This window comes from Colletes gigas, unplaced genomic scaffold (assembly GCF_013123115.1).
Source record: "Colletes gigas isolate AHSC1104 unplaced genomic scaffold, ASM1312311v1 Colletes_gigas_Sc00122, whole genome shotgun sequence".
NCBI classification, from domain to species: Eukaryota; Metazoa; Arthropoda; class Insecta; order Hymenoptera; family Colletidae; genus Colletes; species Colletes gigas.
Window position 1 is genome coordinate 1 of NW_025106746.1, and position 72,089 is coordinate 72,089.

General features: G+C 33.5%; 10 protein-coding genes and 1 non-coding gene across 11 annotated transcripts in view; 7 read left to right on the plus strand and 4 right to left on the minus strand.

Annotated features, from left to right (window-relative positions):
- Positions 1 to 11,381: 11,381 nt before the first annotated feature.
- LOC122404195 (uro-adherence factor A-like) lies at positions 11,382 to 14,377 on the plus strand (the record flags this gene model as incomplete). Its single annotated transcript, XM_043408126.1, has 4 exons — positions 11,382 to 11,450; positions 12,024 to 12,083; positions 13,377 to 13,615; positions 14,371 to 14,377. Coding segments are annotated over 4 exons (375 nt in total), but the record flags the coding sequence as incomplete, so codon positions are not given.
- A 4,001-nt stretch (positions 14,378 to 18,378) lies between these two features.
- LOC122404196 (serine-rich adhesin for platelets-like) lies at positions 18,379 to 25,084 on the minus strand. Its single transcript, XM_043408127.1, has 4 exons — positions 24,586 to 25,084; positions 23,321 to 23,797; positions 18,563 to 20,343; positions 18,379 to 18,435 (listed from the first exon to the last, which is right to left on the minus strand). Exons 1-4 carry the CDS (start codon positions 25,082 to 25,084, stop codon positions 18,379 to 18,381), a joined length of 2,814 nt encoding a protein of 937 aa, XP_043264062.1.
- On the minus strand, positions 22,444 to 22,516 carry Trnad-guc. Its single transcript has one exon. It is a non-coding gene; the product is annotated as a tRNA-Asp (tRNA).
- A 1,720-nt stretch (positions 25,085 to 26,804) lies between the features above and the next one.
- On the plus strand, positions 26,805 to 27,875 carry LOC122404197 (putative UV-damage repair protein UvrX). Its single transcript, XM_043408128.1, has one exon. It carries the CDS (start codon positions 26,805 to 26,807, stop codon positions 27,873 to 27,875), a length of 1,071 nt encoding a protein of 356 aa, XP_043264063.1.
- Positions 27,876 to 29,055: 1,180 nt separating this feature from the next.
- LOC122404198 (nucleoid occlusion protein-like) lies at positions 29,056 to 29,784 on the minus strand. Its single transcript, XM_043408130.1, has one exon. The coding sequence runs from the start codon at positions 29,782 to 29,784 to the stop codon at positions 29,056 to 29,058; it is 729 nt and encodes a 242-aa protein (XP_043264065.1).
- A 3-nt stretch (positions 29,785 to 29,787) lies between these two features.
- LOC122404199 (sporulation initiation inhibitor protein Soj-like) lies at positions 29,788 to 30,546 on the minus strand. Its single transcript, XM_043408131.1, has one exon. It carries the CDS (start codon positions 30,544 to 30,546, stop codon positions 29,788 to 29,790), a length of 759 nt encoding a protein of 252 aa, XP_043264066.1.
- Positions 30,547 to 44,893: 14,347 nt separating this feature from the next.
- Positions 44,894 to 46,216, plus strand: LOC122404200 (stress response protein nst1-like). Its single transcript, XM_043408132.1, has one exon. It carries the CDS (start codon positions 44,894 to 44,896, stop codon positions 46,214 to 46,216), a length of 1,323 nt encoding a protein of 440 aa, XP_043264067.1.
- Positions 46,217 to 50,815: 4,599 nt separating this feature from the next.
- LOC122404201 (uncharacterized protein pXO2-78/BXB0107/GBAA_pXO2_0107-like) lies at positions 50,816 to 51,973 on the plus strand. Its single transcript, XM_043408133.1, has one exon. The coding sequence runs from the start codon at positions 50,816 to 50,818 to the stop codon at positions 51,971 to 51,973; it is 1,158 nt and encodes a 385-aa protein (XP_043264068.1).
- Positions 51,974 to 61,087: 9,114 nt separating this feature from the next.
- Positions 61,088 to 62,159, plus strand: LOC122404202 (uncharacterized oxidoreductase SSP1627-like). Its single transcript, XM_043408134.1, has 2 exons — positions 61,088 to 61,251; positions 61,406 to 62,159. Exons 1-2 carry the CDS (start codon positions 61,088 to 61,090, stop codon positions 62,157 to 62,159), a joined length of 918 nt encoding a protein of 305 aa, XP_043264069.1.
- Positions 62,160 to 62,178: 19 nt separating this feature from the next.
- On the plus strand, positions 62,179 to 62,742 carry LOC122404203 (putative acetyltransferase SH0499). The gene has a single exon (XM_043408135.1). The coding sequence runs from the start codon at positions 62,179 to 62,181 to the stop codon at positions 62,740 to 62,742; it is 564 nt and encodes a 187-aa protein (XP_043264070.1).
- Positions 62,743 to 72,086: 9,344 nt separating this feature from the next.
- Positions 72,087 to 72,089, plus strand: part of LOC122404204 (sucrose operon repressor-like) — an 843-nt gene continuing 840 nt past the window's right edge. Inside the window, exon 1 of the mRNA XM_043408136.1 lies at positions 72,087 to 72,089. This exon is cut by the window's right edge and continues 840 nt beyond it. Within this exon, the coding sequence (XP_043264071.1) occupies positions 72,087 to 72,089 (3 nt within the window).

A 72,089-nucleotide genomic window follows, 5' to 3' on the forward strand; every position in this document is an offset into this window, starting at 1 on the left:
TAGGAGTTCCTAAACTTTCCACATATCCAAGAACTGATTCTGCTAAATTGCCGAAGCCAGTGTCAATAATAAATACTTCTTTTTCTTTATTGACAACTGCCCAAAAGTTAACCGGAACAACTGTTCCAGGTACATCTGCATTCACGTCACCTTCAGAATTAGAAAATACATAAATCGATTCTGAAATTCTTATAACGTCGGTATATTTACCTGCCATTTAAACATCTCCTTGTAAATTTTAATTATAAATTGGTGTCATTAATTCTTATACACCTATTTCTTAAGTTTAACTATTATAAAAAGTTACATAATTCTTTTTTTGATTTTCAACCTCCTTAAATATATAATACTCTTTGATAGTTACTCTAAGTCAAGAGAAAAGATTTAATAAATTTTTTTCAATTTATCAACAAGTTTTAGAGGAGAAATAAAATCTTCATTAATTTATAGTAAGTTAACCCAAAATGATCTTGATTTGGTAAAGGTTAGTAAACTAAGACAATAGAGTAAAAATCAGGAATTGTTAAATACTTAAAAAATAAATACTATTTTAACTAAAAGGAGAATTATAATGGTAGAAACAAATAACAAACAAAATATGAATGAAATCAAAGGAACATTGACTTATGAAGGCAAAGGGATCCAAAAAATTGTAGGTTTGGCTTTGGAATCAGTTGATGGAGGATTTTTCTCAAGTCTAACAGGGAAATTAGTAAACACTGACAATGTCACTGCAGGAGTTAATGTAGAAGTTGTAGAAGTAAATGTTGCAGTTATTGATATCACAACTAAAGCCCAACAGGAAGAAGATGAAGTAAGTTTACTTATAATCAGGTTTATAAAGTAAAAGGTTAGGTAGAAAATGTAAAATCTGATGGTCCCAGAGTAAAATAATCAGGAGTTAGAATAAGAGTAAATCAGTTTGTTCAGACTCTTATTTTGTTACTGACGCTGTTGATATAAGCAGTGGCACTGACAAACAGTTCAGGCAGAGGGATACAGGTGGTTACCCAAACATCTTCCAGTATACATATAAACGCAAATAACTTTTTACATTAATTTAAACGGTTCGGCTACATATGATGGTAGTGAAGTCGTGACTTTGACTCTAGGTATAAAACATATTGCTGGTAACGCTACTCTTAAAACTCGTATTAATATGTCTCGGAGCTTTTCCTAAAGGGGGGGGGCAATGGGGGAGTTGAGTTGAATTAAGTAAAGGAAAGTTTCGACTGATGGATCCTATGCAATCAAAGAAACAAAAGCAGTAAAAAGTACATTAATCTCGCAGTTCTTGGAAGTGATTTACTATTGTTACTGCTATATCTTTCATGTTCTACAATTATTATTCGTTACAACATTTAAATTTAGGAAAGGAAACAAGGCTTAATGATAGTATAGAGGTACAAAGAAGATGAGAAGGAAGGACAGATAAACTTTATAATCTAAGCAAACAAGGAATTGTAGGTTCTAACATCTGGCAACCAATAGTTAGTAGTGTTGTGACAGATGTTGCAGTCAACCATGTTGATCAATATGCTAAAACGACTCCCAACATCACTTCGCAGCCAATAAGCCTAGAGATAAGGATAACAAGCAAATACTTATTAGTTGGAAGTTGCAGGATGCACGTTAGACGAAAGTAAGAGTCCACCAACGCTCATTTATAATACGAAGAATAATATAAATCCTGATCCATTACTAGAAGTAGTTTAGGATATATCAAGAAAACTTTAGTTTTTCGGAAAGATATAATGTCGTATTTAAATACTTTATAATACCCCTATAGAAGGGGCTTACCATTATTCATTTATAAAATTTAACGAAAATCTTTATATTGTAAAGATTATAGCAAAAAACTATTCATTGTTTAGTTAATGCTCCGTTTTAAGCATTAAGATTTGTAGAAAGTAAAAAATAATATTCTAGTATGCTCCATATTATATCTAAAGATAAAAATTAATTATAATCTCTCTTAGAAGCGTATAATTAATTTACTACCATAAGAGTTCTTATAGCAAATAGTTCCGATTAACGTAACATAGATGAAGCAGGATGAAAACTGCTCTCTATAAAAAGTATAGAAAATGGGTGGGTAATCGGTTTTATACTGATGTTGCTTGTAATTGATACATTAATTATAAAAAAGTTTCTTTTCTATAATTTTTTGACATTTATTAAATAATTAATTCCACCAATAATTTTGCCCATAATAAACTTCCTAAAACAAATCCAGAATATTGACTTCCTAACTGGGAGCCAGCATCATAAGAGTTATCGTTGGTTGATGAATATGATGCTTGGAAAGCTAAACTCCAAAAAATTAGTGTGAGAACAATGAGTAGAGCTCCACCCACAACTCCAGTAATTCCATTAGTTATAGCTAATTTTTTATTTTTCATTAAATAACTGTATCTTTTATTATAATTTAAATGTTGCATATTATACTGAAGCAAGAGTTAGATATGAGAATAATTCATGTTACTCTCTCAACAAGGTGCCTTGCATCTTTCGGATCTCTCGAGGAAAATTTATTATTTCTTCTTTGCTTTGTTTTTAAAAATATAAATAAGTGGTGCTAAAACTCCCAATATTCAAATAAAAATCATAGCTTTCTTATAGTTATACATCAAAAAATAGTAAGAGTACTTGAACTAACTGTATTAATGATGTAAATTTAATTATAACTTTTTCTGATGATTTTTGTGCTTTAAATCATTTCCTGCGAGTTATTTTCTCTACTTATAATATATTCATACCAAACATTTAAAAATAGTACGCAAATTTTGAATATAATGTAAAAAAGCTTTACTACAATTCAAGTTCAGCTTGATAGTTACTTCTTGAATATTCCGTAACTGATACAGGTACTTCTTTAAATCCAAATTTTTTATAAATAGCAATAGCAGGCTGCAGCGACGTGTGGGAATATAAAATAATTTTTCTAGCATCATGATCTTTAGCATAATCAATACAAGCTTTGAATATTTGACTACCAATTCCCTTCCCTTGATAATGTTCTTTTGTCACAAGCTTTCCGATTTCCCAAGTGTGTTCTTTGATAGGGCGAATCATACAAGCTGACACTACTTTTTCATCTTCTACAGCAAAAAATATCATCCCCCCCTCATCAATCAAATCCTCCAAGTTTTCTAGTGTCCTAATATCTTCTTCTTCAACTTTAAAATACTTTTCTATCCAAGCGAGTGACATGGTTTTAAAGTCTATTTCATACTTCTTTTGATATTTAACAATTTTCATATATTATATACCTTAACCTTTTCATTATTATTTCTTTACTACATCTATTAATCTTGGAAAGCAAAGCCATCTGATTAAGCCTATACTATTATTTTACTCTAGAACCATCAACTTTGACATCTTTTACCTTATCCTTAACTTTATCAACCTGATTAGAAGTAAACTTACTTGTCGTTTGTGCGGCATCAGTAACCTTATCTTGCAGACTTACTTCATCTTCTTCCTGTTGGGCTTTAGTTTTGATATCAATAACTGAAACATTTACTTCCACAACTTCTAAGTCAGTCATTCCAGCTACTTCTTTACGAATAATCTCTTTCATTGCTTTGTAGATTTCTGGAACACTTTTCTTGTATTCAGTAATAATTTTAAGATCTACAGCCACTTGCTTTTTCCCAACTTCTACATCAACTCCTGCAGTAACATTGTCAGTATTTACTAATTTCCCTGTTAGATTTGAGAAAAATCCTCCATCAACTGCAAGAAGTCCATCAACTGATTCCAAAGCCAAACCTACAATTTTTTGAATCACTTTGTCTTCATAAGTCAATGTTCCTTTGATTTCATTTACATTTTGTTTGTTATTTGTTTCTACCATTATGATTCTCCTTTTAGTTAAAAAATTATTTGTTTTTTAACTGTTCAACAATTCCTGATTTTTGGATATAATACCTAATCTTATCTATCATTTACTGATTAGATTTATAAAACTTTTTATAAAGTACATGTTACTTATATTAAGCATTCTATCATTATTTAATATTATGCTCAATAATCTTGCCTTGTTTTACATAAAAATTACAAAAAGGAAGGGAGTTAGAGGGGAGACGGATTATTTTAAAAGCAAAAAATTTGAAAAGAAAAATTCTTTTAGTTGGGTTCAGTAATGCATAAGAGATCTTTATCCTGATAAAAAATGAACTGCATGATTATGCTCAAATATCGCTTAAGTTTCTTAAATAAATGAAAATCAAATATAAACTGCTTGATTTTCCTATTTCGACAAGTCATCATCGTTAGTCAGAAGATACTTATGATCTAATTTTTTACTTAATCTTACTCCTAAATGGTAAAGAGGTATACCTATGAGAAGGAGAGTAGAACCGATCCATGATATCATGCCAAAATTATGTTATAACCAGCTATGAATTCGATACTCTTAACGGTTCTGTTGCCAAATTTCCTAGTTTCCTAGATTAGTTTAAAATAAAGAAAAAGATAACGAGGGGCTTCTAATGAATCATTTTACAGGCAAACAATTCCAAAAAGACGTGATTATTGTCGCTGTTGGTTATTACCTTCTTTACAATCTGAACTATCTTGAACTCAGCGGTAAATTGTTGTATGATCGTGGAATAAATGTTTGTCACATAACAATTTACCGCTGGGTTCAAGAGTATATCAAAGTTCTCTAGCATCTCTGGAAGAAACAAAATAGACAATCCTTCTATTCATGGAAAATGGACGAAACTTATATTAAAATCAAAGGATCCTGGCATTATCTCTACCGAGCTATTGATGCAGATGGTCTAACTTAGACATCTGGTTACGAAAGAAACGAGATACGCAAGCAGCTTATGCTTTTTTGAAACGATTGCACAAACAGTTTGGACAACCGAGAGTAATTGTCACAGATAAAGCGACGTTTATTACTTCTGCATTTAAAAAGCTACAGAGAAACGGTTTATACACCAAGACACAACATCGGACAGTAAAATATCTCAATAATCTCATTGAGCAAGACATAGAACTATTGAACGACGTAATGGAACGCTCTTCGGTTCTTTTTGTATATTCCTCGAATAGTCCCCATACCTTTAATCGTGGTTAAGGCGGTAAGCAGGCTTTGATAAAATTTATTGCATCGTTTAATAGGCCTATGGTGTTGCATCATGAAACCTTTCGACTTTTGTATTTCGAAAATACAAGTCTAACATTTCATGAGGTTTTTTTCAATTGTGATATATTTATTTTATTTATAAATTTATGAGTATAAAATAATGTTTCTTTAAGGATTGTGAATATATGGAATTTTTTAATATTTTTTAAAATTATTGATTGGATTTCTTTCTATTTTGCTTATTTTCATATTGTGGGAGATCTGCAATGGCTCCAGCAATAGCATCTAATCAAATACAGATTTTTTTCTAGGTGGTATGGCCGGAGCCGTCATATTGAACTTTTCAATTACTCCTGTTTATTATTTTATTAATTTGCTTTACAATTATTGTAGCTGTAAATAAATTTAAGATGAAATATGCTTTGATTAGAAATTTAGTTGAAGGTAATTCTATTGAATTGTATTCTGAAAATAAGCCAAGAAAAGAAGGTTTTTAAAAAGCTAGATTATCAGCTGGAGATTTTCTAACACTACTAAGAAGCCAAGCGATGCCAGTGTTAGAAATTTAAAGAACGTAAGAATGTTAGCAAATGGACAATTAGCAGTGTCTGAAAAACTGATAATTCGTTCAATAAGTATCTTATTGCAGATGGTCAAATCGACGATACCGAACTTTGTGAGATCAATAGAGATACATCGTGGTTAGAGTCGATTTTAGAAAATTATAACACTGAACTAAAAGAAATTTTTATCTTAGAATATTAGGTAGAGAAAGATCAAGTGACTATTATTAAAAATCCGAAATAAAATTTTTATTTTTTCTAACTATTTATCCCACTGATAAATGTTTGTATTAATAACAGGAATACTTAAAAATACCATTTTTTGAGGCTGAGAATAAAGGTGTTGTTCCATCAGTATAAGTTACTTTTTATCTTTTCCATATTTTGATATACTATTCTTATTATCAAATTATTAGGAGAATTCTTTTGGAAATATTAAAAAAAATTACAACACCAAAACGTATTTTATTTTTAGTTATTTTTGTTCTTGTTCTTGTTTTTGCTTTTCAAAACTTGAAGCCTGCCACAGTGAACCTTATCCTTTTATCTGTTAACATTCCTGTATTAGTACTTATATTAGGCTTTTACATTCTAGGAGTCATTACTGGATGGTCAGTTAAACGTAGTGACATGAAAAGAATTGTGACCGATGCTCAAAACGAGACAAAAAAGGAACTTGATGATTTACAAAAGCAAATTAAAAATTAATATTTTTAATTAATGGGTAAAAATAAAAAGCCAATTTGGGCTTTTTTTGGTTCTATTGCAAAATTTTAGAAATAAAAAAAGTTTTTAAGCTATTTTTTAATTTTAAAAAATTTAATCAAGAAATAAATACCCAGCCCAATTAAAATGACTGTTATCAAAAAAACAATAGAAACTAATCTCATAAAGACCTCCTTTATATTATTATAATAGAGTTTTTTAATTTCTTGTAACTACAATATTATTTGACAAATTTATTGTAGCTCTAACCCACCCAGTCCAAGATATTACATTACATTTGGAGTTGTAAACGAAAAATGAGCACTTGCACGTTTGCTATTATCAACACGCAAGGATGCCGAATTAACTTGTGCTCCAATAATCTTATAATTTAAATCCCGTGCGCTTGTAATTTTATTACCACTGGTTGTTATATAAAATGAAACATCCCAAGCAGTGACCTTATGAGAACCATTTGAAATACGAGCCATAAGATTTGAATCAGGTCCAACTTTGAAATATGTTACATTACCTTGTGAATCTGTAACCGATTTAGTTTCCCCATTAAGAGGTAATTTAGATAAATTTGAATCATTTTGAACTTCCACAGGTGAACTTTTTTTGTTCAGTTGTATCAGTTTTAACAATAAGGCTAGGAGCCAAAGCTCCTGATAGAAGTAATGCTATTCCACTATATATAGCAAGTTTTTTCCATGCTTCAATTATTAAATAATAAATAATTGTTTCTTCCTATATCCCTTATTGCGCTTGTACACCTTGATGAAAAAACAGAAACATTATTTCAAAAAAGAACTACGTAGGCAAAGATTTTGCGGATACTTTGGATTGTGATTCATTTAATTAAATATGCTGATTTATGGCTTCTATAACGTTTATCTAGCATTTTTTTACGTGAGTTTACTTTTGATATCTACTAAGTTTTAACAACTTTTATTCTTACGTGAAACAAAAAAAGGGCATTTTAGTCCTTTTCATTCTCTAATTTAATTTCACTACTTAGCATAACAAGTGATACAAGCTACACCCTTGACATCACTAGGATAGTTAAAGTTGTATCACTTGTACACTCCCAACGTTCACTACTTAAGCTTTACTCGGGGCTATGCTTGCGGTCATGCACGAAAATAACTGTTATTATAATAATTTAATTCTATTATAACTTTTTTTATAATCCGTTACAAGCTCTTAAACCGACATCTAAGACACTTTAGAGATTCTGCTTATGAAAATCGCTTATAAATTATAAAAAACAAATAAAAAAGTCCTTAAAATAGAAAGTACGTCCATTTTAGGTCTGTGTGTACTCTTGGGCTAATGGAATAAATAAGATAGAGAGAGAGGTTTGAGGTAAATCCAGTTACATTGTTCCCACAAGAGAACAATTCCCTTATACCATGACCTCTCATTCTTTCATTCTAACTGCGCCGTATAATAATGAGGTACTCTTTATTAATTTAAATCAGAGATAGACATTCCACCAATAACAGGCAAATCTAGTGAATCAAATTGACTAGAAAGCACGGCTTGAAAATTGACAGACCTCTTTTTATTTTGTTCTTGTGAAGATTTTATTTGCTTAATAAAATCTTCAAGTTCATTCTTTGACCATTTTGAATCAATGGTATAAAAACCTTTTAAATTCCCTGAATGGATTGTTTTCTACAGACTCTTTCCTCCAATTCATTAATAATTTAATGTCATTATACTACTTAAAACTGTAAAGTAAAACCTAGGTATTAAGAAAATTAAAGAAAATAAAGAACATAATCTGATGAATCGTGTGTGAAATCAGATTATGCTTTTTGCATATGTTTATGGCTCTTTAAAAATATCATAAAATTTGAGAATAAACAACTCCCATTTTCTTTCTTCTCTAATGGATATTTTTGAACCTGGACTAATGTCAAATAGATTGTTCCTTATTATTTTACTTTATTATTGAACTGATTGGAAACTTTGCAATAGAACCTTTATATAAAGCAAAAGGAGTTTTTTTAAACAATATATCTCCAATGTCAAATATCAAAAAATAGCGAAGAAAAGAACTTTCTTCGCTATTTTTCGTATTTATTAAAATTAATCAATTAATGGGGCTCCAATTTTAACAAGAGTATCCTTTAGGACAACTGTTTTGGGTTCGCTCCTCTCCACACATTCTCACTTTTCAATAACATAATGTAATCACCTTGCCATTGTCCTCCAACCGTTTGCCCTCTGTTAAGCTCACAAAACTATGTAGAGTTGAAATTGTCGGTACGACATAGTATGACTGGTTTTGCCAAGATGCTCCAGAACCCATATACAATCCGTAGTGAATTTCGAAATGATTTGATCTTTTTATAGGCCCACCAAGTGCATAATCTATAATCATAACTACTAGTTATATAACCACTTGTATTAATTGGTTGAGCAATTTTCCAGCCATTCGGAACTAAGGATTTTGGGGAAGTGGATGTTCTTTGACTGCAAAAAGATTCTAAGCGGTAATTCGCATTATCTAATCTTTGTACTAAGCTCTCATCATTACCTGATCTTTCCCAGAGACGCATTATTTGTTCTATTCTCTGATTAAGATCTGTCTGTTTAATTAACGAAACTCGTCGTGTCCCATCCCACTGAGCTAATCCAATTCCATAACCATTAATCCCTGAATCCATTGCTTTATATTCGTTAAAAACCTAATTATCTTGGATTATCTCAGTTTTTAGCTGACTATCCACTTGAATATTGCCCAATAAAGCCGCAGCCCCTTCATCTGTTCCCCTTAATTCATGAACTTTATCCCAAATTGTTATAAAAATGCTTTTGCCACTCAGTTGTTCTAAGTTATATCATAAATTAAACCACTCTCACACTGACTTGATAAAATGGTAACACTACTAAAATTGAAACTCCTAAGAGCGTATAACTCTGTAATTTTAATAATCCTTTTTTTCATTTATTGAATCTTTATATTTATTATATATAAACATACTAACCTTATCTGATCGAATTCTTGTATCGACATTACTAATTTATATGCTAAAGATTAGAATTTTTCTTTTGCAAAATACTGACAAAATAAACAGCCCTATCCTAAATTTAACTAATACTAGAACAGGACTGCTTTTTCTCAAGTGATGTGAAAATTATTTATTTAATTTTCGTTTCTCTTCTTTTTCTTTGCGGCGATAGCTCCTAATAATGCCAATCCCATTGCAGATAATCCAACGGATTCAAATAAAGATCCTTTTTCCACACCAGTTTTTGGCAAGTAACCTGAAGAACTATTTCCTGAAGCCCCCCCGTTACTATTGTTTCCTGAGTCATCGATTCCTGAGTTACTATCAGGTATAAATTCACTATCTGAAACTGAGTCAGATGTTGAATTGCTATCTGAAACGGAGTCAGATGTTGAATTGCTATCACTTACGGAATCAGACGTTGAGTTACTGTCTGAAACTGAGTCAGACGTTGAATTACTATCTGAAACTGAGTCAGATGTTGAGTTACTATCACTTACTGAGTCAGACGTTGAATTACTATCACTTACTGAATCAGATGTTGAGTTACTGTCTGAAACTGAGTCAGATGTTGAATTACTATCTGAAACTGAGTCAGACGTTGAATTACTATCTGAAACTGAGTCAGACGTTGAATTACTATCACTTACTGAATCAGATGTTGAGTTACTGTCTGAAACTGAGTCAGATGTTGAATTGCTATCTGAAACGGAGTCAGACGTTGAATTGCTATCACTTACGGAATCAGACGTTGAGTTACTGTCTGAAACTGAGTCAGATGTTGAATTGCTATCTGAAACGGAGTCAGATGTTGAGTTACTGTCTGAAATTGAGTCAGACGTTGAATTGCTATCACTTACTGAATCAGACGTTGAATTACTATCTGAAACGGAGTCAGATGTTGAGTTACTATCACTTACTGAATCAGACGTTGAATTACTATCTGAAACGGAGTCAGATGTTGAGTTACTATCACTTACTGAGTCAGACGTTGAATTACTATCACTTACTGAATCAGATGTTGAGTTACTGTCTGAAACTGAGTCAGATGTTGAGTTACTATCACTTACTGAATCAGACGTTGAGTTACTGTCTGAAACGGAGTCAGATGTTGAATTGCTATCACTTACTGAGTCAGACGTTGAATTACTATCACTTACTGAATCAGATGTTGAGTTACTGTCTGAAATTGAGTCAGACGTTGAATTGCTATCACTTACTGAATCAGACGTTGAATTGCTATCTGAAACGGAGTCAGATGTTGAATTGCTATCACTTACTGAATCAGACGTTGAGTTACTGTCTGAAACGGAGTCAGACGTTGAATTACTATCTGAAACTGAGTCAGACGTTGAGTTACTATCACTTACTGAATCAGATGTTGAGTTACTATCACTTACTGAATCAGACGTTGAATTGCTATCACTTACTGAATCAGACGTTGAATTACTATCTGAAACTGAGTCAGATGTTGAATTGCTATCACTTACTGAATCAGATGTTGAGTTACTGTCTGAAACGGAGTCAGATGTTGAATTACTATCTGAAACGGAGTCAGACGTTGAATTACTATCTGAAACTGAGTCAGATGTTGAATTGCTATCACTTACTGAATCAGATGTTGAGTTACTGTCTGAAACTGAGTCAGACGTTGAATTACTATCTGAAACTGAGTCAGATGTTGAATTGCTATCACTTACTGAATCAGATGTTGAGTTACTGTCTGAAACTGAGTCAGATGTTGAATTACTATCACTTACTGAATCAGATGTTGAGTTACTGTCTGAAACGGAGTCAGATGTTGAATTACTGTCTGAAACTGAGTCAGATGTTGAATTACTATCACTTACTGAATCAGATGTTGAGTTACTGTCTGAAACGGAGTCAGATGTTGAATTACTATCTGAAACTGAGTCAGACGTTGAATTACTATCACTTACTGAATCAGATGTTGAGTTACTGTCTGAAACTGAGTCAGATGTTGAATTGCTATCTGAAACGGAGTCAGATGTTGAATTACTATCTGAAACGGAATCAGATGTTGAGTTACTGTCTGAAACTGAGTCAGATGTTGAATTACTATCTGAAACGGAGTCAGACGTTGAATTACTATCTGAAACTGAGTCAGATGTTGAATTGCTATCACTTACTGAATCAGATGTTGAGTTACTGTCTGAAACTGAGTCAGATGTTGAATTACTATCTGAAACGGAGTCAGACGTTGAATTACTATCACTTACTGAATCAGATGTTGAGTTACTGTCTGAAACTGAGTCAGATGTTGAATTACTATCTGAAACGGAGTCAGACGTTGAATTACTATCACTTACTGAATCAGATGTTGAGTTACTGTCTGAAACGGAGTCAGATGTTGAATTGCTATCACTTACTGAGTCAGACGTTGAATTGCTATCACTTACTGAATCAGACGTTGAGTTACTGTCTGAAACGGAGTCAGATGTTGAATTGCTATCACTTACTGAGTCAGACGTTGAATTGCTATCACTTACTGAATCAGACGTTGAGTTACTGTCTGAAACGGAGTCAGATGTTGAATTGCTATCACTTACTGAGTCAGATGTTGAGTTACTGTCTGAAACTGAGTCAGATGTTGAATTACTATCTGAAACTGAATCAGACGTTGAATTACTATCTGAAACTGAGTCAGACGTTGAATTACTATCACTTACTGAATCAGATGTTGAGTTACTATCACTTACTGAATCAGACGTTGAATTGCTATCTGAAACGGAGTCAGACGTTGAGTTACTATCACTTACTGAATCAGATGTTGAGTTACTATCACTTACGGAATCAGACGTTGAGTTACTGTCTGAAACGGAGTCAGATGTTGAATTGCTATCACTTACGGAATCAGACGTTGAATTACTATCTGAAACTGAGTCAGACGTTGAATTACTATCACTTACTGAATCAGATGTTGAGTTACTATCACTTACTGAATCAGATGTTGAGTTACTATCACTTACTGAATCAGATGTTGAGTTACTGTCTGAAACGGAGTCAGATGTTGAATTGCTATCACTTACTGAGTCAGACGTTGAATTGCTATCACTTACTGAATCAGATGTTGAGTTACTGTCTGAAACGGAGTCAGATGTTGAATTACTATCTGAAACGGAGTCAGACGTTGAATTACTATCACTTACTGAGTCAGACGTTGAATTACTATCTGAAACTGAGTCAGACGTTGAATTACTATCTGAAACGGAGTCAGACGTTGAGTTACTATCACTTACTGAATCAGATGTTGAGTTACTGTCTGAAACGGAGTCAGATGTTGAATTGCTATCACTTACTGAGTCAGACGTTGAATTGCTATCACTTACTGAATCAGATGTTGAGTTACTGTCTGAAACGGAGTCAGATGTTGAATTACTATCTGAAACGGAGTCAGACGTTGAATTACTATCACTTACTGAGTCAGACGTTGAATTACTATCTGAAACTGAGTCAGACGTTGAATTACTATCACTTACTGAATCAGATGTTGAGTTACTGTCTGAAACTGAGTCAGATGTTGAGTTACTATCACTTACTGAGTCAGACGTTGAATTACTATCTGAAACGGAGTCAGACGTTGAGTTACTATCACTTACTGAATCAGATGTTGAGTTACTGTCTGAAACTGAGTCAGATGTTGAATTGCTATCTGAAACGGAGTCAGACGTTGAGTTACTATCACTTACTGAATCAGATGTTGAGTTACTGTCTGAAACGGAGTCAGATGTTGAATTGCTATCACTTACTGAATCAGATGTTGAGTTACTGTCTGAAACGGAGTCAGATGTTGAATTGCTATCACTTACTGAGTCAGACGTTGAATTGCTATCACTTACTGAATCAGATGTTGAGTTACTGTCTGAAACGGAGTCAGATGTTGAATTACTATCTGAAACTGAGTCAGACGTTGAATTACTATCACTTACTGAATCAGATGTTGAGTTACTGTCTGAAACTGAGTCAGATGTTGAGTTACTATCACTTACGGAATCAGACGTTGAATTACTATCTGAAACGGAGTCAGACGTTGAGTTACTATCACTTACTGAATCAGATGTTGAGTTACTGTCTGAAACTGAGTCAGATGTTGAATTGCTATCTGAAACGGAGTCAGACGTTGAGTTACTATCACTTACGGAATCAGATGTTGAGTTACTGTCTGAAACTGAGTCAGATGTTGAATTACTATCTGAAACTGAGTCAGACGTTGAATTACTATCACTTACTGAATCAGATGTTGAGTTACTGTCTGAAACGGAGTCAGATGTTGAATTGCTATCACTTACTGAGTCAGACGTTGAATTGCTATCACTTACTGAATCAGATGTTGAGTTACTGTCTGAAACGGAGTCAGATGTTGAATTACTATCTGAAACGGAGTCAGACGTTGAATTACTATCTGAAACTGAGTCAGATGTTGAATTGCTATCACTTACTGAATCAGATGTTGAGTTACTGTCTGAAACGGAGTCAGACGTTGAATTGCTATCACTTACTGAATCAGACGTTGAATTACTATCTGAAACTGAGTCAGATGTTGAATTGCTATCACTTACTGAATCAGACGTTGAATTACTATCTGAAACTGAGTCAGACGTTGAGTTACTATCACTTACTGAATCAGACGTTGAATTACTATCTGAAACTGAGTCAGATGTTGAGTTACTATCACTTACTGAATCAGACGTTGAATTACTATCTGAAACTGAGTCAGATGTTGAGTTACTATCACTTACTGAATCAGACGTTGAGTTACTGTCTGAAACGGAGTCAGATGTTGAATTGCTATCACTTACGGAATCAGACGTTGAATTACTATCTGAAACTGAGTCAGACGTTGAATTACTATCACTTACTGAATCAGATGTTGAGTTACTATCACTTACTGAATCAGATGTTGAGTTACTATCACTTACTGAATCAGATGTTGAGTTACTATCACTTACTGAATCAGATGTTGAGTTACTGTCTGAAACGGAGTCAGATGTTGAATTGCTATCACTTACGGAATCAGATGTTGAATTGCTATCACTTACGGAATCAGATGTTGAATTGCTATCTGAAACGGAGTCAGACGTTGAGTTACTATCACTTACTGAATCAGATGTTGAGTTACTGTCTGAAACGGAGTCAGATGTTGAATTGCTATCACTTACTGAATCAGATGTTGAGTTACTGTCTGAAACGGAGTCAGATGTTGAATTACTATCTGAAACGGAGTCAGACGTTGAATTGCTATCACTTACTGAATCAGACGTTGAATTACTATCTGAAACTGAGTCAGATGTTGAGTTACTATCACTTACTGAATCAGACGTTGAATTACTATCTGAAACTGAGTCAGATGTTGAATTGCTATCACTTACTGAATCAGATGTTGAGTTACTGTCTGAAACGGAGTCAGATGTTGAATTGCTATCACTTACTGAGTCAGACGTTGAATTGCTATCACTTACTGAGTCAGACGTTGAATTGCTATCACTTACTGAATCAGATGTTGAGTTACTGTCTGAAACGGAGTCAGATGTTGAATTACTATCTGAAACGGAGTCAGACGTTGAATTACTATCACTTACTGAGTCAGACGTTGAATTACTATCACTTACTGAATCAGATGTTGAGTTACTGTCTGAAACTGAGTCAGATGTTGAGTTACTATCACTTACTGAGTCAGACGTTGAATTACTATCTGAAACGGAGTCAGACGTTGAGTTACTATCACTTACTGAATCAGATGTTGAGTTACTGTCTGAAACTGAGTCAGATGTTGAATTGCTATCTGAAACGGAGTCAGACGTTGAGTTACTATCACTTACTGAATCAGACGTTGAATTGCTATCACTTACTGAATCAGATGTTGAGTTACTGTCTGAAACGGAGTCAGATGTTGAATTACTATCTGAAACTGAGTCAGACGTTGAATTACTATCACTTACTGAGTCAGACGTTGAATTACTATCACTTACTGAATCAGATGTTGAGTTACTGTCTGAAACTGAGTCAGATGTTGAGTTACTATCACTTACGGAATCAGATGTTGAGTTACTATCACTTACTGAGTCAGACGTTGAATTACTATCTGAAACGGAGTCAGACGTTGAGTTACTATCACTTACTGAATCAGATGTTGAGTTACTGTCTGAAACTGAGTCAGATGTTGAATTGCTATCTGAAACTGAGTCAGATGTTGAATTGCTATCTGAAACTGAGTCAGATGTTGAATTGCTATCTGAAACGGAGTCAGACGTTGAGTTACTATCACTTACTGAATCAGATGTTGAGTTACTGTCTGAAACGGAGTCAGATGTTGAATTACTATCTGAAACGGAGTCAGACGTTGAATTACTATCACTTACTGAGTCAGACGTTGAATTACTATCTGAAACTGAGTCAGACGTTGAATTACTATCTGAAACGGAGTCAGACGTTGAGTTACTATCACTTACTGAATCAGATGTTGAGTTACTGTCTGAAACGGAGTCAGACGTTGAGTTACTATCACTTACTGAATCAGATGTTGAGTTACTGTCTGAAACGGAGTCAGATGTTGAATTACTATCTGAAACGGAGTCAGACGTTGAATTACTATCTGAAACTGAGTCAGATGTTGAATTGCTATCACTTACTGAATCAGATGTTGAGTTACTGTCTGAAACGGAGTCAGACGTTGAATTACTATCTGAAACTGAGTCAGATGTTGAGTTACTATCACTTACTGAATCAGACGTTGAATTACTATCTGAAACTGAGTCAGACGTTGAGTTACTATCACTTACTGAGTCAGACGTTGAATTACTATCTGAAACGGAGTCAGATGTTGAGTTACTATCACTTACTGAGTCAGACGTTGAATTACTATCTGAAACTGAGTCAGATGTTGAGTTACTATCACTTACTGAATCAGACGTTGAGTTACTGTCTGAAACGGAGTCAGATGTTGAATTGCTATCACTTACGGAATCAGACGTTGAATTACTATCTGAAACTGAGTCAGACGTTGAATTACTATCACTTACTGAATCAGATGTTGAGTTACTATCACTTACTGAATCAGATGTTGAGTTACTGTCTGAAACGGAGTCAGATGTTGAATTGCTATCACTTACGGAATCAGATGTTGAATTGCTATCTGAAACGGAGTCAGACGTTGAGTTACTATCACTTACTGAATCAGATGTTGAGTTACTGTCTGAAACGGAGTCAGATGTTGAATTGCTATCACTTACTGAGTCAGACGTTGAATTGCTATCACTTACTGAATCAGATGTTGAGTTACTGTCTGAAACGGAGTCAGATGTTGAATTACTATCTGAAACGGAGTCAGACGTTGAATTACTATCACTTACTGAGTCAGACGTTGAATTACTATCTGAAACTGAGTCAGACGTTGAATTACTATCACTTACTGAATCAGATGTTGAGTTACTGTCTGAAACTGAGTCAGATGTTGAGTTACTATCACTTACGGAATCAGATGTTGAGTTACTATCACTTACTGAGTCAGACGTTGAATTACTATCTGAAACGGAGTCAGACGTTGAGTTACTATCACTTACGGAATCAGATGTTGAGTTACTGTCTGAAACTGAGTCAGATGTTGAATTGCTATCTGAAACGGAGTCAGACGTTGAGTTACTATCACTTACTGAATCAGATGTTGAGTTACTGTCTGAAACTGAGTCAGATGTTGAATTGCTATCACTTACTGAATCAGATGTTGAGTTACTATCACTTACTGAATCAGACGTTGAGTTACTGTCTGAAACTGAGTCAGATGTTGAGTTACTATCACTTACGGAATCAGATGTTGAGTTACTGTCTGAAACTGAGTCAGATGTTGAGTTACTATCACTTACGGAATCAGATGTTGAGTTACTGTCTGAAACTGAGTCAGATGTTGAATTACTATCTGAAACGGAGTCAGACGTTGAATTACTATCTGAAACTGAGTCAGATGTTGAATTGCTATCACTTACTGAATCAGATGTTGAGTTACTGTCTGAAACGGAGTCAGACGTTGAATTACTATCACTTACTGAATCAGACGTTGAATTACTATCTGAAACGGAGTCAGATGTTGAGTTACTATCACTTACTGAGTCAGACGTTGAATTACTATCTGAAACTGAGTCAGATGTTGAATTGCTATCACTTACTGAATCAGATGTTGAGTTACTGTCTGAAACTGAGTCAGATGTTGAATTACTATCTGAAACGGAGTCAGACGTTGAATTACTATCTGAAACTGAGTCAGATGTTGAATTGCTATCACTTACTGAATCAGATGTTGAGTTACTGTCTGAAACGGAGTCAGACGTTGAATTACTATCTGAAACGGAGTCAGACGTTGAATTGCTATCACTTACTGAATCAGACGTTGAGTTACTGTCTGAAACGGAGTCAGATGTTGAATTGCTATCACTTACTGAATCAGACGTTGAGTTACTGTCTGAAACGGAGTCAGATGTTGAATTGCTATCTGAAACGGAGTCAGATGTTGAATTGCTATCTGAAACGGAGTCAGATGTTGAGTTACTGTCTGAAGTTGAGTCAGACGTTGAATTGCTATCACTTACTGAATCAGACGTTGAATTACTATCTGAAACTGAGTCAGATGTTGAGTTACTATCACTTACTGAATCAGACGTTGAATTACTATCTGAAACTGAGTCAGACGTTGAATTACTATCTGAAACTGAGTCAGACGTTGAGTTACTATCACTTACTGAGTCAGACGTTGAATTACTATCTGAAACGGAGTCAGATGTTGAGTTACTATCACTTACTGAGTCAGACGTTGAATTACTATCTGAAACTGAGTCAGACGTTGAGTTACTATCACTTACTGAGTCAGACGTTGAATTACTATCTGAAACGGAGTCAGATGTTGAGTTACTATCACTTACTGAGTCAGACGTTGAATTACTATCTGAAACTGAGTCAGACGTTGAATTACTATCACTTACTGAATCAGATGTTGAATTACTGTCTGAAACGGAGTCAGACGTTGAGTTACTGTCTGAAACGGAGTCAGATGTTGAATTGCTATCACTTACTGAATCAGACGTTGAATTACTATCTGAAACTGAGTCAGACGTTGAATTACTATCACTTACTGAATCAGATGTTGAGTTACTATCACTTACTGAATCAGATGTTGAGTTACTATCTGAAACTGAGTCACTTATACTATCACTCATTGACTCACTATCAGAGATCGAAGCAGAATCACTTTGGGAATTGCTGTCTGAAACGGAATCGGATGTTGAATCACTATCTGAAACGGAGTCACTCATACTATCACTCATTGACTCACTATCAGAGATCGAAGCAGAATCACTTAAGGAATTGCTGTCTGAAACGGAATCGGATGTTGAATCACTATCTGAAACGGAGTCACTCATACTATCACTCATTGACTCACTATCAGAGATCGAAGCAGAATCACTTTGGGAATTAATATCTGAAACGGAGTTACTCGTACTATCACTCGTTGACTCACTATCAGAGATCAAAGCAGAATCACTTAGGGAAATGCTATCTGAAACGGAGTCACTCATACTATCGCTCATTGACTCACTATCAGAGATTGAAGTTGAATCACTTAGGGAAATGCTATCTGAAACGGAGTCACTCATAGAATCACTATCTGATTGAGACGGAAAGATACTATCACTCTGTGATTCTGAATCACTTAGGGAAATGCTACCTGAAACGGAGTCACTCATAGAATCACTATCTGATTGAGACGGAAAGATACTATCACTCTGTGATTCTGAATCACTTATAGAATCGCTATCACTTTGGGAAGCTGAGTCACTCATAGAAATAGAGCTACTTGTTGAATCCGATTCAGAAGTCGAAGCGCTATCGCTCTCGCTTGTTGTTTCTATTCTATATACATGTGTTACTTCTTGATCATCTGCAGTAAACAAGCCTGAAGTCTTGCCTTTAGAATATTCAAAAACGTATCCGCTAACCGTCTTTGGACTTGAGGTCCAGGGGTCTTTTAGTTTTCCTAAAAGATCCTCGTCAGGAGAAATAGTGGCCCCATTTGTGTCAACATAGTGTTGTACAACTTTTCCTTCAGCTTCAACATAATCAAAACTGTCCAGTTGAAACTGTTGTAAATTGTGACCTACACCTGTAGAGGCTGCTATAGCAAAAGACATGCTTTTATTATTTCCTAACCAAGCAGTGAGGTCTTTCGAAAATGTTTTCCCATCATACTGAACAGTAAGTATATTATTTTGTGTTTCGTAGGTAATACTAATTGGTATAAAATTATTGTTAGATGGCTCTGATATTTGTAATGCTCCTTCAGATTCAGTTACAGTTGTTCCAGATTCATCAGTTTTTACAAAAGCCCCAAAAGCCACTCCCTTACCAGTAGTATTTGATCCTTGAAATTGCAACGGGTCAGCACCATAGCCAGTTCCAGGAGCATTCCAGAAAGTATCTAGTTTGAACCCAAAAGCACCTTTTGTACCCCCAAGCCCCATGGCGCCACCATGTTGCCCTATTACAGAGGTATTTCCAGGTTGGAATATAAACGATACTCCATCTGCTCCCCCAGCTTTCTGACTCTTATTACCTAAATTCACTTTACCTTGAATATTAAAACTTTCAAGTAGGTCAATTTTTGTGTTTAAAACTATATTTCCTACTTGACTTCTGTAGTCCTTCGTTAGCGTTGCCACATTTCCAGAAATACTGGCAGACCGATTTGTTGTGAAGTATTTTGATAAATCAGCACCATCAACATGAACTTCCCGATCAGAGGCTCTTGATGTACCTATCATATTTGGAATAACAGTCTTGCTTTGTGAAACTAATAACTGGTTACTACTGTCAACCTCTTTCGCCTGACTATCTCCTGTGCTTGTGCTATCTGCTTTAATCATTGGTACCGCAATCGCGCCACCTCCTAAAACACTCGCAATCCCCGTAATTGTCGCATACATCCACGTTTTTTTACGCTTATAAGAGCGGTAGCGCTCATGCTTATCGGAGTTTAACATTTTCTTAATGTTATTTTTTCTGGACATTAAATTTCTTTAACCTTTCTTTCGTTCCTCTAAATTTCTCGAATGACTTTCGCTGGAACACCAGCGGGCAACACATTTACTGGCAAAGATTGAAGGGACTAAACTTCTGGACCCAATCACCGTATTAGCACCCAATAACGCCCCCAGGATTAATGGTGCTCCTACCACCAACCCAAACATTACCCCCTATCGTAACAGGCGATACAATCGCACGTTCCTTTTTTCAAAACGTTCGGTTGGATAAACCGGATGATTGACTTTATAACTTTGGATGCGAGGGGCTAACTTAACATTTTTTCCAAAATTGATGTCTCCTGTAATCCAAGAAGAGATAATTGATATTCGCATAAAAATTGACTGAAAAATGAAGATTAGAGCCATAGTCAATTTGGAAAGGAACATCAATATAAACCGCTCCCTATTGTTCTCACTTGTCACCTCATTTTTCTTCCAATCCAAAGAGTAATCAAATTCCAATTTCAAGTAAACAAATTGTAATCTATACTTAAGTCAGAAAAACAAAAGTTTTCTCGAAATATAAAAACGCTTTTACCTATACATTTTGGGAAAAACAAGTGATGACAGAAATAACCATAGTATACTAGGGAGATATAGAGTTAGACATCAATAAGGAAATAAATAATTGACATAAAACGATATTTCAAGCAATGGTTTTATATTAGATAAAAATTTTATTTTCATTTCTAAATAGCCTATTATATTATTCAAAATAACTATTGACATTTTTTTGAAACATTAGTATAATATATAAATCTACTACAACTGTAGAAATTGAAACAAGGGATTTTGTTTGTGTTTGAAACCGCACTTACGATTGGCAATGTTGAGCGATTCTTAAGCTTGTAAAGTATTATCACTCTCACACAATGAATAGAATACTCCCTTATTACTGGACAATTAGAAAAAATTCACAAAAAGGTCACTAGTCAGTCGTAATAAATAATATTGAATTTTATAACTTTCTAGAATATCAATCAGGACAACTAGATATGATTCCCCCCTTGAATCATGGTATAATGGAGAAATAATGTTTATAATTAATTATTCAAAAAAAGTAAAAAAAGAATCTAACAGAATCAAATGGCTTTCTTTTACACAGATCGCGAAAGAAACAACAGCAGTCCTTTTAGCTTCAATCTTCTTTGCTCTTTTTTTAAGTTGGGTTAATTGGCTGTTGCAACAAAGTTTTATTCATGTATTGTGGGGATGACACTAATTTTTAAAGCAATTCAACAACCAAGAGTCTTATTTACTAATTAAAAAATTTGAAGGAGAAGTCAGTCATGTACAGCACTTTAGTTTATCTATTGATAGTGATTAGCTTGCTTATTATCTTAGTCACTCTATCGCAACCCTCTAAACAGCAAGACGCCCTCTCTCTGCTGTCAACCGATAAAAGTAACACGCTTTTCGAAACTCAAAAACCGAGAGGGTTAAGTTATCTGTTAATGTATATAACGGGATTCTTAGGCGTTTTGTGGCTTATTTTAGGAATTGTTTTGATGGTTTTAGGAAACAATTAAACAATCTACTTACGATCTTAGATTAAAATATTTTATTCTCTCTTTTAGGGAATATTTTATAGATAACTATCAAGAAAACTTTTGTTTTTCTGATAGTTTTAATTTTTTATTATTTCCCATACTAATGTAACGAAACTCATATTTGCGTTTTTTTATATATATCCCGGCAATATCCACTATTTATTTTAAACTGCTGGCTTTTTTATACCTTAATCATAAATTCAAGACAAAAAAGCCGCACATCTGAGCGACTTATTTCATAAAATAATTGAAATTATATCAATCATCCATCTTGTGATAATGAAAAGTAAAAACTAATTAAAACTTACAATTAAGGAGAGTAAGGGATTCGAACCCTCGCATCAATTTCTTGATCTAATGATTTAGCAAACCATCCTCTTAAACCTCTTGAGTAACTCCCCAAATATAAATTAACGGTTCCGACGGGAATCGAACCCGCGATCTTCGCCGTGACAGGGCGACGTGATAACCCCTACACTACGGAACCAAAGGAGAATATGGGATTCGAACCCATGCACGTTTTTAAACGTCTACACGCTTTCCAAGCGGGCCTCTTAATCCTCTTGAGTAATCCTCCGAATATTGAAATATTATATCATTGTTTCTAAATTAAATCAAATCAGAAACATATTTTGTAAATGTTTTTTAAAATAACATCTCACAATTTCTATTATAAAAAGGCTTCCTCATTAAACAAAGCTACTTACATAGATGAATTTAGCCATTTGTGCTTATATTCTAATTATCCGAACAAGAACCAAAGTGAATTTGAAACATTATAGTAACCTAGACACCAAGTTAAGAGAAATCGTAAAAATTTTATTAAGACAAAAAGAAACTTCGATAAACAATTAAAAAACTCCGTAGCAAAGCTCATTCTTCAAAAGGGCCACCCTATTAAAGAGATTAGCTAAAAACACAGTATTCACACCGGTTCTGTTGCAATATTTAAATAGGAATAATAAAACTTAAATATTATCTCTTGCCTATACAAATAACTATAATATAAATTTAATTTCCGTAGAGACCAAAAAGTCGAAGAGCGTTCCTTTTCTTTGGCTCTTTTTGTGCATACCTTGAATGATTTTCATGCCCTTAAGTGTGGTTGAAGAGCTCCGAAAAATTTAATAAAATTATTTCGGAGCTTAATTGGGCAGGGGGCTTATTACTTTAAAGTTCACGGTTTGTTACCCTTTTTGAGTATATAAATATAAAAATTCAATTCTTATCAACGTAAAATGACTTACCTGTTTCAACAACTCCTATTAGGTTCGATCTTTTGCAAAAATACCATATCGTGACCTATAGCGCTTGAAAGTTCTGCGATTGATTCCTGTTTTTTCTTCTACTTCTTTATCTGTAGCTCCCTCTAAAAAGAGTTTAAATGCAAGTTGAAGACGGGGATCATTTTCTTGATATTTTCTTTTTCCGCCTTTAAAACGACCCTTTTGTTTAGCAAGGGCAATTCCTTGGGCTTGGCGTTCTCGTATTCTTTTTCGTTCTGACTCAGCCTGATACTTATAGATTTCTATGACTAGGTTATTGATCAATCTTCGAAGATTTTCATCCTCAATCCCATTCATAGAGGGTAAATTGAGAACCTCCAAGGTGGCTCCTTTTTGTTGTATCTCGTTCATGATCGTTGTAAGATCTTTACTGCTTCTTCCTAAACGGTCTAATTCCGCCACCACAACAATATCACCCTCTCGGATATATTCTAACATTGTTTTTAGTTGGGGTCTTTCGGTAGTTTTTCCACTGATTTTATCTGAAAATAATTTAGAAACATGATTTAATGCTTCTAATTGTCGATTCAGGTTTTGTTCTTTACTGGATACTCTGGCATAACCAATTTTCAAGAGTTGCTCCTTATCTATTTCTTTGTATTTTTATAATCCCTTTGAGAGAAGGTTAAAAAATTGAGTTAGAAACTCTAAAAATTCTTTCTCATTCATAATAATCAACTTTTGCCCGGATTCGATCGCCTTTCTTCCATCTACAATTTTTTGAGAAGGCCAGTAGCCCTTAAGGAGGTCAATAGGAAAATCCCCCATCACAATCCGAGTTGTTTTTCTCGTCACACTATTTTGAAAATTTCCCTGCAATCCTTCAATAATAAATTGTGCCTGCTTCCGAGTCATTGTTGTGAGTGTTCCGGTAAATACAAAATATTCATTTTTTAACATTTTCCCCCTTTCCTTCCTTTAGAATAAACGTAAAGCCCAAGTTTCAGATGCCCAACTTATTTGACACCTTACAAAAGCCATTATATCAAAAAAATAAAAAAGGGCAACTAAGTATACCCTGTTGGCCATTCTTAATAATACTATTTATATCTTATAAAAAAACATCCTAAATTTTTAGGATGCTTTTATCTGAAAATATAACAGGAATGCTAAAATTATTAGAATAGGTAATATAAGCAAAAACATGAAGAGTTTTGGGTATGCAAGTTTCTTACTCGTATTCTTGAGTTGTTTCTTCTTCAAAACTATTATGATTAAGTATATTAATAATAATCCGTACGTGTATGTAGTCATAATTTTTAGTATTTACCGTAAGTTGTATGGTCAAGGTACATATAGATTCTACCAGAATTTGGATGACTATTTATCATATTTGCTCCCTCAGTAAATCGGCCATGAAATGCAACAGTACCAACTCCGACTAAAGCAGCTAAAGCTAAATCTACTGGACCTGTTTCTAAACCTGCCGCTGCAACTGCTGCCACAACTCCGACTGCTCCTTCTGCTGTAGCACATTTTCTAAATGTATTTCTCAAAAGTGTACCACTTGCTTTCGTGTTGTACTTCCAAAGTATCCCTACAGAAATAGGGCTTGCTGAAGCAGAACGTAATCCTACACTATTTTTATCTGCAGGCTTGATAACTTCAGTTGAAGTATATATTTCACCGGTTTGCGGATTTTCATAAATAGTTTCACTATTCCCTGTTTGAACAGTAGAGCTATTAGTAGTATTCGATTCTTGATTCGTAATAGAATCAGCACTTGCCAATAATGGACTTGCTGAAGACGCTACTACTACAAGTGCCATTAATCCAATAATAAGTTTTTTCATAAAAAACTCCTTCTATTTTTTGAGAGGTAATTCTCAAATAAATTATACCAATTATAAATTTATTGTCGTTAACATATGTTACTGTTCACCCAATGACTTTATACCTATTAAGACGAATTTAAAATGTCAATTATGGAGAATTACTAACATTAAATCTGGATGATGTCAATTAATACTTTAGATATTTTCTCTACAGCACTTTTTCGTTTCTATATTCCATGCTCTACCATTATATATAGAAAACATATAAATGAAGTTTTGGAGTATACCCTGTTGGCCGTTCTTATCAAAAGATTACTTTGAACTCTCATAAAATAATGTAATAATATGATATAATGATTCTGGCGCTTTCGCCTATCCTAACGGAAAGGAGGTAGCACAATGTATACACTTCTCTCAATTGTTTCTGCTCTGACAATTAACTGTCTGACCGAACTTTTCAAGTATTGGCTAGATACTCGAAAACAAAGCAAGAAACGCAAAAAGTGCCACTAGTCGCAGAGTGTCAGATGTTAGAGCATCTGTCTTTTTTTGTACAAAAAAAGACAGCTATTAGAGTAGCTGTCTTTTTCGGTAGCACTGAGTGCATACACTTTTCTCTTTAACTAAAGTTTATCACATCTTCGTTTATTTGTCAACCCTTTTTCTTACAAATTACTCATCCGATTATATTTTCTCTCAAATGCATTCTTCATTTCTGAGGTTGCTTTATTAAATGGGTTTTATCTACATAAGTTCCTTTAACAATTGTTCGATGCGTTGCTTCCGCATCCGCACATGTCACTAAAGTGATTTCAGTTTTACCTGGAGTATCATTGATAACTTCGACGTGGTCTGGGGTAACGGTACTAATGTTGTCAATCTTATATTGGTAAATATTTTCTTTATCTGTGACATAAATAACCATCCCTGCTTTAGCTTGTTCTAAGGGGGTAAATAAAATAGAGAGGTCTGAAGTAAAGCCTGTCATGTTATGCCCAGCGAGAGAATAATTCGCTTGTCCCATAACCTCTTCTTCTTTCATCGTTCCTGCGCCGTATAATAATGAGGTATTCCCTACTCCTATTGGAAGGTTAATCTTTAAATCAGGAATTGCAATTCCACCAATAACTGGCAAATCCTGTGAATTAAATTGACTAGAAAGCACGGATTGGAAATCTACAGATTTTACTGCTGAAAAATCAAAACTCGATTTTTCTTTTTTATTTTGTTCAATTTTCCTTTTTGAAACATTCTCTAATTGGTAGTGATTCGATTTCGTTGCAATTAACATATTTCGAATTGGCTTATTAAAAATTAAGACCAAACCGATTATAAAAATAATTCCTATCAATGTGTTAATCAGCCAATTAAACTTCTTTTTTTATTTCTTCGTTTCATAAAGTGTCTCAATCTATATTATTTTGAATTTAATTATATCACAATATTTTATTTATATAATTTTCTACTTAAAAATACATAAATATCACTTTTATAGCGTATAATTGATTGATTTTAGCTAATTTTTACATTATAATATCAGTAAAATTGATATTCGGTATTAGAAGGACTCATGAATCAATCAAATCAGAAATACTATTTTGACTATTCTTTTGAACCACGTCGAGCCATCCTCTTTGAAGATGTCAAATCCAACTATGCCTCTATTGAGTGCGTTCAACGTAATCTTAACCCTTTAACGACTTCTCTTTTTGTCATGAGTAGAGCGGATAATTCTAAGGGGTTAACGCTTGCCTCTAGTCCAACCTTTAAAAAGGTTTTTGGAATGAAGAATGTAAGCCGAGCAAGCGACTTACCATTTCTCATAGAAACAAGAAGATTCAACTATCCGCAATGGTATCGGACACATACAGATATTCATGGACAGCGAACTGAACCAACTTTGCAATATGTTGCTTTCATTGAGTCTTGTGCGAACCGAACATGGATTGTACCACCACAAATGCAATTATATGTGGATTATAAAATTGAAGTTACAGATATACTGACAAATTATACGTCAATTGATGAGATTCACGCTTACTCGATTGATGAATCTTTCTTAGACATTACTGAATCACTTAACTTTTTTTATCCTGGTATTAAAAATCGCTATGAGCAAATGAATCTGATTGCTTTGGATTTGCAACGTGAGATACTAGATAAGTTAGGACTCTATGTGGCAGTTGGCATGGGAGACAACCCTTTGCTTGCTAAGTTGGCAATGGATAACTATACCAAACACAACGACAATATGAGAGCATTAATACGTTATGAAGATGTACCTAATAGACTATGGACACTTACTAAAATGACTGACTTCTGGGGAATCGGAAAAAGAACTGAGAAACGTTTAAACAAGCTAGGAATTACATCTATCAAAGAACTTGCGAATGCTGACCCTCTTTTGCTGAAGCAAAAATTAGGAACAATTGGACTTCAGCATTTTTTCCACGCAAACGGAATTGACGAAAGCAACGTGAGAGAAAAATATACCCCTAAATCTTCTAGCTTCAGCAATTCTCAAATCTTACCACGTGATTATCACAAGCTCAATGAAAAAGAAAAAAATGATAAGGTAATTCAAGCATTACCACATCATCTAGTGCTTCATCTTCTTAATCAATCTTTTTCAAATCAGGTACAAATCAAAGTTAAATATCAAACTAAAGATAAATTAACTGGAGTCTATGGTTTTGTCTCAGAGTTTATCAATAACCAAGTAAGAATAAAATCAACAGATAAAATACATCTCATATCCATTGAACACATAATGAATGTTTCTTAGACCAAATAGGGGTTAAATTTAGCCCCCTATTTTTATATTGTAATGAAACTTGACAAATATATAAATGGATAATAAAATAATTGAAGATAAAGCATTTCAGATATATATAGAAAACGAAAGAATATATAAATGGAAAAAATAAGTGATTTGCTTAGCCCTAAATCAGTAGAAGAAATAGTAACTAAAACATTTTCTTTAAAAGATACTATAGAGGTTTATGCAAAATGGTCATCAAATTCATTTTGGAGTAACTTTAATACTTTGGAACTGTACCTTTCACTCTGCGATGAGGACCTATATAACAGAAACATTATTAATCCCACCAAAGTATCATCACATAATATTATGCCTTTTATTTCCAATGAATGGGTAGAACAATATTTTGAATTTAGAAGATACATGCCTGGAGAAGAAGACCCTATTAATAAATTACAAGATATCTATGAGGCAACTAAATTCTATGAAATTGACTCTATATTTTCTTTCAATAACAGCCTCAACGAAATTTTGAACCAATCTCTTAATAAACTCGAACTTTTAATCAAACAAGAAAATAATAAAACTACTCCTCCAATAGATATCCAAAAAGAGATTGATAATATATTTAACAAAAGAAATAACAATGAAAGTTTCGAGAACTATTTTGACTTCTCCAATATGCAATGGGCAAATAACATCTCAAGTGAAAAAGACATTATTTCTAGAAAATTACCTGTCTCAATGCTATATATTGTAAAATATAAAAAAGAAGGTCTTCTTAGAATTTCATCAACTCAAAATATATTAGGCTATCTAAATAACCTTTTGAAAAAAAGAAGTAAAGGACATCTCTATTTTTCCCTGTGAAAATTATGAATCCAGTGATGATTTAATTGCCTTTTTTTCAGAAAAATATGGAGGAACAATTTCTTCACTTAAAGAAAACAAATTATCATATAATATTACAAAGAGGACAATCTTAAAATTTATTGCAAATGTTGGATACAAGGGTAGAGTCGCTTTCATTTTAAAAGAAATGATTTCAAAAAAAGGGCTTTGTCAACATAGTATCAACAGATATAATAGTGATAAAAATGAAATTTTCTTTATAAGAGATGAATTTATTAAGTTGTTCAAACCATATATTAAAGATTATTTGTAAATTAGAGCAAAAAAAAGGGGCTAATTTTTGCCCCTTTTTTCATTTCATTAATAACTCAATCAATTTTTTTTTGATTTCTTGTTCTTCTTCAGTCCCTTCAAACTCTAATTTTTCTAATTGAGTCTCAATTTTCTTTAATTGTGTAATTGGCTTTTTAGTGGTTTTCTTTTGGGGGCTAATTTTTGCCCCCTCTTCTTCCCCACCTTGTTCTTTAGCTTTTCTAATAAGTTTTTGAGCGGTATAATGACTGATACCAAATCTTTCAGCAATTAAGTCCCTAGTCTTTCCTTTAACCAGTTTTCCGTTGATCTGTACCCCTTGTTTTTTGGCTTTATCTAAAATATCCATATAGTCATCAATGATGGCTATTTTTTCTTCTTCAGGCATTTTTAAAAGTGAGCGAGTTTGGAGGTTAGTTTCATGTAACTTTAGTCTTGTTACAAGTTCGTCCTCATCTTCATCTACTTTCTTAGCAAGGACTTCGTAATCTTCAGGAAGTCTATTTTCACTAATTAGTTTTTTTATCGCATTAAATCGTCTATGTCCTGCAATCAATTCATAGCTATATTTATCACGCTGTTTAACTAGAACGGGTTGTAATAAGCCTAACTCGTCTATGCTATCAGCTAACTTTTCAATGTCAACTAAATCATAGTTGTTATTCTCATTTTCCTTTATCTCCTCAATAGGAATATTTTTTGTATTTGTTTTTTTTCGCTTGTGTTCGTCCTTGTTCATAAGGTCTGTAAATCCGAAACTATTACTCATTTTTTAACCCCTTTTTACTATTTCATCAATAAGATTTAAATAATCATCTTTTACTTTAGAACTTTTAGAACTATCAATTAATACCTCATTCTTTAAAGCACTTTCTGTAACTGGCTTAGCTTGATGTCGTATTGTGGTTTCAAATCTATTCCCAGATATTTCTTGAATAAATTGTTTATCAATATTATTTCTGTTGACCATTGTATAAAGTACGGTCACCTCTGTATCTAACTCATAATCATCAATAATTTGATTGATGTTCTTTAAAGTCGTTCTATAACCTTCAAGTGCAAATTTATCAATTTTTATTGGGATGATAATTTCATCACTCGCAATAATAATATTGAGAGTAATTAGATTAATTGTTGGAGCACAATCAATAATACAATAATCATATTTAGAATCTAGTTTCTTTAAAACTTTTTTTACAATGTTTGATGAATTACGATTGAATGAATTTCTTACTTTCAATTCACTTTCAGCAACTGCTAAACTTGAACCAATCATATCTAAATTATCACTTACGTTATAAATATATTGGTCAACATCTTCAAGTTTTTCATCAACTAATAACTCTGCAAAATCTTTATACTCCTCTTTCCAACGTTCATCCTCAAGAAAAATACTTGTTGCATTAGCTTGCATATCAGTATCAATTAAAAGCGTTTTAAAGCCTCTATTTGCTAAACCTTTTGCTATATTTCCACCTGTTGTTGTTTTAGCAACTCCGCCTTTTAAGTTTAATAGACTTATTGTTTTCATATTTTCTCTCTATTCTTTAGTTATATTCTCATGAGTCTTTGCGAAATGATACAGCCCCTCTAACGTTTCAAATTTAGTGTTACCCAATGTCGTTTTTTTATTTCTTAGGTTTGAAATCGTCATCCTAGAAACTTTAATTCCAATTTTTTCGAGTTCTTTCTCAATATACCAACCAGAAAAATTTTCGTCATCATCGAGTAGTTTCTGCACCACGTTTTTAATTTCATCTGTTACTTTTTCCATATCAACCTTTCTTCACAAATATACAATATTTGTGAAAACTATATTTTTATAATTCATTATTTCATTCTCAGCCCTTTCACGTTTTGTGGTAATCTTCTTGCTCTTTCTCTGTCCAAAGGCTTGAAGCAAGAAGTTGTTTTTTTACTATATGTACATTGTATCGTAAATTAATGTTTACGTCAAGCGTTTTTTACGGTTTCGTCAAATTTATTATTTAAATATAAAAGGGGCTAAATTTAGCCCCCAACCCTTACTTAAAAATTTATGATATATTTGATAAATAAGTTCTAGTTTATTTATATTATTGAAAGAGTCTTTAAGTTTTGATATACTTACTTGTACTGAACCTTTTTTGGTTTGTGGTAAACTTTCTTACTCTTTCTCTGTCCAAAAGGTTGAGAGTAAAAGTTTTTTTAGAGGAGATGTTCATTCATATACTCGTTTCAAAAAAGGGGGCTAAAATTAGCCCCCTTTTTTTGTTTCATACTTAATCTTGAAGGTAAATATTTAGTTTATTTACTATCCCAAGGACCATTCATTGGTACATAGAAATCAGACGAACTATCAAAAACTAATTTATGTATATTTTGAGCCTTATACGTTGTTAGAAATGCTCTGTATTCTGAAAATTTATTTCCAAAAACAACACTCGGTCTAAAATTATTAATCATTTGATTGCTGTCTAGCTTCCAATCAATTGCTTTCATCTCAGCCACTTGTAGTAATTCATCAATCGTTATACCACTCTCAAGCAATTTATGAATTGGCTGAAGTAGCTGCGTGTCATTTATGTCAAATTGAATCTCATAATAATTTTCCTGATGTTTAATTACGCCATTTTTATCCAATTCAAAGTTTATTTTTGATAAATAATTAAAGTATTCCAATACAATTCTAGCATCATCTATAAATGGGCTTATTTTACCAGAAGAAGTACGTTTAGTTAGTGAAATACTTGTATTCCCTGTTAGATCAGCACTAAATGGAGTGAATGTAAATTCAATTGATTGTATTCTTCGACCAGACATGTGATAAATATAGTCTAGGTTTTTTACTATTTGCTCGCCGTTTGCCGTTTTCAATTTGGAAATTTCTTTAACGGCTGTTTCTAAGTATTTTTTTCTATTTTTTCTTAAATCAAAAACTTCTGCGGTTTTACTAAAAACTTCCTCTTCAGTCTTTAAAATTTTTAGTATTTTTTTATCAAAGTCATCAATTCGCATCTTAGTACCTTTTGGAAAACTTCTAAATTCACTAATGAATCTATAAATTCTCTTTGAGTACTTAGAAGGTAAGCTGTTGTTAATTCCCCTGCTATACTGTAAATGTTTCACAGTTCGCCAATCTTTAGAATTAATTAGGTCGTAGACGTGAAGCGGTTTATCAATAATATTCCCTTGTGCATCTACTTGTTGAGGATTAATAACAGCATCAGAAAGGGTCAACTTGACCTCTTTTTTTGTTCCATCAAAGTCAATGATACTAAAAATATTGATTGTCTTCCAAGACTTTGGTGTCCCATCCTCGTTAGTCTCTCTTACTTGGTAGTAGGAGAAGTTTTTGAGCGCATCATTTAGCTCATACATGATTTTTTGGAGTCTTTTGCCATTATAAAGATTTTTTGTTCCATTCTTCCTAGTAACCCAAAGTCCCCCCAGTTCAGCAAGTTCTTGGTATGAGAAAGTCACAGGTTCTTTGCCATTATATCTATCTCTCAATTCTCCAAGAATAGCAAAAGTGATATTCTCACTTGCTGCGTTAATATCCTCGGTAGAAAACATTTCTGGGAGTTGACGACTGTACTTTATGTCATTTCTAAACTTTTCTTCATTTTCAAGTTCATCAATAAGGTTAAAGCTTTGCATAAATTACCCCTTTATCGGTATTAAAAGTGTACATAATGTTATTTTAGGCGTACTAATATAGCCAAAATGCGTTTCAATCGTAAAAAAGGTGTATTTTTTATGCCTTTTATAGTAGAAAATCACTTTATTTTTATAATTCTCTCTTTTTTTATGAAATTCTGTTCTAAAATACAACATTTTTACGAATCACTCGTTATTTTTATTAATATACACTTTTTTTACTACTATGTCCAGTATAAATGCAACATTTTTAAGAACTCCAACAACATTTTTAAGGAGTAAACAACATTTTTAAGAAGTTAAACAACATTTTTACGACGTACTTACAACATTTTTAAGAGTCAATACGCAAATTTTACGACATACATACACATTTTTTACTCCTCAGTACAACATTTTTACTCCTCAATACAACATTTTTACTCCTCAGTACAACATTTTTACGCTATTAATAGCTGTAAACCGCATGGTTGAGTCTTAAAATTGCCCCTTAACTGTAACTGTAACTGTAACTTTTATATATAACCATTAACTTATTGTTATTAATAATATAACTTACAGATTTTTTACTAAATAATAAAAAAGGAGCTAAAGCTCCAGAATATTTAATTTATAAAAAATCTTTTTCAATGGGAGTAAAAGCATCAACAACTTTTCCAATAATTCTTGTGTTTTCATTTCTAGGTAAGAGAATGTCAGGAAATAATCTATTTCCTTCAAAATCCTCTTCATCATTCAAAGAAACAAGTCTAATATGATCGTCTTCCATGTAAACCGACTTAATATAAGCAAGACCTCTTTCAATATCATCAACCGCATATATTCCACCAGGGACGTCAATATAATTTTGATACCTAATCAGGGCTATTTGACCATAGTGATAATCAGGCTCCATTGAATTTCCCCTTATAATAATTGCACGATCATGCTTGATTTGTTGATTCCAGTAAACTATTTCCTTACCATATTCTTGTGTATATCCTTCACCATACCCTGCAGATAACGCTTGTTCCTCTTCAACCTCATAAGGAATTAAAGAGTTGTTTAAATGGATAACTTTATTTTCTTCATTTTGCTCAATAAGGAGTTTTTTTGCATATCTCACTGTTTTTTCTTGACGTGGGTAGTTCAGTTTTTCCATGATTTCGTTAATTTCATTATTTTTAATATTTGTTTCTCCAAGCAAGTAACTCACAGAAACATTAAATATCTTTGAAATTAATAATAATCTTTCAAGCTGAGGAAAACCTTCTCCAGTCTCATATTTTCTATATGCACCTTGAGAAGCTAAATTTAGTTTTTGTGCCATTTGGACTTGAGTTATCCCACTATTTTTCCGTAATTCTTTTATTATTTCATGAAATTCCATAAAAAATCCTAACTTAAAATATTTCCTCTTGACAAATAACTCTTCAAGAGTTATTATATAAACATAAAGAAAAATGATAACTAATCAAATTTCTAATAAATAAAAATAAGCGGTTCTAGTTAATTTGACTAGAAGTCAAAAATAGAGCCACTTATTTAAAAAAGGGTACAGCGATTGCTGCAACCCCATACCGTTAATTTAATAACCTAGACAATTATTATTTTAACATTATGGGTGTGAATTGGCAATAGTTTTCTTTGTTGTACGCTAAACTGATTCCCACTTTTAATATCGGTGCAATAGATGACTCAATAGATATTTTTTTGTGAGAATCAACATAGCAAATGCTTTGTTGATTTTTATTTTGTCTGACATTTACTGGTTTGTGATTACACTTGAATAAGAGTAGCTGCAAAGTAGGTTCGATTCCTTCGTTGGGCTTTGCTGAGGTTTCCTTAGCACATTAGCAATTGCTAAAGGTAGCGCCGATTATGTTGGTTAATAATAGACTACGACATCCCAGTGGTCGTCTATTGCAGGTTCGATTCCTGTCGGTGCCATAAAAAACTTAATTTTATCCTAATGTTATTTTTGAAAGGAAGTGACATTAATATCATACTGGGAGATATGGGATGTATTTTGACAAAGCTGTTTTTGTCGAACGTATGTAACTCTATTCTCTCAATTTAGAATAGAGTTTTTTTCCGTTTCTACAGTTACAAATTTCGATTGGAGGAAGTTAATGAAAACAGCAATAGTTTGTAAAGAATGCAAGAAAGTTCATCACTTACCCACCTATGACAACATTTGCCAATATTGTCAGAAAGGTAAACCTGAGCATGAGATGACTGAAACCAGAGGCCATGTAACAGTATGCTTGGAGTGCAAAAGAAAATAATGGGAAATACAAAAATAATTACCAGGTATAGAACATTTGATATAAAAATAAATGATTCTGGAAAATTAGTTGTTTCCTTTGATTCACATTTGCTAAATCGAAATCCTTATGAATTTGAACCACAGATTGAAATCGTTTCTGAAGCAATGGATGCAATTGATCAATATTGGAGAAAAGAAACACGTCGATTTTCAGAAGGAATTCTGAGTTAAAATTTTGGAGTTAATAAGGTGGAGAAGAAGAGGGGGCAAAAATTAGCCCCCAAAATATAATTAAGAGATATGCCTCCTCTTGTTTGCTTTAGTTGATCTTTAAGATAAATACAATGACCTGAGCAAGTCATAAAAAGGCAACTACGTTTAGCGCCTAATTTGGCTTAATCTCACAAGGGCTACACTTGAAAACTGAATAGAAACCAGCGCCCTGATTAGTGCATCTATCGGAAATTATTTATTAAGACAAGGGGAGCTGTCGTAGATGAGCAGAGCTTCTCCGAGATGCAAACGAACGAGTCCCTATTTAACACTACTCCTAAAAAGTCACTGTTTTATAAACTCCACAGAGTTCCCAACTCCTAGACTACAAGTTGGACGTAAAAAACACCGTGCGGACTAAGTGTCTAGCCAGCAAGCTGTAAGGCAGCTTTTGTACACCTAAGGAGGATATTATGTACAGAATAAAAATTTCAGACTTACGTCGCCTTTCTCTTAGTGGAAATGCCACCGTAAAACTTGACAAAGCTTATAAATACCAGATTGGTGAAATTCGTCGTGATGGTATTTATATTAAGCAAATTGGGATTGTCAAAGGTAAACGCTCAGAAATTAAAATGAGAGAAACCTTTGCGAAAATGTATTCCCATATTCAAACGATTAAACAAGGTAAAGTTTTAATTGGGGAACGCCGAAATGACGAATTGATTGCGACTTCAACTTTTGAGAAAAAAGTAAAAGAAGGAGCAAAAAGAGATAAAAAAGTCTTAGGTGTTCCAGGTCAGAAAGTTTATCGGAAAAAGGAACGTAAGTCATGACAATCATTCTAAAACAAGACAGTTGGTGAGGCATAATATATCTTAGTTTAAATTTTATTATACTTCTGACCTATTGTTTTGGGTTGTGAATGATTGAAATCATTACTTGGATAAAAGCCATGATTTCAATCATTCACAAATTATAGGAGAAGTTATGTGATGAAATAAATGACTTAAAAATAAGAATATTGTTTTCTTTTTAAGATAAGTTTAATAATTGAAAAAGTTATGCTAAAATATAAGAAAACAAGAAAAGAAAACTGGAGAAAAAGTGGCTGAATTAGTTATAATATCAACATTTTATGCTTTTATACTATTATGGAAGCTGCTGAAATATAGTGTCATTTTGATTTATCAAATTATATATTTCATATTGAAGATATTGGCCAATATCTTTGCTTGGAGTTTAATGTTTCCTGGAACGAAATACTCAGGAGACTGGGAAGCACCAAAGGTAGATAAGGACGGTAACTATGGAGAGTATGAGCATAAATATAAATATTATAGGACTCAACAAAAAGTGAAAGCTGAAAGTTGTTACGATGTACTTGGAGTGTCAGAAGATGATGATTTGGCAACTATCAAGAAGGTTTATCGTAGCTTATCAAAAATTTATCATCCAGATGTGAATAATAGTAAATTAGCAGAAGAAAAATTTAAAAAAATTACTGATGCTTGGGAACAAATTCAAAAAAATAGAGTATAAAATTAATAGGAGCTAATATGAAAAAATTAACTAAAAAACAGATGGCAGTAACAGGTGCAATTGTAGTATTAGGTATTGGTGGGATAACAATAGGAGTAGTCAACCATAATAATACAGTACATGCTCAACAGGTTGCAAAAGCAAAGCTCATGAGGCTAAAGTTAAAGCAGATAAAAAAGCTAAAGCTGAGCAATTAGCTAAAGAAAAAGAAGCCGCTCAACAAAAACAAGTTGCAACATTACTTGCTACTGCAACCAAAAATCCAAGCGATAACTCAATTAAAGCTGTTAATGATGCGATTGCTAAATTGACAGACCAAAAAGAAAAAGCAAAAGATAATGAATTGGTTAAAGCGTTAAACGCTCGTCTTTCTCTCATAAAAAAAGCTGAGGCAGCAGTAAAAGATTATCAAGGACATGCTACAGATGCTAATAAGCAAAAAGTAGCGCAAGAGGCAATCAATAATCTTAAAGATAAAAACGATCAAGATGTTAAGTCACAACTTCAAAAACTTTTTGATGAAAGTAACAAACAAGCTCAAGAAGCTGCGAAATCGGCTCAAGCTAATCAAAAAGCAAGTTCAACTACTGGCACTAATAATAATGCTAAATCAACAGATACACAAACAAATGATACTCCTGCAGTTGCTGAGTCTGGAACAAATAATCAAGCTACATCAAATGTAAATTCAGGTAATAATACTTATGTGCCTAATACACCAAATACAGGTGGAGGTTCAAACACAGGTTCTAATACAAATTCAGCTAACACAAACTCTAATACAGGAAATAATACGTCAAATAATAATGGTACTAACTCAAATTCAAATAATAATAATGGAGGAGGGAATACAACTCCACCTACTCCTACTCCTACTACAAAATATTTAGGTTGGGTATCAGTTGATGGCGTCATAAAATACAGCCAAACTTTTGGTACGGCAGGAGAAGCTCAACAATACGCTCTTTCAATGTATCGCCAAGAGGGTGCTTCAAATTGGGACGCTAACGATATTAGTTGGGGAGTTCGTCCAGTACAAGGTTGATTTTAAAAGTAAATAAAATATTTGAAAAAACTCAAAGGAAATTACTCCCTTTGAGTTTTTTATTTGGAAAGGTAAGGAATATGTTTCCTATATTTATATCCACAAATGACGAAGATGGTGCAATTTGGGGGCTTATTAGTGCTGTAGCATTAATAATTTATCTGATATATTCTGCTTTTACATTTGTACAATGTCAAGTTTATAACGTTAAACTAAATCATCAAAATGAAAAGGTTGAAGAACTTGCTCATAGAATATGGCACAAAAAATATGCAGTAGAAGAAATTACAGTCAGTGATGAAGACCAGAGTAGTTATCCTAAACTTCCGGTTTTTTATGACGTTAATCTAGTCGTTTGGTCGAAAAGAGTAAAGGGAGTAGAAGAAAATGGCAGATATGCTTTTAAAGGAATGTTCCAAAATACTGACTATCAATATTATACTCTTATGGGTGAGGGGTTTAATCCATTTTATAGTTCTCAATGGAATAAGGAACTTGTTCAGCCACCATTAGTTAAAGAAATTCAAGATGAAAAATCCAAAGAAGTATATGCAGTTCCACTAAAGTCAACTCATTTGGTATTTTCGAAAGGAAGAATTAAAGAAATAAAGGATGTTGAGGATTTCCAACAGACTATTACGTCTAAGGAGTTTACAAATAATGACAATTATTAAAGAAAATCAAAATGATACTGGAGTTATGACATTTACTTTTAGATTTATCAAAAGAGAAGATATGCCTTATCCTAATTATACTGAGGAAGAAATAGATAAAATTGTAGATGTATTGGGTCGAGCAGGATTAAAAGATATCTGGGATTCGTTAGAAACAGAAGAAGATAGAGCGTATTTCAGGTCAATGAATGGCCCACTATTTGATAAGAATCACTCTAAATTTTAGTAGAGGAGTAGTCAGGAGGCATCAAGCTAACTAAAACGGTTGAATTTATAGTTTGATGAGGGTTCGACTCCCTCTACTCTTATTGGCTCATAAGAGCCTAAAAAATTAATACTGACCATTGGTCAGTTTTTTTGTTTAAGCTTAAACAAAATAGAAAGGAATTTTTACATGAGTAAAAATGAAAAACCAAAATTATTTTTGGATTGGAAAACAGGCAAGCGATTTGTCTTGATAGGGGGGATTCTGGTATCAGTTGCAGGTGGTGGAATTTTTGCTGTACAATCTCAGGCCAATGCTGCTGACGCTTCAACTGTAAAGTCTGCCTTTCCCACTCCACCTTTAGACACAACTGTAAATTGGGAAAATAATAAACCCCTTTATTATGAAGTTGACCAAACAGGTAAAGAACATCCAAAGCCACAACTATTATTGGGTGACGGAGTAACTCCTTCATGGTGCTTAGGTTTAGGGATTCCTTTACCAAACAATAGCACCACGGCACAAGCAGATGAATCTAACAAACTGTTTGCAAAATTAAACGGAGACCAAAAGGCAATTATTAATAATGTTGCCTACTTAGGGCGGAAAGAAGGAGGTTTAGAGGGTTACGCAGAAGCTCAACACGCTATTTATCTTTTGTTAGATGAAGCAGGTATATCAGTAAATCAAGCGAAAGATGTTGTTGTTAAAAGCAATACATTGCTTCAAGATGCTAATAAAATTAAGGACGGTGCAAACAAACTGATTACGCAAGCTAAAAATATGCGTAAGTTACCAAGTTTTAATAATTCAACTATTGAATTAATTCAAGGGGTAGAAAAAATAGTTACTGACAGTAATTCTGTACTTCCTAATTTCCCTTATACCAAGAATAATGTTGATGGTTTGACAATTTCAACAAATGGAAATGACTTAAAATTAAAAGCAGGTATTAAAACTAAGCATGGAACGATTAATAATGCTGTTCAAATGAAGAATTTGGATAACAATATTCCTGATAACTATATTCCGTGGTTTATCTTTTCAACTGATGGAGATTCAACAGGAGATAAAAGTCAGACAGTCCTTGCAACACAAGACCCCTCACAAGCAAAAACACAATTTAATATTAATATTATTGGGTTAGGGGAACTTAAAGTTACCAAAAAATCAGAAAACACTAAGTTTGACGCTTCATTAATGGCAGGAGCAGAATATAGTATTTTCTATAAAAACGGAACGGCTGTTAAATGGTCTGACGGACAATCAGGCTATCCAATATCAGTAACGAATGGTACAAAAGCTAATAATACTAATGCTGTATTAAAAGTTGGAACTGACGCTACTTTTGGAGTAAAAAATCTTCCTAATGATAAAGAATATTATTTTGTAGAAACAAAAGCCCCTGCAGGGTTTGCTTTAGATGAAACAAAACATGCTTTCACGTTTGATGAAAATTCTTCATTCAATAGTGCAACAAGTAATTATCACGTTGACGGAGAATCAAAAGAAAAACCTACAGGCTCTACTAGCCTTGTTAAGTATGACGCAGACACTAATAATACTGATACTCAAGGTAAAGGCGATTGGGACGGTATTGTTTATGGACTATTTTATACCAAAGATGATACTGCTGTTAAATGGACTGACGGCATAAAATCATTACCTATTGCCATTACCTACGGTACTAAGGATAATGATACCAATGTTGAATTGAAACTTGATAAAGATAATAAAGTAGGAGTTCAAAACTTAGATTTATCTAGCAATGACCAATTTTATTGGAAAGAATTACGCACCTCTAAGGGCTACTCTCTTTCTACAAAACATATTCCAGTTGATTTTACAGGGAAAGAAGCTGTAGATGTAAGCACAAATGATTTTGGAAATAATAAAGAAGCACAAAACAAAGCCCTTGCTTTACAGCTTCAATGGTGGAAAGCACAAGATGTTAATGGTTCTTTAACAGGTCTTGACGGTGCAGGCTTCACGGCTAAACCTTTAGAGGGTACTAAAGGAAAACCAGTTACAGTATTTTCAAAATCAACGACAGACACAAATGGCTTTACTAAAAATGGTTATACACTTTTTGACGGTAAAGCAAATACTGACGCAGGCAATGCTAGTCCTGACGGTTTAGCGTGGGGCGATTATGAGATTGAAGAAACGACTGTTCCTGACGGAACACAAGCGATCAATCCATTTACAGTTAAAACTTCAGTTGATGTTGATGATAAAGGCACTCCAAAAGCCTATAAGATTGTGATTCAAGATACTGTCACAGGTCAAGTAATTTCTAGTTATTCAATAAATGCTGATAAAGTGACAGATAATAATATCTTACTTAAATTAGATTTAGGTACAATTACAGATAAACCAACTGAAAAGCTTAAACCCACAATTCAAACCCAAGCCCACTCTAAAGACGGCGACAAAATTATTCAAGTAAACGAAGTGTCTGAAAAAACTGCAATGTATGATATTGCTGATTTTACAAACATTGAAAAAGGCGACCGTATCACATCTAAACTACACCGACTTGTAACGGATAAAGACGGAAAAGTAACGAGTGATAAAGTCGTACAAACTTTAAAATTTACTGCTGATGATGAAACCGTCAAATCACAACAACATAGATTTGATACTACTGCAGATACAACAAAAGATTTTGATATTCCTGACGGTTCAACAGTAACTTATGTCTTTACTGAGGATATTGTAGATAAGGACGCAGACCCTGATACAGGTAAGCCAGAAGCGACACATGACGACCTTAAAGACAAAGACCAAACATTAACGGTTGAAAAAGTTACTCCGTCAATTGACGTAGAAAAAGCCAATGCAAAGGTTCCTGACGCAGGGAATGGTAATCATACGGACAAAGACAATAACATTGGGGTTAATGACCACGACACAGAAGATACCTACTTTGAAGTTAAGCCAAAGCTGAAACTAAAATATTCTTCCGTGGCACTAATAATGGCAATGAACCACTCAATCATATTAAAATTGTCGATAAAACCACAAATGGTTCAGTTAATATTAAAGGCATGACCTTTACGTATAATGATAAAAAATTAACCGTCAATAAAGACGGAGAGTTTGAACTTGACGGAAAACTTTTAGTGTTACAACCAAAAGAATCAGTTATCGGTTCAGGAACGCTTGACGCACTACCAGAGGGCGAACTTCATGGAGATAAGGTAACAATTGATGGTATTGGAGTTTACTCTAAAAAACATGTGTCTGATGATGATAAATGGTATGGAAAAGTAGATGAAAAGCCAAAATCAATTGTAGAAAAAGTCGCAGGTTCACTTCCAACAACAGGGGAAGGCAAAGCTGCTTTAGGTATTTCAATCTTCGGTGTAGCTTTATTAGGCCTTGCTGCATATCTTAAACGGAACTGGATAGTATCTACTTATCGTAAGACTGTTCGTAAGATTCGTAAATAAATAATAAATGCTGAGGAATATCTTCAGTATTTTTTTATAGAGAGGAAAAAAATGAAGATAAATATATACAGAGTTTTATTTCTCATTACCTTATTGATATCAATAATATGCTTTAGTTTTGGAAAATCAATGGTGCCAACGGCCTGTTATTTTCTATTATTTGTAAGTATTTTTCAAGTATTGATAGTTGAAGAAAAATTAGATAAATAGAAATAATAGGTTAATATCATGAAAAAAACTTTGATTTCTATATTTTCAATCACATCATTGGTGACAGTTTCCTTGGTTGCCTTGAAGTGTAGACTAAAACCTCCTAAAAAGGAGGTTTTTAATTTTGATGAGCCACTCAAAGAGCAGGAACAAGAAATGTCGGAGGAAGATAAACAATCAGTTGAAATGCAAGAAAATAAACAACTAAAATACGATACGAAGAACAAAATTGAAGAAATACAACGTCAAGTTGAGCTGTTGAATGATTTGCAAAAGAAATTTCCATTAAATCCTGACCAATTTGAAAAGCGAATTATGGATAGCTATGATGCTAGTTTAAGGAATGCTCTTGATTATGCCATAAGTGCAATAGATACTACCCAACTTTTTATCGATCGTCCACTAAAAAAATTGACTTTAGATCGACCTAGTATGGTTTTGTCTTCGATATCTGCCAATGTAAAAGAGATAGCGTCCTACTTATCAATTTATGATTCTTCTAATCCGCTCAAAAAGCAATATTGCATAGAAAATATTATTTCTGAATTAAATTGTTCACTCGCATTTCTCCAACGTGTTGAAGCAAAGGGAATGCTTTTAACTTCAAGTTCTGCTGAAGCTAATCAAAATGAGTTCAATGATAAAGCGTTTCAAAATAGTGATAATCAGGATTTAAATTCAAGAAAAAGCGTTGCTAAAGAGAGAGTAGAGTCCTCAAACATAGATGAGTTAAAGGAAATATTGTCTTGTAGCCTTTATAACGCTCGAAGTGGAACACTTGAGCTAAGAGAAATTGTAAAAAGTAGTAACCATAATATTCTGGATGAAGTAGATTATCAGAAAGAATATATTAAATTACTTAATACTTTAACAAATATAGTAAGTCGCCATCAGGAAAACGATACACTCGGCTCCTTATTATTGGTTGCAAGGTATCTTCACGATCCAGACTACCTATCAAATTGGCTAAAAAATGCCAAAAAAGATGAGAGATTAACAATAATCGGAAATAATGAGGGCGAACAACAAGAGTTTGTAGAACCAAACATACTTAAAAATATCTCTCCTGAACCAATTGCTGCTTATGACGACGTTCTTTCGAATCATTTAAAAATTGAAGATATTCCTCAAAAATATCGTAGTCTTGATGGTTATATTCGTTCATTTGAGTGCGCCAGAGAGATTTCCGTTGATAGATATATTGAGATTTGTCGTCTCTTACTAGAAGATATACAGAGTTTGACAGAGAAATCCGCTATGACGAAAAAGGAAGGAAAAAGACTTCTTTCTGATACTGTAATCAATGGCTATGACTACTTTGAAGATAAAGAAGCATTAGACAACTTCATTATAGAGCAAGAAGAGGCACTTGGCTCTACGATAGGTTTATTCCGTGATCCAAATTACTCAGCTGAAGAGTTTAATAAAAATGTTAATAATCACTCAAAAGATGTCATTGATTTGGTTTATTATAGCAAAGAAGATCTAAAAACCCTTAGTTATATCGGCCGACAAATAAGAAATTCTCAAATACGGGGGATAAGTTTTGCGATTATCGTTAATTCAAAGTATTTTAAAAGGCCGCGTAAAGCTTATGAATACCTAGTTGAGCATGCGGATGAGTGGAGAGAAACGCCTGAGGTATCGGATGTTGTGATATCAGATATAAGCGTAAAAATAAGAATACTATTGTGTATAATCAAAAAAAATTAAAGACTTTCAAAAGGGTCAGCTTAATCGTAGTCATCATCTTTGCGGTATTAGTCGTAGGAGGAATCGGATTCACGATTGGGATGAGCGGAAAACAAGCAGCAATAAAACAAGTTGAAAAACCAAAGGTTACTGTCGATACAAAAAAATTATCAGACAGCACAGTCAATAAGTTTCTTATTGCTTACTATACAAAGAAAGATTTAGGTGAAAATGACAATCGATACAAACCATTGATGACTGACAGCATGTATAATCAAGCAACGTCTAATGAGAAACTACCAGTTAATCAAGCCTATAAAGGTTATGTGATTGACCAAGTCTTTAGCAAGGCTGATATTTATATCAATCAAAAAGACTTAACTGCAATTTGTAATGTAACTTATAAAAATACCCAGTTGACCAAACTAAATTCTAAGGTAGGCGCTTTATTTGATCAGCCCAATAAGGTAACCATTCGTTTAACGTTTCTTCAACAAGGTAAAAAGTACCTGGTGAATAATTTAGAGGCGATAACATTAGTAGAACCTGATGGAACGACAAGTGCAAACAGCTATCCGACTGCTCCTACAGAACCGTCAAGCAGCTCAAGTAGTATGAGCATGAGTTCAAACTCAACTGTAAGTTCTAGCCCTAGCTCTAGCTCTAGTTCAGAAGTCAGCACAACAAAGGAGAAATAAATGACAAAATTAGAAGAATTGGAAAAAAGAAAAAAACGCCTGGAAGCAGAAGCTGAAAAGGCTGAACAACAAGCCAAAAAGTATCAAGAAACGGCCAAACAAAAAAGGCAAGAAAGTAAGCGAGTGGAAGCTGAAATACTCTCTGAAACCTTAGTACAAAGTGGAATGAGTCTTTCAGAATTACAAGACCTTATTGGAATTAAAAATAACTCTCAACAACCCACAAAATCTGAAGGAGAAGCTTAATGTTTGAAGGAATGTTTAATAAGAAAAAATATCGGATTGAGTTAAGCCAAGTTCAAAATATTCGTCCGGATAAAGTAAGAAATGCGGGTGATTTAGTTAATTTTATTATTGGTGAGAATCAAGAATTACTAGATCACGAGGAACAAGGTTCTCTTGTCGTCTCAAAGATTGAAAGCTCTAAGAAAGGAGAGCAAATTTTATTTGCTCAACGTTTAGAACTACCAATGACCGCTAAAACAAACTTTGATGCGTTACTTGAACCTTTCTACACCAGAAAGCCACTTGATTTTGATGAAAGTATCTTGGAAATTCAAGATGAGCGTTCACAAGTTATTAAAGATACACTATCTAAATCACGTCAAAATGAGATTTCTTACGCCATTATTCCACAAAACTCTAATAAACGTGAAGAAAATGACGATGACTACGCTCCTGCTCCACAATTAGATTTATCGGATGACAAAGAAGAAGATGAGTCAGATTCTGGAAGAGATAAACAAGTCATTAATGACGATCCAAGTGAACCCTCAAATGATACTGGACGTACTGAAATCAATGTTCCTGCCTCAACGCTTTTAACAGAAGACGCAATTAAAGAAATTGTCGCTAAGGAGATGAAAGATAAAGATGAAGAGATTGAACGTCTTAAGCAATCTCTTCGTTCACAAGAAAAAGAGGAAATAGCTAAAGTAGAAAATCCACCAGTCAAAGATGATCATGTTTCCGAAGCTATTTTAGCAACTCCTTTAGTCTCTTCTGATTCATCTGAAGATGTCAATGTTCTTGATGTCATCAAGATGGTTAAGTATGATGCTAATAAACGTCTTGAAGATTTTATTGATCAAGAAACTGCCAAAATCAATGCGGAAATTGAAGCTCTTGATACAAGAGATAAAATTGAACCCACGTTATCCAAACGTTTTGGGGACGAAAAAGAGTTTGAGATTAAAGAATTGAACCGAAAGGTTGAATCAGAAAAAACTGAAGCAATCACTACTGAAAAGGCTCGGCATGAGGCAGCCCTCAAATCGATTGAATCTGAGAGTGAAGCTAACCGAGTGAGCCAATTAGCAAAACTAACTGAAGAATTTTCTACTAAATTATCTTCCGCAATTAAAGAAGAGTACGAACGTCAAACTGAGCAGCTCAATCTTATCCTTCAAGGAAAAACTGAAGAACTTCAATTACGTCAAAAAGCAGTTAATGAGGGAATGAAAAACACCGTCTCAGAAGTGCTTGAAGGCTTTAATACGAATCATGGAGAAGTGATTCAAAACGTTGAACGTCGAAAAAACTCAAGTGGTGTAATTTCGCTTCATCATCGTGTGGGTTAAAATGGAGAAATTAAATGGAACAAAAAGAAATATTAGATAAGTTCTATATTCATGGAGGGAACACATTAAGGGTTGTCCTACAAGTTTTGGCTAACCTCTCTACTGATGGGATTCATCAATGGGTTGAAAAGCGACAACCCTTGAAAGGAGAAATAGGACTTTATAAATTGCTTAATAGTAGTGACCCTGTTTCAATGAAATTCTTGCAACAAAATGTTGATTTGAATCAACTCAAAAGTTATTTGGACGAAGTCGGCTTACCTTTTGCATTCAAAGAAGTACCTGGAGGGACTAATTTCTATTTTAAAATTAAAGATGAACAGTTAGCCTACCAGGCACTTAGCAAAATTTTTGAACATATTACGAAAAATCCTTCAGATTTTGCGAAAAAAGTGGTTCAAAATCCACGTCGAATGACTTTTGAACAGCGATTAAAATATGTTAAGGAAAACAAACAATTTAAAGGAGACCTTTCAAAAGCACCTTCAGTTAAAGCTACAATGAAAGGAAAAGGATGAAAAATAAAAACAATAATCAACCCTATAAGAAAAAGTTTAAACCCTACTTGATATTGTCAGGATTCCTTTTTATTTTAGGTTTTGCGATAGGTAATTTCTTCTGGATGTTACCTGGAGATTCAATCTATAGTAAGGAAATTTTTCTAACAAGCGGAGACCTGTTAGGTTACTTTAATAAAGAACTCTGGCATTTCTTCTATCATCCTTCCTTTGCAGCTCTCGTATGTGGAGTTGTTTTCTTTTTGGTTGGGATGTTAATGTTTGTCTATAATAATGATTCAGGAATTTATCGAACAAACGTGGAACATGGTTCTGCTCGATTAGCAAAAGAGGAAGAGTTAGAAAAATATAGAGACCCAGAACCTGAGAATAATAAAATTTTAAGTAAAAATGTTCAAATGGGACTCTTTAATGATCGTCTCCCTCAAAAGGTTCAAAAAAATAAGAGTGATATGGTTTTAGGTGACTCTGGAGCAGCGAAAACCTTGGCGCTTATTATGACGAATATTATGCAGCTTAATGCCTCTTTTGTGATTACTGATCCTGATGGTGGACTTGTTTACCGTGTTGGTGCAATGCTCAAAAAAGCAAAGTATAACATCAAAATATTAGATTTAAATACCTTGACCAATAGCGACACGTTCAATATTTTTAACTATATCAAAACTGAGTTGGATATTGACCGTGTCTTAGAAGCAATTACTGAAGGAACAAAAAGTAGTGATAATCAAGGGGAAGATTTTTGGGTGAAAGCTGAAGCCCTTTTAGTTCGATCCATTATCGCCTACCTCTGGTTTGACGGAAAAGATAACAATTATACCCCTCATTTAGGGATGATTTCTGACATGTTGAGATATCTGGAGAGAGATGACCCTAAAAAGCCGAGTCCAGTTGAAGAATGGTTTGATGAGCAAAATAAGCTCCATCCTGATAATTATGCTTATCGCCAATGGTCGCTTTTTAATGACCTTTATAAATCAGAAACTCGTGCTAGTGTCCTTGGGATTGCGGCCTCACGTTACTCCGTCTTTGACCATGATCAACTGAGAGATATGATTCGTCACGATTCTATGGATATTGAGTCATGGAATGAAGAAAAAACAGCCGTATTTATTGCCATTCCAGAGACAAGTAAGTCGTTTAACTTTATTGCCAATATTTTTCTGGCAACGATTATGGAAACATTGCGTGCGAAGTCAGACCGAATCAGGCTTGGTAGGGAACAATTAGCCCCTGGAAATAAACTTTTGCACGTGCGTTTTCTAATTGATGAGTTCGCCAATATTGGTAAGATTGCCAACTTTGAAGAAGCTTTGGCTACTTTCCGTAAACGTGAAATGTCATTCATGGTCATTCTTCAGTCTCTGGCGCAACTTAAAAAAATGTATAAAAATAACTGGGAAGAAATCGTTGATAATTGTGCGAGCCTTATTTACTTGGGAGGAGATGACCCAAAAACTTTAGAGTTCTTATCTAAACGTTTAGGGAAACAAACCATTTCTCTTAGAAAACATAGCATTTCTAAAGGTGGCAATGGCGGAGGCTCTGAAAGTCGAGATAAAACTGGCCGTGACCTTATGATGGGAGACGAAATCGCCACTATTGACGGCGATGAGTGCCTCGTATTCATTAAAAAAGACCGTGGTTTCCTTGACCGCAAATATTATGCCTATGAACATCCTAGAGCGGATGAACTGGCTAGAAATCCAGGTGATAAAAACTGGTTTAACTATCGTCGTTACATGAATGAAGAAGAAAAATTGCTTGATGATGTAAGGCGTGGAGCAAGTATTTTAAATGATCATGGAATGATTCAATCTGAAATTCCTGCTTAAACATTAAAGAAAGAAGAGGGAACAAATGGAAAAACAAGAGGATCCGAATTTAAACCAGGCTTTAGATGATTTACAACAATCAAAAGCACTCAATAGCCAACAAGCTCAACAAATTTCTGAATTACTTAATCGTTATAGTGATTTAGAAAAAATGCACAACGAGGCACTCCAGAAGTTAGAACAACTCTCAAAAGGTGGGCCACTCTCAAAAGAAGTGAAAACAACTGTAAAAGAGACCGCCTCCGTAAGCAAGCAAAGTCAACAACGTGTGACAGATTTTGTTAACCGACTCATTAAGACCTCTAAGCTGAAGAGTCAAACAGCGCTTAGAATTTCAATGAAAACCATGCGTGTTGATTCTCTTCTCACGTCACTCTCTACTGGTTTAAAGGCCAGTTAGAACAAAAAATTCAAGCTTTAGGGGTAGAGCAACAACAACCTAAAATTGAAACAGAGCAAAAAACCAACATAGAAAAAACTCCAGAGCCTGAAGTAGTTGCACGTCCACGAGTTCGAGTGGGCGAACGTCGTCCAGATTTTCAGTCAGACAAATCGAAATCTAAAAAAGTTGAACCTTCAAAGCAAGAAGAACCAACTAAAAAGAATAAAACTGCAGCTCCAGAAGTTGAACTAACCAAGGAAAGTCCCAAACCTAGTGCCTCTGTTCTGCCAGAAGACTTTCGCCCAATCTTAGAAAGAAGCCCTCTCTCCATTGATGCCGCTCATGAATCTCAAGATGAGTTAGGGAATCCAACTTATGGTTATCGAGCCAATCAGAAAGTTGACGTGCCTGGTGTTCCTCTTGAATTAATTAAAGGCTTGAGTAGTATAAAAATCAGCGATTTATTGAAAAAAGACCTGGTTGACCGCTTAATGGATGGTCGTCTGTCTGTCGATCAAGTCTTTACTGAAGCCCAACAAACTCAAATGGTTGCGGCTTACAGTAACCAAAAAAAGCAGCCCAATGCCTTTGAAAAGCGTGTTTCCAAAGCAGAAGTTAAGAAAAAAGCTCAAAAAGCGACCATTTCTCAGTCTCAAGAAGTCACTCAAGAGAAACATCGCTCAAGATAAACTAAAAATGGTATAATTAGAAAAAGAAACGTGGAAGGAGAAGACTCATGGATAATGAAAAATTAGCCCAGTTTATTGCCAGTTTAGGACGATTTAATGACTACGGAAGTACTGTTGCTCAAACCAAAGCAGCGCTCGATTCTGGTTCAGTTGAGCCGCTCCGTAATGATAATGATGACCGTGTGATTTTTGAAGATACAGTACGTGCTATTGAAATTATAAAGGAAATGCCTTTTGATCGAGAAAGCATTATTACCACAAATTCTCAATTTATTGGAGATAGTGCGGAACAACCTTACCGACCAGGACATCTTCGTGATGGGGTTTATGACCCAATACGAGACCGAATCCACGTGGACTTGTGGCCTGGAGATGATGGGGGAACAATCTCATACTACCCTCCAGCACAGATTGAAGAAGAAGACATTGACCAAATTGTAGAACTTTGGAAAAATTCAAGTAAGAGTGACTTAGATGCCTGGGCAATGTTTGCAAGACTTGCTAAACTTCAACCTTTTCAAGATGGAAATAAGCGAACGGCTCTCATTGCGGCCAACCATGCTTTAGGTGCCTTTAAAAGTCAAAATTACCTTATGCCTCCAACTGGACGACTCTATATCCGCTTTATGGATGGCTTACTTGGCTTTTATGGTGTTGGATTACCTGGTGCATTAAATTCAGAAAAAGAAGCCCTCAAAGAGTTTTTAGAAATTGCTCCAGTAAGAAAACTGCCACTTAATAAATTTGAGGAACGTCTCAATCAGGCAAAAAGAGATAAGCAAACTTCTACAGCCCCCACTCGGTATTATGAGCCATCAAAAAACAAATCAAGATAATCATAAAAAATAAAGAGACATCTGACAAGTAAGATGTCTTTTTTTTATATCAATTTAACAATCGTTTTATTAAGAAAGGAAGTTCAATGGGATTACAAAAGAACAATAAAAATGAAAGCAAGTGGTTTGACGAAATTTGCGAGCGCTTGGGGATTCAGGGAGAAACAAAGAATACCGTTTTACTCATAATTGAAAGCAATAGGAAATTTCTGGGTTATCCAACCTCTATTAATGAATGTGAAGTTATCGTTAAACAAGCTTTTAATTATGCTTTTAACTAAATATCGCAATATTAAACTAAGGCATCTGTAAAGACGTCTTTTTTGATTGGAGAAAATAATGGCAAATTATAATAGACCTCAAACAAGGCAACTCTCCTCCCACTCAGAGCGCAAAAAACTCAGAGAGGATGCCAATAATAAGAATATCGTTGAAGTGGCACAACAACTCGGAATGACACTTGAGCGTATTGGGAAAGATTATCAATGGAAAGACCATGATAGCTTAAAATTTGATACTAGGAAAAACTATTTTTATTGGAACTCCCAGGGTTTTGGGGGTGGCCCTATAAAATTGGCTCAAACCATTATGGAGTGTTCTTACGGAGAAGCGGTTCGGTTTTTAACTGGAAAAGAGATTTCTAAATTTGATAAAAATCTTATTCCAAAGAAAGAATTCAAATATTTTCTAAGTGAAACTCCTTATGCAACAGAATTAAAAGTATTTACATCTCAAAAACGCCAAATATCAAATGAGACCATTGATTTTCTAATTAATCAAGGGGTTCTTGCGCAATCTAAATATAAAGATCGAGGACAAGAACAACCTGATCCAGTAATTGTATTTAAAAACATTGACTCAAATGGTGAGATAAAAGGAATAGCGCTCCAAGGGATGATCGATCATCCTGACCTTTATCCAGGACGTGATAAGCTGAAAAAAACATTTGGTAATGGATCCTATGGTTGTGTAGTTAAAGTTGGTAAGCCCCCAACCAATAAAACAATGACACTAGAACATCCTCTAAAGATTATTGCCTTTGAGTCTGGCTTTGATATGATGGCCTATTTGGACTTGTTCAAAGAAAAAATCGGTGATGCATATTTTGTAGCAATGCATGGTCGTAAGAAAAGTGTTATTTCAACGACTCTTGCCAATGCACTTAATGTTTCTGGTACAGATGAAGGAAAGGCAACAATGCTTGATGTCATTGAAAATTCTACAAATGGAATTGATGCTGTAAAAATAATATTAGCGGTTGATAATGATGAGGCTGGTCGAAAATTCGTAGAAGATTTTGGAATTACCAAAGTTTCCGTTATTCCACACCTTCCTAAAGTAACTCCTGGAGAGAAAAAATCGGACTGGAATGAAATCCTCCAACGAATTAAAACGCCTCAAAAATCCCCCTTTGAAGAGCGGTTAAAGAAAGCTGCAGAAGCACGTCCAGATTTTGCGACTCGTCTTAGGCAGGCTGCTGCAACTAAACAAAAATAAATAGGGAGAGAGTATGAAGAAAAAACAATTAATTAAAGAAAATGAAGAACTACAAAAATCGCTTGCCTTTTTTATTATGGTAGCTGAGCTAAATAAAGTGAAGATTCCTGAACAATTATTTGAGCGTTATGGCTGTAGAAAAAATGAACTTGGCTTTCCTGTAGAGCTTTTTCCTAAAAGTGAATTTGAACGTTGGGGAAATGCTCAAGAATATGTGTTATTACAAAAATCTGTAGAAGATAACCTTGACAAAAGAGTAGAAGTTGGGCCGATTGCAAAGGAGTTATTAGAAAAAAATATTAATCTTAATCTATGGAGTTGGAGTAAGAATTTCAAAAATGGGTTTGAATATTATTCTGCGCTATACACTCAAGGCCTTGCCCCTTTACTTAAAGAAGCCGTAGAAAAACATCAAGGTATTGGATTAAGTTATTTTATTCAAGATACACTTGTACCTGCTTGGCTTTATGGTTATAAGGATAGAGAAAAAATTGAAAACTCAGAGGTAAATATAAATGAAACAAAAACAAATTAAAGCAATAAAAAAGCAAATTGTAGAAGAATCCGCAATCAACGTCGGTTATTATGAATCGGTCATTCCTGCGATTATCGAAAATATCGACCCTGACACGTTCTACCATCTCATGGGTCGAAGTTCTGGAGAGTGGTTACTAGAAGCTGCTAAGAGTAATAATAGAGCAGAATTTCAAAATATTCTTGTCAGCGAAGCGGTGAAAACCATGTCTTATTCAGAGTTTAAAACGATTGCGCATTATTTTTTCAGCTACCAACAAACTTCAGGGGGAATCATTGCAAAACCACTTGAAATTACAACAAATTTATTTAATCAACTTCAGAATGATTCGGATGAAATCTTTGGGTCTAATACTAAAGCTGATGCGGAACGAACAAATGAAGAAAAAAGTAATGTTGATCAATCTTCACTAAAAATAAGATTCATGATCAATCAAGCATTCCTCTCAAGCATGCAAAAAGACCTAACTTATATGGATGATCAATATCCTGAACTTTCCAAAATGATTAGTCAATCAGGGATGAGCATTGTCAACTATTCTCATCTCTCTGACTCACAACAAGCTTATATAAAAGAAGCTTTATACTTTAATAATGAAACTCCTGATCCGCTTGTTGTTCAATGGGATGACTTGAATGATCACTCAATTTATTCTTCTTTGGGAATGGCTTTGATTGAATGGTACACCGACCAAGATTTTTCTTCTGGGTTTGTGGAGGATATCCCAGAAGGTGGAACAATCTACGACCTAGATTCAGAAACCTATAATATCAAAGGAATTGAAAGTCTCCTAAAATTTGACTATTTTTCTGGAGATAGCACAAGTTTAGCTACTTTGAAAGAACTAGGAATCTCTCTCCCTCCTGCGGCTCTTATCGGTTCTTTACCTCTTCAAGATAGAAGCTATGATGAGAATACGCATCTTCCTTACGATTGGAATGATAATACAATCTCTGAAGCACTTGAAGGTTATGACTATTCAATTATGACAGGAACTGACTACTTCAATCTTTTACCAGATGATTCAGTTAAAATAGAGGGGGAAATTTTGGGGAAGAAGGATTTTAATGATGACCAAATTGTTGTCTACGACTTTCAAGACCCTGTAGAACCCTTTTATTTTGGAGAATCAGCCGTTGAAGCGATTCATGAAATTGTAAGCCTTCTTCCTTTTCAAGATGAAATGCAAGACTGGGATAGAAAGTGGGATTATAACGAATGGATGAGCACCGTAGATCAATTTTTAGGAAAACCTCAAACCATAATAACTGATTATCATTTTGATGTCACTCAGAAAAGTATTCTGAACGATTTGAGAAAAGCAGAAGATGATTTTAAGCAAACAATGATTGAAAACTGTCCTTCTGAAATATTTAATCAAGCAAGTCAGATTCTTTATGTTTCGGATGCTCTGTTTGAATTGACAGGTTTTATAGAAGACTTCAGTTCAGGCGATTATCCAGAACACACCTATAGTTACGAAAAACAAATAAGCGCCCTCTTTGACCGATATTATACAAATCCTCCTCACAATGGAACTGAATTATTTATTGCGGCTGCAGAAAGAGCCTGGTACGATTCAAGTGTCAATTATGAAGTTGGTAGTGATGATAAAGCCTATTTTATGGAGGACTATGTTTCTGATTACTTTGGACTTTTACCTTATCTCAAAGCTTATGAACCTAAACCAGTTCAACTAACCAATGATGCTCCTCAACACTCACAATCAAAATCACACTCAATATAAGCAAAGCAAGAATAATCAAATTCTTGCTTTTTATTTTTGGAAAGGAAAAATATGACCACTCAATCACCAGAAATTGAACCCTTGTTTCATGGTTCAGACCGCTCATTTGACAAGTTTGAACTACAAAAAGACCCTACAAATGGTGTAGGGCTTGGCTTTGGAATTTACCTCACAAATCATGAAGATATAGCTAAACGCTATGCTCCAGATGGAGGAACAATTTATAAAGTTGATCCTTCAGTCATTGAAGGAAAAGCTGTAAGTGCGGCTTCTTTAACCCTCTCACACGAAACGGTCACACGGATGATCTCATCCATTGCGAAAGATGAAATTGAAGAAGATGATTATCCTTATATTCTTTCTGAAGGAGGAGATGAACCTCATGAAGATTGGGATAATTATAACGCCTCAATTGCCTCTAAAATGGCTGCTAGTTTTTTGGAATATGAGGACAATGACGTTGATGTGATCAATCAAATTTATCAAGTAATCGGACGTGAACCAGAAGTTGCGCCTCGATTATTAAAGGCGCTTAAAGATGAAAATATTACTCATGCTCGTCGAACAATTGCAGGTGGGGACTCTACTCAGCCTTCACTTGAATATATCGTTTTTAATCCTGAAAATATCAAAATACTTTCAAAAGAAACGCACAAAGTCCAAGCTGATCATGACCTTCAGTCAATCATTAAAAATAAAGATTATGCCGCATTATCCGAACATCTCAAAAGTGGAGTAAAAGATTATTTAAGAAGTGATGTCTTCAAAAATTTCCTCAATTTCATTTCTAATTTTCACCAATACTCACAAAAAAATGTTCGTCTTATTTTAGCTCAAAATCCTGAAGCAAAATATGTCGCCTCTTATAAAAAATGGGGTGATGAGCTTGACAATCCTGTCAAGAAAGGGGGGAAAGCCACTTATATCTACGCCCCCAATCCTGTCATTAAAAGAGACGAGCAACGTCGGCCAATTGTTGATGAAAACGGAGAAGTCGTCAAGGTCATACACTATAAACTTGTTCCAGTTTTTGCGGACAATCAAACCATTAATCCAGAAAAGCTCCCTCAACCTGTTTATGACCTGTCTAAAGATTTGGATGACCCTAAAGCATTCATTCAACTTTACCGTTCGCTAGAAGCCATTGCTCCAGTTCCAATTGAATTGATGAAAATGAATGACCCTGATCTCAAGGGTTACTTCAGTCCTAAAGATCAAAAAATTGTTCTACAACCAAACTTAGGAGAAGTGATGACTTTGCGAACAATGATTCATGAAATGACACATGCCATGTTGCATACTGACTCTAAAGCAAGGTTTGGAGATTCGACGTATCGCAGACAAGAGTTTGAAGCAGAATCTGTCGCTTATATCGTTTCTAAACATCTAGGAATTGATACCAGCGAGTACAGTTTTGGCTATCTTTCTTCATGGACACAAAGCGGAAATAGTATTGAGTCCTTTGAAAAATCTCTTGAAACAATTAGCGTTCAAGCACAAACACTCATCAACCGTTTAGAACAAAGTCTCACAAAAGTTTATACCCTAGATGCGCCTGAAAATAAATTTGAAAAGCGCCTCCAGGAAGCGAGAGATAAAGGGAAAACTCAAAGGGCTGAACCTGTTATTACCCCTCAACCTGTGGCAGAAAAAACGGAGCAAGAAGAATCCCCAAAAGCGAACCGTCTCCAACGCAATCTTTAAATCGGCGGATGGGGACGGCCAATAAAAGTTTACTAAGTAGCGTAAGAAAACAACCACAGGAGGACACGCAAAATGTCAATGAATGAAGCAGATTTTAAACTCATCCTTTCTCAATTTCTTTTAAGAGATGAGACAAGCGAAAACCCAAAAATTCACCCTCAAAAAATTGAAAAAAGAAAAGCTCCAATCCAAAATAATTTGGAAAACTATATTACTGAACTCATAAACAATGAAGTTGAGATTGACCTTTCTGATTACAAAGCAGCACTCAAACAATTAAAGAAAATGAAAGCTGCGGAATACGACGAGTTGGTCATGGAAATTGTCGAAGATTATGAACTTTTGAATGAAAAAAAGAATAAAGTATTCCCTTCAGGCAGTACCCCTTATCCTAAACAAATCATGAACCGAGCAGTAAAGGAAATTACTGCAGAGATTCAAGTAACTTTTTCAGATGACCTCGAAAAACGAGAGGGCAAAGAACAAAAAGCCAAAAGTTTGTTGGCTGATTTTTCTTGGTTACAAGGAAAAAGAAAAAATGAGAAGTAGAAACTACTTTTCATAAAAAAAGGGATTGGGGACACCCCCAAAAATTAAGTAAATGGATAAGGAAGAAACCTTATCCATTTCTTAAATTCCGTAAGATGCTATCATCTTACTATGCTTGCAAAAGGTGAAACCTCGTCCCCCTGGGCTAAGAGGCGAGGAAAACAGTTTGTTTTTCCTCAAAAGGGGTGTAGGGGGAAAGTTGGTGTCCTCCTACTCGCCGAAGGCAAATTTTTTTGAAACTTATCTCAATAAATTTGGAGTATCAAAAGTTTTTTATGATGTAATAGCTGGAAAGAACATAAGGAAAAAAATGAGTAAAAAATATATTTTAAAAAGACCGATTCAAAAAATTATAAGATTTTCAAAAGAAGAAAATGATTATTTGAAAGATAAAATTGAGCGAAGTCCATTCAATAATTTTCAAAACTATGCTCGAATATTATTGCTCACAGGCGAAGTTAAAATGGTTGATTATTCTGAGCTTCAAAGGCTTAATGGAGAAGTCAATCGAATTGGAAATAACATTAACCAGATTGCTAAACTCGCTCATCAATTTAAAGAAATATCAGGAGAAGACATTAATGATTTATCTCAGCAGCTCTCTGAAATTCAAGCAATGATTTCAGAACGATTTAAAGAAGAATTGAAACAAGAAAGATTAATCTGATGGTTTACACAAAACACATTATTGTTCATAAATTAAAACATCTACGTCAGGCAAAAGACTATGTAGAAAAAGCAGAAAAAACATTAGTTAATGAGAGTAACCCAGAACATCTGACTAATCTCTTCCCCTATATTTCTAACCCAGATAAGACAATGAGTATGCAGCTTGTTTCTGGTCATGGTATCACAAATGTTTATGATGCGGCTAACGAATTTATTGCCACAAAAAAATTAAAAGCTCTAGCTAAAGGGAATGAATTTAATTTTGACCCCAAAACTGGAAAGATAAAATTTAACATTGAAAGCTTAGAGAAAAATAATGCTGTGCTTGGCCATCATCTTATCCAATCTTTTTCTCCAGATGATGAACTGACCCCAGAACAAATTCATGAAATTGGGCGTCAAACCATCTTAGAATTTACTGGCGGTGAATATGAATTTGTGATTGCAACTCACGTTGATCGTGAACACATCCATAACCATATCATTTTTAATTCTACGAATCTTTATACTGGCAAACAATTTGAGTGGAAAGTCATTCCTAAAGAGAAAACAAAAAGCGGTAAAGCTTATGATGTGACCAAAAATAATTTTGAAAAAGTTTCTGATAAAATTGCTTCACGTTATGGCGCAAAAATCATTGAAAAGTCTCCAGGTAACTCTCACTTAAAATATACAAAATGGCAAACTCAGTCCATTTATAAAAGTCAAATTAAGCAACGTTTAGACTATCTTTTAGAAATGTCATCAGATATTGAAGACTTCAAAAGAAAAGCAACGGCTTTAAATTTATCCTTTGATTTTTCTGGCAAGTGGGCCACTTATCGGCTGCTTGATGAACCTCAAATGAAAAACACACGTGGACGGAATCTTGATAAAAAACATCCTGAAAAATACAATTTGGAATCTATAATTGAACGACTCGAAACAAATGAGCTTTCACTTACGGTTGATGAAGTAATAGATCGTTATGAGGAAAAAGTTGACGTAGTCAAACAAGATTTTGATTATCAAGTCACGGTTGAAAAATGGCAAATAGACCACATGACAAGTAAAGGATTTTACCTTAACGTTGACTTTGGGATTGCGGATCGTGGTCAAATTTTTATTGGAGGTTATAAAGTTGACCAACTTGAAAATGGGGACTGTGTGCTTTACCTAAAAAAAAATGAAACCTTTCGTCTCTTGAGTGAAAAGGAGGCCTCCTTCACCAAATATTTGACTGGTCATGACCTCGCAAAACAGTTAGGGCTTTATAATGGAACTGTTCCTTTAAAGAAAGAGCCTGTGATATCCACAATTAATGAATTAGTCGATGCGATTAACTTTTTAGCTGAACATGGCGTTACTGAAGGGACTCAATTTAACAATATGGAGAGCCAACTCATGGCTGCTCTTGGGGATGTGGAAGAAAAACTCTCTATCATTGATGATAAAATCATGGAGTTAACCAAAATTTCAAAATTACTTATTGAAGTTGAGTCAGGTTATTCTCAAACAACACTTGAGGAACTGGAGAAACTGAGTGTCAATCCAAAATTAAAATACCTGGATATTCACCAGGAACTTCAATCTGAAAAAATGAGTCGAAAAATACTCAAAAATAAATTTGAACAAACCGTTAATGAGATTAATACTTTCAATGAAATTAAAGCCACTCTTGAAGAAAATAAAGAAATAAAGAAATAAAGAAAAAAGAAGGAAAAATATTATAATATTTTCTCTTTGAGAAAATAATTTTAAATTAAAACACCATACAAGTCTTAATGAATAGCTCCTGCTAAAATGGACATAGGAATAAAGCCCTATGTTAAAATCATTTTAGAAGGAGTTTTTCTATGAGAAAAAACAAAAAGTACACTGGAGAATTTAAAGAAAAGGTAGTCAAAGAATATCTTTCAGGCCAACATGGAGGGCTAAATACTGTTGCCAAAATTTATGATGTTAGGAACGTTTCGCAATTAAAGAAATGGGTAAAAAAATATCGTGAGGATCCAACAAGTCTCCATCGAGAAAATCGAGGGAGAAAAAAACTATCTTCAAAAACTGACAAATCTAGAGAAGAACTTTTACAAGAGAAGATTGATTATTTGACTATGGAGAACGCAATTCTAAAAAAGTGGGTTCAGTTCATCAAAGAAAAACATTGATTTTCAAAACAATTGATGAGCTGTGTTATCAATATCCAATCTCGCATTTGTGTAAATACTTTGAAGTTTCGAGAAGCGGTTATTATGCTTGGAAAAAATTAGATAAACCTTATTACAAAAATTATGATAAGGATTTGGCTTCAAAAATCTTGCTACTATTCAATGAACGAAAGAAAAGTTATCGTTACATCACATTTCAATTAAAAAGAAAGTATGAAATTACACGAAACCCTAAAAAAGTCTTGCGATATATGCGTATTCTTAATATAAAATCTCCTATTCGTAAAAAGAAATTCTTCCACTATTCTAGAAAAGAAGTGTCTCTAAATTCTATCATTGTTTCATCTAATATTCTTAATAGAAACTTTCAAGCAAAGGTACCCATGGAGAAATTAGTGACAGACGTTTCCTATATATATCACAAAAATGGACGACTTTTTTTATCCGTTGTCAAAGATCTTTTTGACAATTCAATATTAGCTTATCAAATTTCAAAGAAGAATGATATTAAGCTTGTCATGGATAATTTATCTCAAGTTTTTTGTAAGAAAAATTATGATTGTATACTCCATTCGGACCAAGGCTTCCAATATACGACACGAATTTATAAAGATACGCTTGAAAGTCTAGGTGTAAAAATTTCTCATTCACGTAAAGGAAACTGCTATGATAATGCCTGTTGTGAAAACTTTTTTTCTCATCTTAAATCAGAACATTTATATCTAAAAAAAGCAGAGAACGAAAATGAACTGATTGACCAGGTTGACGATTATATTGTTTGGTACAATGAAGATAGGCCACAAGAAAAGCTAAATGGAATGTCTCCAAAAGAATATAGAAATGATTACTATCAGTAAAAAAATTATAAAAGCTAAATTTTAAATATCAATACGCTATATGATAAACTCTCCATAAAATTTATAAATTTTGTTCCCCTATAATCTTCTAGCTTGACCTAAAGTTAGCTTTAGGTATTATAATAAAGTTGTAAATATAAATTCTTTAGATATATTAGAGGAGAAAAGATGAGTAATGAAATAAAACTAACTTCAAATTGGGATAAAGTATTTCCAAAAAGCAATAAAGTAAGTCATAATAAAGTGACTTTCAAAAATCGTTTTGGGATTGTTATTGCTGCAGATTTATATGAACCAAAAATAAAGAAAAGCTCCCAGCACTTGCAGTAATTGGACCATTTGGAGCAGTTAAAGAACAGTCTTCTGGTTTATACGCTCAAGAGATGGCCGAAAGAGGATTTCTTACTCTAGCCTTCGATCCCTCGTTCACTGGTGAAAGTGGTGGAGAAGTTAGGGATGTTGCCTCACCAGATATCAATACTGAGGATTTTCAAGCAGCAGTGGACTTTTTATGGAATCATGAAAAAGTTGACTCAAATAAGATTGGAATCATAGGTATTTGTGGTTGGGGAGGACTAGCGCTAAATGCTGCTGCTATCGATACAAGGATTAAGGCTACTGTGGTATCCACTATGTATGATATGACAAGAATTGCCGCAAAAGGTTACTTTGATTCAGTAGATGAAGACCAGCGTTATGAATTAAAAGAGAATTTAAACGCTCAAAGAAATATAGATTTCCAATCAAATACTTATGAAAGAGCTGGTGGGGTTGTTGATCCATTGCCTGAAGATGCAGTTGATTTTGTAAAAGCTTAATCATGATTACTATAAGACAGAAAGAGGATATCATAAGCGTTCAGTTAACTATAATAAAGGTTGGGCTATCACCTCTTCTCTATCATATATGAATGGTAAACTTTTATCTTATAGCAGTGAAATACGGAATGCTGTTTTAGTTATACATGGTGAAAATGCTCATTCACGCTACTTTGGTGAAGATGCTTTTAAAACTCTAAAAGGAGATAATAAAAAACTTATGATTATCCCTGGAGCTTCTCATACAGATTTGTATGATCAAAAAAACATCATTCCATTTGATGAATTGGAAAGTTTCTTTAATAAATATTTAGAAGTATAATTATAGTGTAAGCGAATGTTATTGGGATAAATAGATTCTAATAAACTTTTGAAGACATAATATTTGATAAACAAACAATGGAAGGAAAATAGAGATGATAAAAGATAAAGTTGTTATTATTACAGGCGCTTCTTCAGGTATAGGAGAAGCAACGGCTAAACTACTCGTTGAACAAGGGGCAAAAGTTGTTTTGGGAGCAAGACGCGAAGAGCGATTGAAGGAACTTGCTGATAAGTTGGGCCCTAATGTATCTTATAAAAAAACAGATGTTTCAAAATTTGATGAGGTAAAATCCCTTATTGATTATACATTAGAAATTCATGGACATATAGATGTACTATATAATAATGCTGGGATTATGCCGCAAGGATTTCTTCGTGAAGGAAATTTAAAAAGCTATCAAGAAATGATTGATATCAATGTAATGGGAGTTCTTAACGGAATAACTGCTGTTTTACCAACAATGCGTAGCCAAAAAGATGGGTTAATCATTTCAACTGATTCAGTAGCTGGTCACGTTGTTTATCCGGCATCAGCTGTATACAATGGAACTAAATTTATGGTGAGAGCGATCATGGAAGGTTTAAGACAAGAGGAAAGAGAATCTGGAATTCGTTCAACTATTGTCAGTCCAGGTGCCGTGTCAACCGAGCTTATTAGTACTGTGGGCAACAGCGAGATTGAGAAAGGTTTGACTGATTTATTTAATGGTTCTACTGACAGTGGAATGACCCTCTTGCCTATTGATGTTGCGAATGCTGTACTTTATGCTATTAATCAACCAAAGCATGTAACCGTATCTGAAGTACTAATTCGTCCAGCTAACCAAAGTGTATAGAGAGAAGTGAGGATAAGATATGGATTATATAGCTTTCTTAGAACACGTCCAGGCTGGAAAAATGCTTGAATCAGGGACCGAGATATTCACTTATATGTCTAAAATTTCTACCAAAGCTCAACGTATTTGTGCAGAAATTAATGGTAAATATCATAAACAAAATGAACTTATTTCTTTGCTTTCGGAACTTACAGGGCAAGAAATAGATCAATCAGTAAGTATCTTTCCTCCTTTTTCATCTGATTTCGGAAGGAACTTACATATAGACAAAAACGTATTCATAAATGCTGGTGTAAGAATTCAGGATACTGGTGGAGTATGGATAGATGAAGGAGCGCTTATTGGACATAATGTTGTTCTTGCGACGTTAAATCATGACCTAGAGCCAAGTAGACGCCAGAATTTGATCCCCGCTCCCATTCATATTGGGAAAAATGTTTGGATTGGTTCTAACGCAACGGTCCTTCAAGGAGTAACCGTGGGAGAAAACTCCGTTGTTGCTGCAGGAGCAGTAGTAACAAAAGATGTCCCAGCTAATTCTATTGTTGGTGGTGTCCCTGCTAAGCTAATAAAGAAAATTTAAATAAAAAACTCGAGAGAAAAATTTTTCTTTCGAGTTTTTTTATTTTATGAGTGAGAATTAAAATAGCTCTCCTTGATATCCTGTGGTAAATCATTAGGAATTTTAGTGATTACAGAGTTTTCATCGCCTGCCTTTAAGGCTTCATTATAATACCAACATTTATAGTTAATCATATCAAGTGTTTTTTTGAGATTTTCAATTTCACTTTGAATTTGAATTTTCTGCTTGTCAAAAAGTTCTTTTCTGACCTGTAGTGTTTCATTTCCTACTTGTGTCCACTCGATAAAATGTTTAATGTCCTTAATTTTCAATCCTGATTTTTTCAAACAATCCAAAACTCTGATTGCTTCAATTTCTTCTTCAGAGAATTGACGAATCCCAGATTTCCTTTCAATCTTTGGAAATAATCCCTCTTTATCATAATATCTCAATGTAGATATCGGAATATTAAACATTTTTGACACTTCACCAATAGTGTACATGTGAATAGCTCCTCTTTAAACTAATTACAGAATAGAATATACTCTCTTCTATTTGCCTTAGATATAAGTATATAAATATTTAGAAGCGAAGTCAAAATATATTTTCTATTCTATTCTTTACCAGATACTATATCCTTTTTTAGTGTCCATTTTAACTGGTGCTTGACATAATGGCTTGTAAAGTTTTTTTTTGTTATAATGATGAATGTAGAAGTTTAAATAGACGGTGGCTCTGAAAGGTGGTGAGGCTTATGTACGTAAGTTCAAAATCCAACAGAAAGGAGCACTCTTATGGTGGATGTAGCAATGTTAGTTATCGCAGCTTGCGGTTTTCTAATTAGTTTGCTTACATTTATCGTTTTGTTGATTGAAAAAATCGCAAAAAAATAAGAACCGTCTAGCTTTGGCACGTTAACGGTTCTTGAACTAAATGTTGCCACCGACTTTTAATCGGCTACATTGGACTTGTTGACGCAAGTCCTTTTTTCTTTACCTTTATTTTATCACAACTTCGTTTTTTTGTCATCTCGTTTATTTAAGAAAGAAAAAACACTCTGACGAATCGTGTGTTAAATCAGAATGCTTTTTGCTTTTGTTTAAGACTCTCTAAAAATAACATAAATTTTGAAGATAAGCAAATCATATTTTCTATAAAAATATCCCAGGTGTTTAGATTAAAAACCATCTCATTTTATAATAAATTTGCCATAATTGGCGATTTTTAACCTTTTTTATCACTCATAATATGAGAATCGCTTAACTTTAGTTAATCAAATCAATTCTCACAAACTTTTTAAGGTCTTTTAAGTCCTTTTCTAATAACTCAGGTAGTTCATCTTTCTTTTTTTTACGTAATAATCTTATTGCCATACCAGTTAAACCTTCACAAACATCAACGGTTACTACTTCTTGTTCTGCTGTGATTGCCCAATTATAGATAGCATATGTGCCTATCGTTTTTCCTGTTTATCCAAACTTTGTATTTGATAATGTATGAATAGTTGAATGATATTTCAATCCGCTTTATTTCCATTTAAACTCCAACCCTACTTCAATACCTTAAAGTAAGTTCACAGATTCAATATCACTCCTCCATTCTAACCAATTTGGGATCTCTTTTAATATATTCATGACTTTATCTTGGCTTACATTTATAAAAATACTTCTTCTAGCAGTCACTAGTGCCTTAATTTCAATTTTAAATTTATTTTCGTTCATATTTTTATATCCTTTATTTTTAAAGAAAAGATGGGTCCCTACTTTAATATGATCTCATATTAACCCTATTATAGTAATAGCTCCACCTTATACAACTCTCATAAGCATTATGAAATCCGAAAAGATCTTTTATTATTTATAAAAATATTACTTAATCAAGTTCTGTTGCGAAGTTTTAAAAATAAAGATAAGCTTTAAGATTACTCATCATCTCAAGCAAGCATTCCCATTAATCTTTTGATTTCCGTAAAGACCATGATCTTTTATCTCGCTCTATTTTTTGATATACTATTAAAATCAATCAGTTAGGAGCTTACTTTGGAAAAACTTAAAAAAATTGTAACCCCAAAACGTATTTTAGTTCTTGTAATCTTTATTCTAGTTCTACGTTTCGCTTTTCAAAATTTGAAACCCGTAACAGTTAACCTTGTTTTTTTCTCTGTCAACATTCCTGTTTTCTTTCTTATCTTGGGTTTGTATCTCCTTGGAGTAATTACAGGCTGGGCAGTTAAGCGTAATGATATTAAAAAAATTGTGAGTGAGGCTCAAACTGAAACAAAAAAAGACTTTAAAGATTCGCAAAAGCAAATCAAAAAATAAGATAAAATTTTCAAGATAAAGTGTTTCATGAGGATATTAAAAAAACAGAATTGTGATTTTGAAGTAGTCTGTTTTTTTATTTATTTATTTATTTATTTATTTATTTATTTTATCACTTATAGCAGAATAAAAAAGGTTTCGATTTTTTTAGTTTGTACCTCTTTTGTACTTTAGTTAGAGAATTATTGTGAACATAAAAAACCAATCTAGCTAGTTGTTTCTTTATGTTCAGTAATATCATTAAGTCTCATTGATCACTCGTGAAATGAATAAAACTTGATACTAGTATACGTCACGTCAAACATACTCTATTAAATTTTCTTGAGAATAGAACAACTGGTCCAACTATAAATCCAAGGATTATCCCAAACAATAAGCTACTTGGTTGAAAAACTATTATGTAGTACTATATTTTAAAAATACATTCTTGTTGTAAAAAATAGTCCTTTTTCTTTAACGCTAATTATAGCAAAAATAATTTAGAAAACTTCTTAAAAGTACTGGAGTGAAGCAGATATAATATTTCATATAAATATAAGCGAATATTCATCAATATTTAAAAAAGGAGAAAATTAAATAAAAAAAACTGATCACAGCATATAATAATCAGTTAGAGTGTCCAATTCTTTATTTTGATTTTCCTGATAAGTATTCTCCTAAATAGACATCATTAATTCTATCATAATCTTATGTATTCTGTGATGCCTGACTGTAATTTTAAGAAGCCAATATCGGAAAAACTCATAATTCTTCCGTTATCTTTAAAAAGGTTTATATCGTTACAGAACAATAACATATTATAAAAAGAGATTTATTTATTTTTGTGTATTTAATAAAAAAGATATCTTTTATAAACTACAAATGATTTGTAATTTTTTGAAAAAATGAGCAGATGATTTGAATTGCATTAAAAAAGCTGATATATTATAGGAGATTAACCATACAGAAAGGAGTCAATAATGATTTGGTCATTAATTATCGGAGCTCTTATAGGTTTAATTGCTAGAGCAATAACCAAAAAGTGGAAGGTAATAGGAGAATTTAGTGTCTAGAATAAAAAAAGGAATTTTTATATTCATTGATCTTATCATGTTATCTCTGATTCTATTAATTTTGTGGGAAAACTTTAATGCTATGAACTTTACATGGAAAATTAAAGAAGCGACACAGGTTTCAGGCTTTGGTCAGTATGTTCCACAATACATCTTTATTTTTTGTTCAGTTTTAGCATTAGTTCTTTTTATTTCCTTAATTACATTTTGTTTTATACCCAAAACATATTTATCGATTATTTTGGATGATCAAATGGGGCACTTGGTGCTAAAACGTGCTGCTATTGAGGGTCTGGTCAGAGAAAACATTACGGAACTAGGTTATATAAGACAGCCGAGCATCAAAATCAAATTGTTTAAGAAAAAGGTAAAAGTTCTTATTAAAGGAGAAATTTTACCACGAGAAGAAGCTGTCGAAAGAATAGAGAAAATTTCTCATTCTTTACAAAGTGACTTGCAAAACTTCTTTGGTATAAATCATAAGTTGATAGTACAAGTGAAAGTTAGAGGATTGGCAGCTAAAAAAGATTCTTCTAGCATTCGCGTAGATTAGGAGCAGAGATGACATTTTTAGAAGAATATAAATGTCCAATTATTGGTGGAATCGTAGGAGCTTTTTTAACGCTATTAATCTTTACGATAGGCTTTTGGAAAACAGTGCTCCTTCTTGTTCTTATTGTAATGGGAGCTTTAGTTGGGTATTATATCCAAAAATTAGGGATTATTGAACACTTAAAAAACAAATAATTTTTTAACTAAAAGGAGAATCATAATGGTAGAAACAAATAACAAACAAAACGTAAATGAAATCAAAGGAATATTGACTTATGAAGACAAAGTGATTCAAAAAATTGTAGGTTTGGCTTTGGAATCAGTTGATGGACTTCTTGCAGTTGATGGAGGATTTTTCTCAAATCTAACAGGGAAATTAGTAAATACTGACAATGTTACTGCAGGAGTTGATGTAGAAGTTGGGAAAAAGCAAGTGGCTGTAGATCTTAAAATTATTACTGAATACAAGAAAAGTGTTCCAGAAATCTACAAAGCAATGAAAGAGATTATTCGTAAAGAAGTAGCTGGAATGACTGACTTAGAAGTTGTGGAAGTAAATGTTTCAGTTATTGATATCAAAACTAAAGCCCAACAGGAAGAAGATGAAGTAAGTCTGCAAGATAAGGTTACTGATGCCGCACAAACGACAAGTAAGTTTACTTCTAATCAGGTTGATAAAGTTAAGGATAAGGTAAAAGATGTCAAAGTTGATGGTTCTAGAGTAAAATAGTTTTAAGCAGAAAAGAATACCATTAAATTGATGGCATTCTTTTTTGTTTGAAAGTTTATATTTAGCATATTTAGTTTTTAAAAAATGAAGATAAAGAATATAAATGAGCTTAACGATTTACGGTTGATCCACCATTAACATGAATACATTATATAAATAAACCGATCGACTCGATTCTATTATGTGTTCTTTAACAATCAAAGCATCTTCATCATTTTCATGATATACAATATCAGTATCCGCTCCTTCATGGGAAAAGCAATTGCAACTGCTGCGCTAATACCACTATCTCCACTTTTAATAATAGCTTTTAAAGTTTTATTCATTTTTCTCCTTTGCTATAAAATGTATGAATACAAATTGTCTATACACTAACAATTGTTTTTACTACTCACGCTATAGTAAATTTTTTCTAAATATGTAATGTAATCTTACGTGCCAATTATAACATGTTAAGATAAAGTAACAAAAATTAAAATCTATAAATTTTTAGGATCTATAGTGCTGATATAGTTTTAACTTATTTTTTATCAATTATATCAAGCTGTTTCGTGAAGTTTTTTTCGATTTGTCTAATTTATTATGAAATTAAAGAAGTATAGCTAAGGAATTCCAATAGAGCTTTAAAAAAAGTACTTAAAAATAAGGAATTATTGTAGCTGTTTGTGATTACCTGAATTATAATAAGAGCTATCGAGAGGCTGAGGAGATGATTTATGACCAAGAGATGGAGTGTTGCAAAACAATTATTAATATATTTATTCAAGAATGTACTAGCCCTTCATTTAGAAATAGATTATATATTAAAACTGATCATTGGATCGTCAAAGGTCTAAATAGCATAATTGCGTATGAATATGCCCTATTAAAAGATGGAATAACTTTTACCTGATTATTGGGATGACCTACCTCAAAAACAATACAAGAGGGAGAGAACATTCGAAGAATATACCAAAAGAACTGAGAGAGTACGAAATAATTCTTCAGTTATAGGTGGTTGCTAAAACTCAAATATTAATATGAATACCAGCTTAAGATAACGAATAGTAAGAAATGGTGTTTTAACTTTTGAACTTTGCAATCTAATCTTCTTTGAGACATCTACTTTCTTTCTTCAAGAAATATTTTAGCATTAAGGGTCCTAGAATAGTAGATAATATAATAATAATTAAAATAAACGAGTGCATATTGTCAGTGATTATTTTATTATCACTTCCTATTTGGGCAATCACAACGGAAAATTCTCCGCGAGGGACTGTCCCCGAACCTATAATAGCTGAATCATTTATTGTGTATTTTTTAGTAACATAAGCTCCTAAACCACTTCCAAATAATTTGCTTACTACTGATAGAGCCACAGCAGCTATTAATATATATAGATTTGGAATATATAAACTATGTAATTCTAAACCAACTGATACTAAGAATACTGGGACAAAAATAGAAAAAGCAGGTATAGATGTTAGGGAAAGTACTTCATCTTTTATTTTGGTTTCACTTATAGCAACACCACAAATAAAAGCTGCAATGATATCCGAAACCCCAAATATACTGGCACTACCTACAGCTAACCAAACTATAATCCAACTACCGATTAAATTTGAAAATGGTAATTTAAGCTTATCGAAGATTAATGTAAAATATGGAATGAAATACTTTGAAACTATGAAAATAAATATAAAAAAGAATATTTGCTCCGAAATCATTACTAATAGCGAAGCCGTTTGCTTTGTGTCTGATACACCATAAAGTGTCAAAAAAACAGATAACGTACAAACTGCTATGATATCATCAAATATTGCAGAAGTCATGATTGTTACTCCATTTTTATTGTTTAAACTATTATATTCTTTCAGAGTATCTATTGTTATAGATGTTGACATGGCCGCAAATAAGATTCCAAATAAGATTGAAACTTCTAAACCCTCGTTTAAAACGAACCTAGAAAAAGCTATAAAAGAAAAAAAAGGAACTAGAGCACCAACTAGAGCAACGCTTGAAGCAGGAATAAGATACTTTTTAATTTTAGATAAGTTACTCTCTAGACCTGCCATAAACATTAATGCAATAACACCAATATTTGAGAACAAAGATAGTTCCTGATCTATATTAATTATGGAAAGTAACGAAGGACCTACAAGTACACCTGCAATCAATTGTCCCACTACAGAAGGTATGCCTATTCTTATGCATAATTCCCCACTTATCAAGGCTATTAGTAAAATTATAGCTATTTTCAAGTAAATATCCATTTATTCTATCCTTTATCTTTTAAAAATTTATATGCTATATATTATAGTATAAGTCATATTATGTATAATAACATGTTAGACTTACTCTAAGTCAATAGTTTCGTTTCAGTAACATAAAAGTAGGATTATTAGTGCTTATTATAATAGATATATGAAGGAATTTATACAGAAACTTCTAGCTTTAAAGTAATTGCGTATTTATAAAAATTAATGTAAAAATATCGAAGTTACTTTATAATTTTTATTGACTGATAGTTACTCTAATGATGTATACTATAATTAGGTTATTTATAATATATGAAATTAACTATATTTACATTTGATAATAATGCTAAAAATATAAGAAGAATATTTATATCATGATTTTTTAAAGTGTAGTATAATAATTATAAGTTTTAAATTTCATTTTTTTAGTGTATAGATATAAATCTTTTATTATTTAGATGTCTATCTAGTAATATCCTTTAGATAGTAAATATTAAGTTAGTAAATAATCGTAAAAAAGGAGGTTTTTATGTTAACAATAAAGGAAGTTTCAAAAATAATGTGTATTTCACCATATACTTTGAGATTTTATGATAAAGAAGGTTTATTTCCTTTTGTGAAAAGAAACGAACGAAATATTCGCATTTTTACTGAAAATGACTTGGAATGGGTCTATGTTGTTCAATGTCTTAGAGAAACGGGGTTACCTATTGCAAAAATACGACAATATATTATCATGTGTATTGAAGGAGATCAAACTATCCCAGAGAGATTAAAGCTGCTGGAAAGTCAAAGAGAGAGTATACTTCTTCAACTTTCTGAAACAAAAGAAATGCTAGATATGGTGGACTATAAGATAACTAGTTATAGAAATCGTATAAATAATAAAACTGATAGAATATTTAACCCATTTGAGAAAAAATTAGCTAAAAATAAAGAGAACTACACAAACGAATAATATTAATAAGACTTAAATTAGGAGGTAAATATTGAAAAGTATTTTAATTATCGGACCAGGAAGTGTCAATGGCTTGGGGATGGAAATTGCAAAAATATTTGGTAGACAGGGATATAAAATCTTAACGATTTCTAGAAATAACGAGAAACTTTTTAAATTTAAAAGAAAATTGTCTGAAAAAAATATCTTAAATGAATATTGGATAGCGAATAGTAAAGATAAGCAAGCGGTAAGTCAATCATTATTAGAAATGACCTCTTTGCATGAGATAGAACTTGTTATATTCAACTTAAATTTAAGAAGAGATGATAATATTATTAAACTTGAGCCTGAAGAAGTATTGAGCTCTATAGAAAACAATTCAACTAGCTTGTTAAATTTCGTTCATCCTATATTATCTCACTTAAAAAAAATTCGGGAGCGATAATTACAACAGGTGGGGGACTTGGAATTCATCCAGATTATCATAAATCCAGGGTCTCAATAGATAAGTCAGTTCTGAGAGTCCTTACTTTTCTACTTCATGATAAATTGAAAACATCAGGTATATTTGTTGGGACAATAACAATTGCGGCATCCATTAAAGAACATAGCCCTAGCGCCCCCAAAAACATTGCCCCGCTATACTGGAATATGTTTGTTACACGTAAGACCAAAGAAATATTGTTTAGCGACTAATTAAGAGCACTTACAATAAACTATTCATCAATTATTGTAGTATGTGAATGAATGATTGAAAATAAAAGTTGATTAAGTTTGTTTTTTTTTTAGAATCGTATAAAGTATGGATATATTACAAGTACACCAAAAGAGGGCTGGAAAAATATAGATATTGTAGGAAATCTCCGTACACATTTTAGGGTTCCAATATCTTGGACTACAGATGTCAATGGTTCAGCATATGGAGAATATGTGAAGCTCCAAGAAAAAGAGGGTCATACTTCAAGCTTGGTCTACTATACTATAGGAACAGGCGTTGGTGGTGGTGCTATTTTTAATGGAGAATTTCTTGGTCTACTAGGTCATCCAGAAATGGGTCACACCATAGTACGAAGACATAAAGAAGATAAAACATTTGATGGTTGCTGCCCATTTCATAAAAATTGTTTAGAAGGATTAGCTTCAGGCCCATCATTTGAAAAAAGATTAGGTATTAAGGGAGAGAATGTAGAAGACACTCATGAAATTTATCAGCAGGTTGCCTATTATATTGCGCAGGCAGCTCTACAAAGCACGTTACTGATTCGCCCAGAAAAAATTATATTTGGCGGAAGTGTAATAAGTGAAAATTTGCTAGCTAAGGTAAGAATAATATTAAAAGAAATGCTAAATAATTATATTGAGCTACCTCCAATGGAGGAATACATTACTACACCTACCATAGAGAATAATGGATCAGCTTCTTTAGGAAATTTTGCATTAGCAAAGCAAAAAATGCAACAGTAAAATAATAACACCTAACTTACAAAGGGAGGTGTTTTTTGATATAATTTTATAAAGGATAAAAGTACGAATATG

What these genes read in the sequence shown, in the direction of transcription:
- LOC122404197 (XM_043408128.1), top strand. Translation starts at nt 26,805, where the DNA reads ATGAGTAGAGCGGATAATTCTAAGGGGTTAACGCTTGCCTCTAGTCCA.
- LOC122404200 (XM_043408132.1), top strand. Translation starts at nt 44,894, where the DNA reads ATGTTTAATAAGAAAAAATATCGGATTGAGTTAAGCCAAGTTCAAAAT.
- LOC122404199 (XM_043408131.1), bottom strand. Translation starts at nt 30,546, where the DNA reads ATGAAAACAATAAGTCTATTAAACTTAAAAGGCGGAGTTGCTAAAACA.
- LOC122404203 (XM_043408135.1), top strand. Translation starts at nt 62,179, where the DNA reads ATGGATTATATAGCTTTCTTAGAACACGTCCAGGCTGGAAAAATGCTT.
- LOC122404202 (XM_043408134.1), top strand. Translation starts at nt 61,088, where the DNA reads ATGAATGGTAAACTTTTATCTTATAGCAGTGAAATACGGAATGCTGTT. An exon ending in GGAGCTTCTCATACAGATTT is followed by an intron (nt 61,252 to 61,405) that starts GTATGATCAAAA and finishes AAACAATGGAAG; the next exon opens with GAAAATAGAGATGATAAAAG.
- LOC122404201 (XM_043408133.1), top strand. Translation starts at nt 50,816, where the DNA reads ATGGCAAATTATAATAGACCTCAAACAAGGCAACTCTCCTCCCACTCA.
- LOC122404198 (XM_043408130.1), bottom strand. Translation starts at nt 29,784, where the DNA reads ATGAGTAATAGTTTCGGATTTACAGACCTTATGAACAAGGACGAACAC.
- LOC122404196 (XM_043408127.1), bottom strand. Translation starts at nt 25,084, where the DNA reads ATGGCACTTGTAGTAGTAGCGTCTTCAGCAAGTCCATTATTGGCAAGT. An exon ending in CCTTGACCATACAACTTACG is followed by an intron (nt 23,798 to 24,585) that starts GTAAATACTAAA and finishes AATTATTTTCAG; the next exon opens with ATAAAATCAGTGGAAAAACT. An exon ending in GTAACTCAACATCTGATTCA is followed by an intron (nt 18,436 to 18,562) that starts GTAAGTGATAGT and finishes ACTCCGTTTCAG; the next exon opens with ACAGTAACTCAACGTCTGAC.